Here is a 70624-nt window from a genome sequence, read left to right as displayed (position 1 = left end):
CTCTGACTGCCAAAAGCTGGGACTTAATGACAGGGGATGGCTCACTGGATAATTGCCCTGTTCTATTCATTCCCTCCAGGGCACAGAGCCGTAACTAGGGATTTTTGCGCCCGAGGCAAGGGACAGGGCGGCACGTCCAGCTCTTCGGCGGCAGGTCCCTCTTGGCAGGGCCGGCTTTAGGAAGTGCGGGGCCCGATTCGAACAGTTTCAACGGGGCCCCGACAGGGATGACTAAAAAAAAAACCATGTTAAAAAAAAACAAACACGTGGGGCTTGTACTCACCGGGCCGCGCTCCTAGTCTTTGGCGGCGGGTCCTTCACGCGCTCCGGGTCTTCGGCGGCACTGAAGGACCCGCCGCCAAAGACTCGGAGTGAGTGAAGGACCCGCTGCCAAAGACCTGGAGCGCCGCCGGGTGAGTAAAAATTAAAAAGGTGCCTCTAGCCAGGGAAAGTATTCTCTGCCACTTGCCCCCCACTCTGGGCGACCCTGCCACTGGGCGCGGGGCCCTCTTAAGCACGGGGCCCGATTCGGGGGAATTGGTGGAATTGGCCTAAAGCCGGCCCTGCCTCTCGGAGGGAAGGACCTGCCGCTGAATTGCTGCTGTTCTTCAGCGGCAATTCGGCGGCAGGTTCTTCCCTCTGAGAGGGACTGAGTAACACCACTGCCGAATTGCCGCTGAAGAGCCGGACATGCTGCCCCTCTCCCTTGCCGACGACCAGCGGCAATTTGGCGGTGGGTCCCTCAGTCCCTCTCGGAGTGAAGGACTTGCCGCCAAATTGCCGCAGAAGGAGAGACTTTCTGCGCCCCTCACCTTTCGCGCCTGAGGCAAGTGCCTCCCTCGCCTTGCCCTCATTACGGCACTGCCAGGGCACCTGGCATTGGCCACTGTTGGCAGACAGGATACTGGGCTAGATGAACCATTGGTCTGTTTGGCCATTTTTTTGTAAAATAGTTGTAAGTGATGCCCAAATACAAATCAAAGAATGGTTACAGTTTGATTTTCTGTTTATTTCGGGTGTGGAAATAGAACAAAGGAAGTTTCAAATGAGTGACAGTGAAACAACGGCAAAGTTAGAGCTGGCTAGTCTGGAAAGGGAGGAAGAGGTGTTGAGTAAGCAGCACGAGGACACCAGAATGGGAAGCTGAACAATGAGAGAGCAAATGTGAATACCCAAAATGGGAAGTGGAGCAAAGAGCCAAAGAAGCACATCGGTGGGCCCTGGAACTGGAAGCAGCTGCCAACCAATGAGTGATGGAGCTGAAAGAGCAGGAAAGGCGTGGACAGATTCCCCCTGACCCACAGGTGCTCTCTCTCCCCAAGGTACACCCAGCTGGGATAAGCTGTGTCCTGCATACAGCGGAATAGACCATATTAAGGAATTCCTTACCACTTTCGAAAGGCTCTGTGAGGGCCATAAAGTTCCAGAGCAGAAGAACAACACAATGTTGATTACTAAGCTCTTGGGTAAAGCATTGGATGTATTTAATGAGATGCCAATTGACCAAGCTTTGAAATATGATGAATTTATAAAGGGTGCATTGCAAAGGATGTGAATTACCCCTGAAGCATTTAGATGAAACGCTGAGGCCTCAGAACAAATGACAAGATGAGTTATAGGGAATGTGTGTATAAATAGTGGGATTTGATGAGAAAACAGGCCAAGGAGACAGGGGCAGAGAATTAGAACCAGTTGTTTGATCTCTTTACCAGGAACAGTTCCTGAGCATGTTGTTCTGAAGAGATCAGGCAAGCCATTTGGGAAAAGTCTCTGGATTCTATCCAAAAAGCAGCCGATCTCACTAACGATTATGTGCAAGCTAGAGCATCCGGCGAGTGCAAACTGCAAAGGGAGGGGCTGAAGCCCAGTGTAAAGCAGGGAGCCTGGTTTACCTCTGGGAAAAAGAAGCATGGTTGGGAGCCCAGGCACTCACGTTGGGCACCCTCTCCCCCCATACTGCCCCCCCGTGGGACCTGCCCCAGCACCAGAGAGACCCCCCTCCCCTCACACGACTTCCCTCCATGGGACCTCTCCCCATTGCAGGGGCTGGGCACTGATCTCCGTGTCTCTCCTGCAGTGGTTGGGCGTGTGGACTTTGAGGACTTTGTGGAGATGATGGGGCCGAAGCTGCGTGAGGAGACGGCCCATATGATGGGGGTGTGTGAGCTCAAGATTGCCTTCTGTGAGGTATGGGGGCGTAGGAAGAAGGGGGAACATGGGATCAGGGGGGAGGGGGAGCAGGGCGGGGATGTGGCTGGCACCCATCCAGCCGGGCCATCCCACACTCACCCTGTTCTCTTCTCTCCCCCCGACCCCACCCCGGAGTTGGACAGGAACGGGGACAGGGAGATCAGCAGCACGGAGCTGAAGGACACCCTCTTGGCCCTGCTGGGGGAGCATGTCCCGCTGCCGGAGGTGGAGGAGATCCTGTGCGATGTTGACCTCAATGGAGACATCCATGTGGACTTTGACGGCGAGAGACGCTCTGCAGCCCCCACCCACTGAACCTCTGGGGAACCCATTGACCCCAGGGACTCCTCTCCCCCCACTGACTGCACTGGCCTTTGGGAACCTGCCTCCCACCCACTGGTGCCAGAGATCCCCCACCTACCTCCACACTGAGCCCTGGGGCTATCTCCTCTGCCCCTCCAGCAAGGATTCACCCCTGCAGAGACCTCCCCCTTCTCTCCCTACCAGTGTCTTCCTGTGACACCCCCCTCCCCCAGTCCTGTCTGTGCTCTCCCCCTTGTGTTTAGTTGTGTGCTGGGCCCTTAACCCAGAGCTATAGGGTCTAGGGCCCTGGGCTAAAGAGCCACCCCCCACCCCCTGCAGAACAGGGTGAGGCTCAGCCCCACTTTCTGCAGCCCCAGGGGGGCTGTTTTTTCACAGGGTTGGGGTGGGTGGTGCCTGGGGCAGAGCTGCCTGCTGTGGGATTGGATGGAGCAGGGGAGGGAGCCAGAGCTAGGACTGGGGAGGGGCACATGAAAGGAGGGACAGTGATGGCTGGGGAGTGAAGGGGACAATCTCCCCCCAGCATCCTGCCTCCCGGGGGCATGATTCCTGCCCTTTGGCTGCTCCAAGCCCTTGCCCTGCTCTCCACAGACCCCCTCAGCCCCATGCCCCCTGATGCAGAAGCTCCACTTGACCGGCTTGGGATGGGCTGCAGCCTCCTGAAGCCTGGTAGGGGGAGCCATGGCTAGGGGTACAGTCCAGGGGGTGGAGGAGTGGGCTGCAGTGGGGGGCAGCACAGGACAGTGCAGTCAGGCTGTGTTGTGTCGGATGTGCAGAGGGAGGCGCTGTATTCACTCACTCCAGATCCCACGTTGTGTCTCTGAGTTTGTGATGATGTTGTCCTCCCGCTAACAAGGCCTCGGGGAGGGAGGCCCTCACCCCCCATCGAAGTCGCCGTTCCAGCCTCCAGGGGGACCCAAGCAGCTCCAAGTGGATCCCCGCTTCTTGACAGCTGGTGACCCCCTTTCTTCGCCAGCAGGAAGTTCCTTTGAGACTCCCTTATGGGCCTTTCTAAGAAGACCCCTCCCTCTGGGTCTGCCTGCCCCTCTGCTGGTCCCTCTCCCTTACAGTGCGTTGCCAGGGGGCAGGGCCTGAATGCCCAGTTGGCAACCTCATTGGGGGCTGCTAAGGCTCTGACTAGGCCAGGCCCTGCTCCCCAGCTGGGATCCCAGATAATCTCCCCCTCACTCCCAGTCAGACTGTCCCCCCAGCTCGCCTTTGCTGCTGTCCTAAGCTGGTCTCTGCCTCCAGCCCAGCCCATGAGCTGCCCTAGGTACCCACCTTCCTGCTCCTGCCCCAAGTCAGGGAAATTCCCCCTCCCCACCAGTGGCTAAATTGGAGCAGGGGAGACCACCCAACCCTTCACTACTACAGCTCCACCCCATCCCCTTGTTCACTGAATGGCTCTGCTAAAATGCCCGGTGGTGACAGACCATTAACAGTGGTGCTGTTTCCATTTGCCCTCTGTCACGGATCCACAGAGTGAGCGTTACACCCTGGCTTTTCCACAGTCCCTTGGAGCAGTGTTTCCCAACAGGTGTGCCATGGCACACTACTGTGCCGGCAGGTGGGCTGTGGAATTTTTTGAAAAACTACATGTGAGAACAAAAAACCTTCCCTTGTATTCTAATGAGCGTTGGAGCTGGATGGCAGTCTGTATGTTTGCTCCCGGGATGAGGCCCCTTTCAAATACTATGCACACGTCACATTCCATTCCCCAAAGCGAGGCTAAGGGAGAAAAAGTAAACACAGACGGGCGTGCGCTGATGTGCAATGTGCTGCAATGAACCTTTGATGATGATGCACATAAAAAAAGACATACAATTAAAGCCTAAGTTTTAAATTTACATTTGACTTGGGGTAATAGCTGGAACGAGCCAGACCTGGAACGGCATTATAAGTGTAACCCTTCTGCCCCTCTGAGTTGGCAGCAACTGGGGCCGGGTTCAGTATCTAGGGGTTCCGTTTCAATAACGCAATGCAAAACCGGCTCAAACCCCCACCCAGTGACCTGGGACAATTACATACCACCCCCCGGACGCCTCTAGGAGGCAATACTTCCCCTCTCGCAAGCACGGAGACTGAGGCTACTTCTACACTACGGGGCGGGGGGGGGGGGGGTGTCGATTTAAAATACGCAAATTCAGCTACGTGAATAGCGTAGCTGAACTCGACGTATCGCAGCCGACTTACCCCGCTGTAGGCACGGCGGCAAAATCGACCTCTGTGGCTTCCTGTCGACGGCGCTTACTCCCACCTCCGCTGGTGGAGTAAGAGCGTCGATTTGGGGATCGATTGTCGCGTCCCGTTGGGACGCGATAAATCGATCCCTGAGAGGTCGATTTCTACCCGCCAATTCAGGCGGGTAGTGTAGACCCAGCCTGAGTGTAGCAAAAGCCTTTTAATAAAAGAGGGAAACAATGCGGCATTATGTTGGGGAAACACCACAAACAGGATTCATAACACAAACCATGAGCAAAAGACCCACCTCCAAGTAAGTTTGGCAGTGTCCTTTTCCCCTCACGGTCTTAAGTCCAATCACCCCAAAGTCCAACAACCCAAAAGTCTCTGTCCCTGGTCAGTGCCGCCCCAGAGTTCAAAAGTTTTTCTGCAGAGTTTTACCCCCCCCCAGCCTAGGTGGAAATGGGGGGGGGCACACACAAAGGGTGTTAAGGGGCACCTTACTTGTTCCAAGCTGACTGCCCTGCCTCTCCGTGGAGTTCTGCTGCAGCCTTCACCGCTCTGCTCTGATACGCTTTGCTCGGTGGGCTGCTCCAACCGCCCCACAAACTGCTGAGCTCTGCCAACCGCTCCAGCTGCCCCTGCAAACTGCTCAGCTCCGCTCACTGTTCCATGGGCTGCACCAACCATCCCACAAACTGCTCTACTCTGCCAGCTGTTTAGCAATATATCTTCAGGCTGCCCCACTAGTTAACACAGCACTCAGTGAACTCAGCTCAGCAATTTCAGCTCTTAGTAATGTTAGCTTGTAGTAGGGGAACACCAGTGCTGGTAGACCATTGGCCCAAAGTGAATTCAGATCAGCAATCTCTAGCTAGACTCCCCGTGGAAACAAAATCAGCTCTGCTATTCAACAAGGGAGGGCGGGGGGGAAGAGAGATGGTGTACAGCCCGCTGCGCCCAGACATCGTCGTCACGGACGAGGTTGGAAAAAAGATCATCCTGGTCGACGTAACGATTCCGTTCGAGAACAGGACCCCGGCTTTCCTCGAAGCCCGAGCTCGCAAGCTTGAAAAATACGCCCTCCTGGCTGACACCCTGCGGACTAAGGGCTACGAGGTGCACGTCGACGCTCTGCTCGTTGGGGCCCTGGGTGCCTGGGACCCGTGTAACGAACGCATGCTGAGGACCTGTGGGGTGGGCCGTCATTACGCACGGCTCATGAGACACCTAATGGTCTCGGACACTATCCGTTGGTCCCGGGACATCTACATCGAGCACATCACCGGCCACCGCCAATACCGAGAGTGAGCCGGGGAGACCTCGTGCACCCACACCCCACCCCTGCTGGACTCTATCCCCTGAGCCCTGAACCCACCAAACCTAACTGAATCCCGCCACGTGAGGGTCACCCCATCCTCATTACCCAGCCCGCTTACTTATACCCATGACTGTCTCTACTTCCCGTATGGGTGATAGACCCTCACCGCTTATCGGCTGTTTCCTGATCCCACCCACTGGTTACCCACCCCTCATTGGGGACATTACAGTCTGTATATACTATGTGTGCTGCCCAGCCCCAAAACACCAACATACCCCTATACTCTGTATGTTACCCCCAATGACCAATAACTGACGCTTCAAATTTTCTGTATTGTTTATTTTTTAAATATTCTCTAATAAAATTTAAATTAGTGTTCCAAGGCCCCATACCATCAAATGCATATACCTGTGCCCCAATCTCTCTGAAGTCACTGGGTGTTGGAACCCATGTCTAGCAAGTGCTACTTAGGTGATGGTGAGACCCTCTGTCATAAAACAGTTTCATTGTCCTTGATTCACATAATCAGGGTAACATCACTTTATTCCTACTGCCCCAATAACAGAGAAACAGGGGATCCTACAGCTGCCAAAGTGACCATTTTGGGCTGCCGTGGGCTCATGCTAGGCAGGGTGGGTGTGCCTATGCAAACAAGATCAGCCCCTAAAGTTCTTTTCCACACTTGCCATAATTCACCACCAGATGTCAGGGTAGAGCTCATCCTGACTCTGCTTACATCAGTAGTTATATCGCATTTAAAAACAGCGGAGAAAGTGACACGCACTTGGGAAGACTGTTTTGGGAATGAGCAGAAATGATTAACTATTAATTGCTTGATTTCAGAGTAGCAGCCGTGTTAGTCTGTATCCACAAAAAGAACAGGAGTAATTGTGGCACCTTAGAGACTAACAAATTTATTAGAGCATAAGCTACAGCCCACTTCTTCGGATGCATATAGAGTGGAACATATATTGAGGAGATATATATACACACATACAGAGAGCATGAACAGGTGGGAGTTGTCTTACCAACTCTGAGAGGCCAATTAAGTAAGAGAAAAAAACTTTTGAAGTGATAATCAAGATAGCCCAGTACAGACAGTTTGATAAGTGTGAGAATACTTACAAGGGGAGATGGATTAATTGCTTGTCATCTCAAAACATTATTCTGAAGGGCATGTCTCTGTCTCCACTGAGCATGCTTATGTCCAGAGTTCTTATATTTAGCTTTAATGTTAGTTTCCACTGTCTGAAAATGTTAATTTTGGCACAAACAACAGATCGCGATCTAACGCTAGCTGCCATGTTTATTCTGATTTTAACCCTACTAGCCTCGTTCTGGATTGGTTCCTGAATATTCATGAGTCAAAATTAAGAGTGGCCTATGATAGACGCAACGTTACACCATGGTCATATGAACTTGACGTTACGGGAGTCACATGATGGTATCAAGGTGTGCCATGGCAGAAAAAAACGTTGGGAACCACTGCTTTGGGAGACTCTGCTCAGTGGACCAGGCCCCCAAGGGGGTCCCACTCTTCCTCCAGGGCCGGCCACACAACCTCATTTGCCTCTGGGCTCCAGTCTTCCTGCCTCATGTGGTGAGCTCTGGCCAGCGAGGCCAACTGAGCCAGACGTCCTCTTAGGGATGTGTAACTCTCCAGGGCCTGATGCACCCTAGCCGGAGTTTGCAGTGACACAGGGCAGCTTTTCCAACCAGAGCAGGATTGGTTAGGCCCCTGGCACACGGCTTTCCAAGTCCTGAGGGTAGCCCAGAGAAAGGAAGGTAAAGCACAATCCCTCTGGCCATGCCCAATCAAACCACCTGCCTTGCTGTAGCGGATTCCATCTCAGGCACTGTCTCTCTCTGGCGTCCTTAGTCGGGCCAATTCTTCCAGAAGCCTATTCTTGGTCCTCCACTGGTCACCTCCCAATCCTTTGGCTCCATGCAAGGCCATGCAGAATTCACAGTCCTGCCTGCTGTCCTTAGGGCTTCCCATTGTCCTTCAGGACTCTCTCTTGAGCTGGGTCAGTTTCAACCAGTTCCCTGACGACCCTTTCATTGGGGCCCAGTCAGAAAGGATTCTCACATACACCCATCTCCTGCCACGCACTGCCCCCCAAGAGCAGATTTAACTCTCCACTCCCAAACTGGCTAGCAACGCAGAGTACAGAGGGAAACTGAGGCACACAAGATTCATAAAAATATTACAGAAGATTCCCACTTCGTCACAGCTCTTCTCCCTCGGGTGCCAAACTGAGCAGGGCTGCTTTATCCTCTGACCTGGGAGGTTTGAGTCCACCATGGTTATTCGGAGACACCCTAGCATAGTGCCCATTTCCGTGGTAGCCGTTCTACCTGGCGCTTGTGAGATGCATAAAGCAGTTTCTAACCAAGTGTACAGTTTTCACAGCAAAGGGCAGAGCAGTTTCACCTCCTTCCTTTGGGCTGGTCTGTTTGATGACATGAGCAGGATGCACATGGGAAGCTTTCATGTGGCCCTCAGCCCTTTGGCCACTCCGGAACCGTTGGGTTTGAAACTGGGTCCAGCTGCTACCTCCTCCTTGTCTTCTTCCAGGGAAAAATGAGGGGGAGGGAACCCACATTCCTCCATGGGTCAGCCATCCTAGCTGCAGCCTGGGGTGTCCTGACCCCTAGGTTGGCTAGGAAGTGACCCCATGAGCGTCTGGTGCGGTATAGGTGTACGTTTGGCCCCCTGCAAGGTTGGTCTTAACCCAACCACATCTCTGGGGCGCCAGTATCCCAGGGACACTTAGGTATGGATTCCGGGGGGTGCCCCACACTAGCAGGCCCCCTCTGGAGCTGCGTCTCAAGGCCAGGGCTATGCATATGCCGGGAATGCATTTCCGCTGGTGGGGTCATCCTGTTGCCCTCACCCTCAGGACAGAGTCCTGTTTTAGGGCCCCCCGCCCCGATGGGCTGTGATTCAGGCTGTCTTAGGTGGGAGAATCCATCAGGTCCATGGCCATACCCTGACAAGTTGTGTCCATATCCAGTAGCTGCTGTCCAGCTGCTTTACCCTTCCCTGGGGCTTCTCCCCACTGAACAGGGCAAACGTTGAGGAATACTGCATAATATGTGATTCCTATCCAAGACTGGAAAAAGCCCCTGATATGTGTGCAGTAGACAGGAGGCCGCTGCCTACGATAGAGGCCTCTTTTCAAAGGGTGGCCAGAGATACTGGGGGACAGCTCAATCACAGGGCTCGACAGCAGCTATGGATGAATTAGGCTCAAGCTTGTGAAGACCAGCTCTTTTTCATCGTGGTGAAATATTTGCTGCCAGTTTGCATCCAAACTTCAGCACAATAGAATAAATAGAAACAAACCTGTTTCCCACCAGATTCTCCAGATACTGGGGTGGTGCTAGGATGGAGGTATTCCCACATGCTTGTCGTTTGTCTCTTGCTTCTAGGAAGTAAGGCCAGATTCCTGGGAAGGCCGAGATGGGATTTTTTTCATAGAGGGATGGAATGTTTTTCTGTCTCAATTTGCTATATCCCTGTAACCCCTGCAGTACCCCCTTTTGGCTGGGGGGAGGAGTCCACATGACTTCCCTTCTTTGATGTTTAGGAGAAGGAGACATCTTGTTCCTATGAATAAAGCAGCTAGGAGAGGTGGGAGGGAGAGGTGAATGTGTCTGGAACGAAGAGACAGTGATCATGGCAAGTGCTGTGGCTATTAAACTCATGCATTTGGTGTTAGCCACTGTCCAAGACAGGATACTGGGCTAGCTGCACCGGCTCTGATCCAATCTAGCCGTTCCTGTGTTCTGACCCAGCCCCGGAGGGAAGGGGGCTGGCTGGCTTGCGGGTGGGAGTGGGATTACGGTGTCTTTCTTCTTTTGGGGGTGCTGGATCCAATATGCTCCCAAGGGGTGGAACTGTCTGGCTCAGGGGAGCAGGGAATGGGACCCAGGGCCTTTCTCCTCCAGGTCCCCAGCTCCCGTCCAGCCCCAGGAAGATAAAGCAAGGATGGGGATGAGTTTACCATCCTCCAGGTTACCGCTGTGCTGGTCTCTGTCTCCCTCCAGAGGCTGCTCCGCAATGAAGTTTATGTGTCCAAAAGTGTCTCCAGCAGGGGAGGGGACTTGCTGGAGCTATAGTCCCTACAAAATTTGCATTCCCTCCCCTCCCCGCACACCACCACCATAGCCCCCTGTAGCAGCTGCCGCTCTCTGGCCACCCAGCTCTGAAGGCAGAGCGGAGAGAGCAGTGGCTGCTGGCTGGGCACTCAGCTTCAGCAGCAGCGCAGGAGTAAGCCTGGGCGGGGGAGCCGGCGTGCCTGAGAGCAGCCCCCGTCCCGTCCCTGCCTGCTGGGGTACACTGCCCAGGGCAGGTGGAGAGTCCGGGGCTCCCCACAGCAGCCTGGACTAACCCACTCTGGCTGGGGCTCCTGGGCCACACCCTCCATGGTCACTGCTCCCCGAGGGCTCTGCTGGCCCCAGAGTTGAGTTCCCCTGCCCAAGCAGCTCCTACTGGCTGCGAGTAGCCAGCACCCCAAACTGCCTTGCTCTGGCTTCCAGCCTCTAACCTGGCCAGGGGGTGGGACCTCAGGGGGGTGGGGAGAAGGAGGAGGTGAGACCTTTTGAGAAGTAGCAGGGGGTGGGGCCACAGAGAGGGGCGGGGCCTCATGGTGAGGGGGGCAGCCCCCACTTTTCTGTCTAGCCCACCTCAGCCCCACACCAGGAAGAGGCTGGCGCCACCCCTGGCCTGTGAAGCACTGAGCAAGGGCCATTCGCACCGTGCTCCCCAGAGGAGCCAGCAAGCAGACATGGCAGTCCCAGGCCGGAGCAGTCTGCAGGGTTAATGTTTAACTCTGGCCTTTGGCCAATGCCACCTGCAGCTTCTCTGCCTCCCGCGGGGCTGGTTAAAGCTAAACCCCAGGGCTGGGTGTGGAACAGCTGAGCCCAAAGAGGGGCCCATTCCCTGCTCTTGGCCCCAGCTGCACCTGCTCCTGGCAGGGGGCAAAACCCTGCATCCAAAGGGGAATCCACTGCTCAGGCTCAGGGCTGCGCAGGAAGCCAGGCAGAGTCATGTTGAGCAATCCCCTGTGAAGGCAGGGGCAGCTGCTGGAGCTCGCCCACTGGAGGCAGCAGGGTGCACTCTGGATCAAGGCCATGATTTTTTGGAGGGGGGGGGGTAGGGTGTTAATGATCCTGGTTATTGCCCTGGCCTCACATGAGAAGAAGAAAACAATGGACTGGATCCCCTTGTGTTTGTTTGTGTGTGTGTGTGGGGGGTAAGTCCTCCTGCTTGTGACAGACCCATCGCATGCTACCCTGAGCCTCTTCTGCTTCCCCTCAGCAGGTTGGAACCAGCCTCCATGATTGCCCAGTTCTGAGCCAGGCCACCGCATACCTGATGGGACTCACCACATCTCCCACCCCCACCTTTAGCCCTGTTTCCCCACCCCATCACTTCCCTGCCTCCAGCCCCCATCCCGCTTCATTGGTTCCTGCCCACCTTCCTCCCCCAAGACAGATCCTGCCTCTTCACTCTCCCACCCTGCTCCTGTTCTCACTCCTGCATTGCTCCTGCGACTGCAGTCAACTCAAGTTGCACCTCCCCCACACCACCTGAGGGGGTCACTGAGTACATAGGAGAGACAGGTGCCCCGGTCTGTGTGCCGGTGCCTGGCACCACAGCAGACAGGAGCAACAACAACTGCAGGGAAAATCGGTCTCAGCTCCTGCAGTCCCAGGCTGGAGCATGCTCAGTCACCCGGTAGGGCGGGCCCATGGGCACTCTAATCCATTCTAGGAGCTGGGAGGGGGTGAAGCAGAATCTTCAGGGAATTAAAAAGGCTCTACTGAGCATGTGCAAACTCAGATTCTCTAAAGATTTATAACTTGGCCAAATTTGGGTGGATTTCAATGGGGACAGTAAAAGGCACATCCCTTCTTCCCAGGCCACCCTGCTGCTTGGGGGCGCTAGAGCATTGCAAAGAAACTGTTGTAGAAATTAACCTAGCAAAACAATGCCTTTTGCCCTAGCCTCGTTCTTGGGAAAAGGCTGAATGGCTGAAACATTCCCAAAAAATGTCTGCCTGAGGCAGGCCTGCCTGGAAAGTTGCAGCCTGAATGGTTAAAGTTTTTCAAAGTTATAAGAAAGAAAAAACAAAGAGTCTTGCACTGGGAAGTGTCGGGGAACTTGGATAATAGGTGGTGCTACCAGACGGTGCAGTCAACACCCAGCCCAGCCCCTCCATCACAACACAAGGGTGATGTCCGCCTGGTAACACCCATCCTGTCCCTCATGGCACACACCATCATAGCCATTCAGTCTGTTTATTCCCTGTTAGTCCATGGCCCACCTGACCCCAGGCTCATTCTCTCTGCAGGCCGGGGATGGAGAATATGTGCTTCTCCATCTTGGCAAAGGCCACCTTCTTCTCATAGTAGGCAGCCTCGTTGATGAAGGCTGGGTAGATGGTGGTGTCGCCCTCATATGGGATCTCCTCCCCGCTGAAGGTCTGGAAAATTGGGTCTCCGGGGTTCAAGGGGTGGAAATCCTTATCCTAAGGGTGGAACAGTTGGTGATAGGCTGGGGCTGGAGTAACCAAGAGCTCCTCCCAGAGTAAGTGCTCTTGCCCTGTTCCTTACAGCGCCCCCTGCTGGTTGAGGCCAGGATCCTCACTGTCCTGGAATTACCCTCTGGTAACCAAACATTTTATTAGACATGTGGCAAGACCCCATGCAGGTCACAGTGCCTTGTGAACTAAGCCCACCCCAACTCATCTCCTGGCTGTCCAATGTCACCCAGCCTGGTGCTGCATTCCTATAGTTTACAGCTCCCTTGAGCCCGAGGGCTGCATAACCAAGATCATGGAATCAACTCCAGTCGCCCCGTGTCCCAGAGTAAACCCAGCTTCACCCCGCTGAGCTCGGGGGCTAACTCTGGCACTGCCTTGCCATGGCGGAGCCTTTGTGGTCCAGTTGCGCTAAGGCCCCTTTGTGCTGCTCAGTAGAAGAAACAGGAGCAGAGATGTCCTACCGGCTCTAGAGCTGGTGTAAGAGCCCTGCTCCCAGCCCCCATTAAGACTGCGGGGGTGGGGGGCATTATGCTCTGGCTGGTCTCTGCCCCCCTGGGACCATGGAGAGCAGAGGGTAGCTCACAGCAGCCCTTGGGCTGCTTTAACCCACACCAGTGGCCAGGCGCACAGCTCACAATGCAAGGAGCACAGAGGTGGTTTAAAGCCATCTCCCCCTTGCTCTGCCCTGAGCTCAGAGAAGGGCTGAGGGAGAATCCAGGCCAGTGAGTCAGTCCTTGTTGTTGCCAGGCTGGCTTTGCAGGCATGCTGGAGCTACAGCTGTGATCTCTGCCTCCCAAAGAGAACAACAATGCAGGGGCTGGGACCACCCTATTTCCAGTACACACCCACCTGCAGCTTGGGATGCACCATGGCTGAGATCTCCCCGTCGGGGTAGCGTGGATAGTCCATGCGCCCAGTGATCTTGTACGCTTCGATCTCAAAGGCAGGGAGCACCGTGCCTATGGGGCAAAGGGGGCTCAGAATGGGGGGAGCACTGCATAGGAAGGCTGCCCTGCCCTGCCTTTCCCCCCCATCCCACCCCAGTTAATCACAGGCTCCCACCGCTGTGGCTAGAGAGGAAGGTGACCCCCTCAAAGTACTTATATTGGAGGAGAGCCTCACCTAGGGTGACCAGATGTCCCGATTTTATAGGGACAGTCCCGATATTTGAGGCTTTTTCGTCTATAGAAGCCTATTACCCCTGACCCCCTGTCCTGATTTTTCACACTTGCTGTCTGGTCACCCTAGCCTCACCTATCCCTGGGGCCACTGCAGAGCAATGCATGATGGGATAGCTCAATTCATCTCCAGGGTGATGCCTGATGGGATAGCTCATGCCCCCTCTGGGATAACTCACCATTGTTAAAGAGTTCGATGAATTCCAGTGCGCAAGCCATGAGGTCTCTCATCTGAGTGAGCAGGTCAGCTCTCGCCACCTGCTGGGGCTGTGGCCCCAGCTCCAGCGCTGCAGGGAGACCACAAGGACCCAGTTATGGCTCGGCTACTGCGCCCTCTCCAGCGTTCCTCCTGAGAGGAGCTGCCAGGAGTCCCCCGAACATGCCCCAATGCCTATTGCTAACCCCGGGGCCCTGCCCAGCACCCACCACCTCCCTCAATTACAGCTACGCCCCAGGTGCCTGCTGAAATACCACCCGTGTCCTTTCATCCCACCCACCCCAACCCCTACCTCACACACCTGGCCCTCACTGCTCTCAAGACGCTCCCATGCATGGGACAGTGGAAAAGGCTCTGGACAGGGATGCAGAAGCCATGGGGTCAATCCCTGCCTCTGCCTCCAACCTCAGGCATGATCTCAAACCCGTCCCTCTCTGGAGGCACCTGAACAGGAGAGTGTTAGCCTGGCGCGCTAAGCCTGGCTCAATCCCAGGTTTTGGAAAAACTTTAACCACCTCGGGGGGCAAACACCAGGGAGGGGGAAGAGCTAGAGAATCTAAAGGGGCAGCGTCAGCACAAGAACGAAGGGGGATGACCCAGCCATGAATAAACAGGCTGGAAATGAAAGGTGGATTCTACCCACCAGAGCAACGAGGATCTGGATGAGCCTCCCAGTGGGATGAGGGTCTGTGTAGGGCAATTCCCCGCAATATTCTGGACAAGGTGGGGCTTGGCTGGGAGCAGTAGTGGGACGGGTTGTGTCTCCCAGGAGAAGGAGATGGGGAGCCATGGAAATGAGGGAAAGAGAGGGCACTGGGAATGGGGGGAAGGAAGGCTTGGGGATAAGAGACTAAGGGGCAGGGCTTGAGGGCTAGGGAGAAAAGGACAGGGGTTAGGAGTGGGGGCAGAACTTGGGGGGCAGAACTTGGGAGTAGAGGGATGGACTTGGGGATGGGGAGGTGGGGCTTGAGGGTGCAGTGGGCGCTGGACATGGGGCACAGGGGCAGGGGTGTGAAGCTGCTGGAATGGTGATGGGATGGTGAGGAGGTGACATAACCAAGGATGTGGTGGGGGGCAGCAGTGTTTGGTGCCAGAGGGGCATGGGAGGGTGGGCTCTGGGGGTTAGCCGAGTAATACCATTCCCTGCCCTGGGACAGACTCGCTCACTCCACAGGGCTCTCTCTGCCCCCTGGCAGCACCCGCTCCCTACCTAGCCCGGCTTTGGCCACCGAGTTGATGGAATAAGTCTCCTCGCCCGGCAACTTGTACAGGTAGATTGGACAGGGGCTCCGTGTGTAGTGTGTCTGGGGGAGAGAGAGGAGAGGGATTAGGACAGGGGACCCTGGCCCAATGCAGGGCGAGTGGAGAGATCGGGGACTGGCCCCACCTGGATGTAGTGACACATGTGCATGGGCAGCAGGCTCTCCTCTGAGTCCACGATGAGGCAGGTGCCCATGTTGGCTGTGGTGTTGTGCAGGTCGAACATGAAGTCAAAGGCCTGGGCCGAGCCCTTGGGGCCGTAGGTCTGGTTGATCTCGCGGGCCCGGACCACCTCGTAGGGCTCGTCCTCTGCCTCTGTGGAGCTGGGACAGGGAGAGACAAGTCACATGGAGCCACCAGGGCCCCTGCAGCCAGGGGATGGCTCCAAGTAGGGCTTCCCCTCCCCCTCAGCCACTGGGAGCCTGCTCCCCTTCAGCTCACATTGGCGGCCCCAATCATGGTGTGGGAAAGGTTCCAGGGGGGTCAGTGTAAGGGGTGGAGGATCCCCCTGGGGCAGGATCCTGGGGGGAGTAGTGTGAGGGAAGAGGGGTCCCATGGGGGGTGCAGTGTGAGGGGAAGCCTATCCACTGCTGAGGGGCATGGAATATCCCTGGGCTTCCCACCACCCCTTGGGATAGCAGTGCAGAGTGTTGAATGCTGGGATAACTCATCCCAACCCTGGGATCTGATGCAGAATGATGCATCATGGGTAACCTTACCCATCACTGGAACCTCTCCACAGTGATGCATCATGGGATAAGTTTCCCACCCACTCCCCGAGAACCAGTGCAAAGCAGTGCATCATGCTGGGACAGCTCTCCCCACCACCCCGGGGACCAGTGCAGAACGGTGCATGCCGGGACAGCTCTCCCACCGCACCGGGGATCAGTGCAGAGTGATGCATGCTGGGATAGCTCTCCCCACCATTCCAAGGACCAGTGCAGAGCGCTGCATGCTGGGATAGTTCTCCCCACTGCCCCAGAGACCAATGCAGAGTAGTAAATGCTGGGACGTCTCTCCCTACCGACCCGGGGATCAGTGAAGAGCGGTGCATCCTGGGGCAGCTCACCTGAGGAACTCGGTGGTGAAGGTACGGTTCAGGTCCCGCCCCATGTAACGCACACACTTCTCGATGGCACGTGGATTGCCCAGGAAGGGCGTGACGGCAAAGCTGCCATGCTGCAGCTCCATGGGGTTCCGCAGCCAGTGCTTGGCCAGGTAGATGCCCGACATCTCATTACCGTGGGTGCCCCCACTCACCGCCACACGGCTCAATGGCTTGAGACGACAAGAGGCTGCCATTCCTGCAGCTGCTCTGCTCCTGTTGGAGGGGGAAGAATAGAGAATGCTGCCCAGGTCAGAGCCCACATGGGAACTTCCCCATCCAGTGGCTCGTCTGCTGTTCTGATGTCATCTCCACTGGCCTGGCCTGTGGTGGTGGTGGGGGGGTTGCTGTCCCCCCCACACACACCGCCCGGACAACTGTAGGGGACTGATGCTCAGAAGCCAGCTGGGATGCCCCCTGCTACCGTTACCTTCCAGCTGGAGGCGCTGCTGGTATCTTCTCTGATCAGTATCTACTGGGGCTTCCTCAGCCAGAGGAGTGTGGAACCCACACCTGTCTCCACGCCTCTGGGAATGGCTTCCTTTCAGCAGTGTAGGCGTTACAGGGCTTCCCCTCACTCAGACCATGGATGGTGCCCTGCTCTTCTTGGGAATCTGCTAGGGCAGTGCCTGTGCCAGGCTTCACACTGCATGGCAGAGGCGCTGGAGCAAGCCTCCCTGGCTTTCAGCAGGTGCACTGGCCACAGCAGGCTCTCCAGAGACTGGAAACTATTCACAGGGCGACTGGCCCTTTAAGAGGGAGTGGGGTTTTGGAGCACCTGTGATGGTTTCCCTGCTGCCCAGGGGGATCCCTGCTCCTCTTAAAGGGCCAGTCACCCCGTGATACTCAGGCAGCCGCACTTACCCACAGGCTGGTATGGAAGAGCTTCAGGACGATCCAGATGGGGACAGAATCCTCAGCAGGATGCCAGGGCCAAGGGGTTATAAGAGGAACACAAAAGCCACCGGCAGGAAGCCAAATCTGCCAAGGTCACCAAAAAGAAAAACCCACAAGGATGGGGAGGAGTTTCCAGGCACTGAGGGCAGAGATTGGCTCTCCACCATTCCCTCCTGTGCCTCCTTCTCCTGGGGGCAAAGGGCTGAGGAACCGTCAGACTGGATCCAACCCACGCCTCATCTAGCCCAGCATCCTGATTTGTACAATAGCCAGCCCCAGCTGTTTCACATGCAAGAAATGCTGCAGTTGTGGGATCGCCTGCCCCCCAGAGAAAGGTCACTTTAGCCCCCAGTCATTAGAGGCTGCAGGGTTGTGCCTTGAAACATGAGGGTTTAAAGTCCTTACATAACCCTAGCTTATTCCTTGAACATGTATCCTAAATCTGCATGGTCTTGTTTTCCACCAGAATGACTGCCCCTTTTAGAAATCCTGCTAAGCACCAGCAATACCTTTTGGCAATGAGTTGCGCAGGCTGATTGGGCGTGGGGTACAAAGGCGTTTCCTCTGACCAGGATGGCTCCATTCCACGGTGCGTCCCCTTCTTTTTGCCAGGTGGAGGCGAGGTGACAGTGAGTGAAACAGACTAGAAATGGTGCAGCCAAAGGCATATCCTGGGAATGCTGAACACTCACCTCTCAGGCAGCCGATAAAGGTCCCAGCCCACCTGCTGGCTGGGGGTGTATGTTAAGAAAGACCCCTCAGCTCCAATCCTGTTCACTGCCAGTCAAGGGCCGTCAATATCAATCTCTCCTCGGGGCTCCCAGGTGTGAGAATCTGCTCAAGGTGCAAGCCATGGAGCCCCTCAGTGTTTAATATTTACCTCCCGCTGTTGGGACTTGGATGAATTATACCCCAAGGCTGGCAGTGACCTCTGCACTGAGGTCTCCTTCATGGCCTCCAGCCCGGAGACCTGCTGCACCTCCGCTGCTGTTGGGGGCAGTCCATCCCCAGATCATAGGCATCTCAGGGGCCCAGATGCTGGATGTACAGTCCCCAGGAAATGAAGGTGAACCCCAGGCCTTGGGAAGGGTGGGAGGAACCCTGAGGGGTTTAGGGAGCCCTGACTGGATTCCTCTGGCTCCATATCTAAAGGACAGGGCCCCAGCGGGTGTACATCGGTATCACTCCATTGGAGTCAGTACTCATTTACACCCACTGAGGATCAGGCCCCACATGCTCATCTAAAGCCTGCCCAGATCTCTCAGCCCCGTATTCTCTCCCAGCCTGCCCTGCACAGGGAGATCGGGGTGTGTGTGTGTGTGTGTGTGTGTGTGTGTGTGGGGGGGGGGGGGGGGGGGGGGGGGGGGGGGGGGGGGGGGGGGGGGGGGGAATTATCGGCTGGTGGTGGTGGGAGCTGGTAGAATAGACAGGAAGTCTCTGCAAGCTTGATTTCAGTCCCCTGCTAGCTCAGTTGGTAGAGCATCAGACTTTTAATCTGAGGGTCCAGGGTTCAAGTCCCTGGTCAGCTGATAAACTATTCACAAAGATCTTAGATCTCTCTCTCTGCTGTTCCTGCCCTAGTTCCTCCTGTCCATAGGCCCCCTTGCTGGTCTGCTCTTGTACCTCACTAATCCAGGTGGAGCGCCACACCAGCTCTTCTAATGCAGTTTAAGCCTGACCGGCAGCTGCCCCCCTACAGCTGTGCCAATGTCCCTCAGTCCTAACTCACAGCCCCCCTGCTACTCCAGCCTTGGGCTTCCACTGCCCTGCTGAAGCCCCTCCATCCTGACCCACAGCCTCTCCCCCCTGATTTCTTTCCAAGGTGGGAGTGGCACTAAGCTGGTTTTGAGGGGCGGGGCGTGTTTCCTTCCCGCTCTGGCAGGGACAAGCCAGCTGGGAACTGGGCTGCAGCTGCCCAGAGAAAGCATGACACAGCAGGTCTAAGGGCCCCAAGGCCACCTCCAGCCCTGAAGGCATGGAAGACCTTAGGATTCTATACAGCTATAATGGGGGAGGGAGAACAGGAGAAGGCCAGAGGGAAACTCCACCCAGGAGCTTAATGGGAGCTGGGGGGTGTCTATAGCCAGACCGACTGCTATGGCTTCGGCTCCCCAAGCAAGTACGTGTTGAGGTGCTGGCCTCCGGCCTGCCCCCTGGTGGCCCTGAGGGTGCATTGCCTTCAGCTCCCTCCATTCTACCAATCAGTTACTTACAACAGAGTACCTCAAGCAGAGGGAAGTCTGATGTATTAGCTGTTGGAGTGAGTCTAAACCCCTCTTCCTTAGGGTCCCTATAAGGGCTCAGTTAGGTCACATCTCCCTCTTTCAGGAAGCACAAGCCCTGCCCCCTGGAGCAGGGTTGGTAGAAACCAGGCAGGTTCCTCTAATGGGATAGGATTGGGGTCAAGCCAGGTGCTTGGGGAATCCCTCCCTCTGGGCCCTTTTAACTGCACTCTGGTAGCTTTGCAGGCCCAGGTGCTCCTTACTCAATGAGCTGCGAACCTGCCACCTAGATGGTTAATCACTTCAAGTGGGCTGAGTTGGGCTTGTTCTCGCTAATGAAGCCAGCCTTGGGTAGACTGGGCCCTTTCTCTCCTTAAAGGAACTGCTCCCTTGTACTAAGACCCCAGTGGTGTCCAGCTCTTCTTTGAGCAGCTCCCACACTCTATTCCAGCCCCTGGAGTTGTGTTGTTTATATTCAAGTAATCCACGAGGCTTAACAGTAAGTCATTGCTAGTAACTTAATGCCCATCTGTGTGAGATATGTAGTTAACACATAGACAGGAACACCACAGGAATCCAGGTGAGAAGTCCCTTCTCCCGCTCCCGCCAATGGTGCCCATGCTCCCTGGGAAGATGAGGCACAGTCACCCACTTTGGTGGCTACGCTGTGACTGACTTCCTCCCACACGGGGAGTAAGTTCGCCCAGGCTGCAGTGCCACAAAACAGCCACTATCCTTGGCGCTAAGGTGGCAGAGAGACTTAAAGGGTCAGCTCCTTGGCTGGTGGAAATTGACATTGCTTCATTGACTCCCATGGAGCGACCACTGCTTTACCCCAACTGGAGGTCCGGCCAATTGGCTCCAATGGAGCTATGGCCAATTGCCCCCAGCTAGGGATCTGGCCTTACGGATGGGATAGAGACTGTATTTCTTTCACATGCCTGTAGGGGGCGTCTCTCCACGGCAGGGGTGAGATATTTTGTCCGGGAGGCAGGGGAGCAGGGGGAAGGGGTGGGGCAGTGTGTGGCGGGGTGGGGGCACACTGGTGGGCTGGGTAGCCAGTCAGCGGCTACACAGAATCATAGAATATCAGAGTTGGAAGGGACCTCAGGAGGTCATCTAGTCCAACCCTCTGCTCAAAGCAGGACCAATCTCCAGCTAAATCATCCCAGCCAGGACTTTGTCAAGCTGGGCCTTAAAAACCTCTAAGGATGGAGATTCCGCCACCTCCCTAGGTAACCCATTCCAGTGCTTCACCACCCTCCTAGTGAAAAAGTTTTTCCTAATAGCCAACCTAAACCTCCCCCACTACAACTTGAGACCATTACTCCTTGTTCTGTCATCTGCTACCACTGAGAACAGTCTAGATCCACCCTCTTTGGAATCTCCTTTCAGGTAGTTGAAAGCAGCTATCAAATCCCCCCTCATTCTTCTCTTCTGCAGCCTAAACAATGCCAGTTCCCTCAGCTTCTCCTCATAAGTCATGTGCTCCAGACTCCTAATCATTTTTGTTGCCCTCCGCTGGATTCTTTCCAATTTTTCCACATCCTTCTTGTAGTGTGGGGCCCAAAACTGGACACAGTACTCCAGATGAGGCCTCACCAATGTCGAATAGAGGGGAATGATTACGTCCTTCGATCTGCCGGCAATGCCCCTACAGTCCATGACATCCTCCAGATCATTAATGAAGATATTGAACAAAACCAGCCCCAGGACCGACCCTTGGGGCACTCCGCTTGAAACTGGCTGCCAACTAGACATGGAGCCATTGATCACTACCCGTTGAGCCCGACGATCTAGCCAGCTTTCTATCCACCTTATAGTCCATTCATCCAGCCCATACTTCTTTAATTTGCTGGCAAGAATACTGTGGGAGACAGTATCAAAAGCTTTGCTAAAGTCAAGGAATAACATGTCCACTGCTTTCCCCTCATCCACAGAGCCAGTTATCTCATCATAAAGAGGCTGTCAGTCCCCACGGATCTCCATGCGGCCTCCTCACTGGAGCTTCCCTCACAAAGAAAGCAGGATTGCTGCTGCGCTCGCCCTTTCTGCTAGTCCCTGGGGCTGTGGGGATCATCTGGGCCAGTGAATCAGTGTCACCTTCCCATTCTGGGCTCCTTCACCGTGGCCATTTCTCAGTTTCTGCCATGCACAGCCCCAGAACCAGTCACCTTTCCACCCTGCGCCTCCCGTACCCAGCGCCCTGCACCAAATGTGCTACAGGGAACCTCTTCCATTCTCTTCCTTCTTCCTGGCCCTGTCACCCCAGACCCCATAGCTGCTGAGGGCTACTGCAGGGCCTGCCTTTCCTTGCCACCTTGGCTTTCTCACTCTCATCTCAGGCTCTCTGGCCCCATTTCACTCGTAATGAGAGCTCCCAGGATGCTGAAAAATTGGAGAGGGTGCCAGGAAGAGCCGCAGAAAAGCTTTGAGGGTGGGAGAAAATGCCTGAGAATGAGAGACTGAAAGAGCTCCATGTGTTTAGCTTATGGAGTAGAAGATCAATCAGGATGGGGTCTTGGTGACAACTTATCAGTACATCCCTAGAAGAAAACACCAGCTGCTCTTTGAACAGAGAATAGGCATAACTGGAACCAAAGGCTTGGTGCTGAAGGCAGACACGTTCTGACTAGAAACAAGGCACGACTTTAACAGCGAGGGTGGTTAGCCATCGGAACAGACTGCTAGTGGATTCTCTTTCTCTTGGTGGCTTCAAAACCAGCCTGGAGGCCTTCCCGGAAGATGCTTTAGCCAAATGCAAGAGATGGGACTCAGTGAAGGGATAAATGGGCCACATTCTCTGGCCTGTGCTATGCAGGAGGTCACGGTGGATGGTCTGATGACCCTCAGCTCTCTGGCTCTATAGCAAGCTGCGTGATAGCCCATCTCGTGCTTTGAGCCTATTTTTTAAAGTTGGCAGATTTAGTTTTGTGAAGGCAGCAGTATTCCCCACTTGCACCTTCCCCCCTCCTCTCCCAGTAGTAGAGATTTCTCGGTTCCCCATTTATTGTTGTAGAAGATGGAAGTCAGGAAACTGCAGTGTGGAAGTGAAAGTGCTGAGCTCGGGAGTCAGGCTGATGCCTGCCCGTGCCATGCTCCCCCACCCCCCCAGGGCCTCAGTCCAAGCTGGGAGGAGTCCTTGCTTTGAGTGCGCCCCAGGGCTGTCACTCTCCAGCCACAGACTCAGCTCACACAGCTGTAGGCTGGGGGGATTCAGGAGAGATGACGCAGTGACATACATTCATACCCACCGTGGGGAGCTCTGCACACAATTAACTGGCCCCTGTAGGCCTGTGGCCGCACAACTGTTAATGTATTTATCCCCACCGCACCCTTGGGAGATAAGGCAGTGCCATTATCCCATTGTACAGAGGGGAAACTGAGGCACGAACACACATCACACAGGGAGTTTGTGGCAAAGCGGGGAGTCAAACCAACATCTCCCGAGTCTCAACCTTAACCAGTGGGCTACACCACCTCACCGCTGTGTGAGTGGGAAACACCCATCAAGGCCAGGGTGGGTATCTGAGCACAAGGCCTGCCCGAGGCCAGGATCCCCTCAACATTCCTCAGTTGCCACCTGAGCGGTGGGACCTAGAATTCAGGGCACTCACCCCAAAATCGCTCCTTCACCCAGTCTCCTCTGCCTATGCACCTGATCTGGAGGCAGCATGGTCTAGTGGATGGAGACCTGGGTTCTATTCCTGGCTTGGCTGCTGGGTGACCTGGGTAAGTCATCGCACCACTCTGTGCCTCAGTTTCCACATTGGTAAAAGGGGGCTAATAATACTGCCCTCCTTTGAAAAGCACTTTGAGATCTATGGCAGAGAAGAACTAGGGATGAGTATTATTAGCACAGGAGGCCTCAGGCCTGGCTGCCATGCACCCCATGGGGGCCCACTTAGTCCAGCCTTAGGTGCTCAGTCTTGGCTGGCATGTAAAGGAGAGAGCAGTGCTCTAGCAAGGCCATGAGTTGAGCACTGCTCAGCCTCCTTGCTCATCAGGGGAGCCACTCTGCACTGACATGGGGCTGTCTAGGTGCCTGTATTCCCCTCACCCCGCGGCACATCACAGCCAGGCACTAATCAGAGCAGTCCTACGGCCTGGGTTATCCAGGGGGAGAGGCCAGACATTCCAACGAAGCCTTCCGGCCTTAAAATCTACAAATCAGTCATAGATTTTGTCCTCACAATTGCCCCCCCCCCCCCGAGTGAGGTATGGCAGCATTGTCCCCTTTTCACAGCAGGGGAAACTGAGGCACGGGGCAGCAAAGTGACTTGCCCAACTTCATACAGGAAGGCTGGGTAGAGCGAGGAATGAAACCCCGGTCTCCTGAGTCCCCCACCAGGAGGACCTATCCATTAGCCTTCCTATCAGAATTGGATCCCTGGTCTCCCATGGCGGGACAGCCTGGAAAACACTATAGTGCTAGACTCCTGGATCTCAATCTATTTAGCTGAATAAAGGGAAGGCTAAGGGTGACTTGATCATAATCTGTAAGTACCTACATGGGGAACAAATGTTTAACAATGGGCTCTTCAGTCTAGCAGACAAAGGTCTAACACCACCCAATTGCTGGACGTTGAAGCTAGACAAATCCAGACGGTGTATATTTTTAAGGGTGACAGAAGTTAACCACTGGAATGATTTACCCAGGGGCGTGGTGGATTCTCTGTCACTGGCAATATTTAACTCGGGATGGTATGTTGGACTAACAGCTTTGCTCTAGCAATGATTTGGGAGAAGTTCTATGATCACAATGGTCTCTTCTGGACTGGGACTCTAGGAACCGGTGAAAAACACAGGGTGAGGTCCACAGTACTGTCTCCAGTACACTGCCGATTCTCCAAATAGCAAGGTGGACACAGATTTTATTCAGATAATCGGGAGTTTGGATAATCAAGGGGGCAGGAGCCATTCAGCAGCAGGGTGGCCTCCTCCACCGCTCAGGGCCATGGCCGCCTAGAGGATTCAGGGGGCCTGGGGTCTTCGGTGGCGGGGAGCCCCCCGCCGCCGAATTGCCACAGAAGACCTGGCACTTCGGCGGCGGGTCCCGGGGCGGAAGAATCCCCCGCCGCGGGTCTTCAGGGCACTTTGGCAGCGGATCCCGGAGCGGAAGGACCCCCCACCGCCAAATTGCCGCCGAAGACCCGGAGCAGAAGCAGCTCCGGGGGCCCGGGCCCCGTGAGAGTTTTTCGGGGCTCCCGGAGCAAGTGAAGGACCCCACTCCAGGGGCCCTGAAAAACTCATGGGGGCCCCTGCAGAGCCCGAGGCCTGGGGCAAATTGCCCCACTTGCCCCCTCCCGGGTGGCCCTGCCCAGGGCTCCTCCTCCTTGTAATCCTGGCTGGTCTCTGCTCCATTATCCAAGTCCTCTCCTTGTCCCCCAGCAGGAGCTACATGCAGCAGAGGGAACTATCTCATGACAGGGGGCTAGGAAGGGCTTCAGATAATGCACAGGTTCAGCTAATAGAATTTGGCTCCATGTGAGTATACTGCATCTGCTTCTATGCTCCCACCCCTGTAGTGTGTTTCGCAGGGTCAGCCCTGCAACAGGGACGGGGGCTGTGAGCAGCTACAAATGGAGCTGCCTGGAGGCCAGTGGCTGGTCACTTAGATCACCCAGGACACCAGGTGTGGTTAGAGTAGGAGGAAGCTGGGTGGCTTGATTGGGTGTGGCACGGTAGAAGATCACTTAGAACTGTAGGGAGCCTGATGAGCTAAGGAGGTAATTAGCTCATCAGCTGTAGGACCCAGGGAAGAAAGCCAGCCATATGAAAGGCTGACCTAGGGAACACCCACGTGCATGGCAAATGGGGAAGGAAGGGGAAGGGGGAGGCAGGGGCCAGGCAATGTTAGACAGTTTCTGTCTTGTGCATGGTTTCACTGTTTGCACTTGTTCAAGCACCTTTTCTTTTGGTAAGGTGGTTGTGTTCTTACTGGTGGTTTGGTGTGATAATGGCAGCAGGCCTGCCTGGCAAAGGATTTGTAGACATCTCCAAAGGGATTTCACACTGCCAAAAGCACATTCAACAATCATTCTGCACCAGCTGAGAGTGTAATCTGCCAGGGCCTCTGATATCAGGGTTCATAAGGCAAAACGGGGTACACTGGGTCCCCCAGAATAACTGTGGGGCCAGTAATTCCAGTTATGACAAAGCCCATTGGTGGGAATAGTGTCCCAGCCTGTCTCTGAATATAAATTACCGCTCAGAGAAAAATCCTGGCATCATGAACTTTTCCAGTGCAACCCATGCTGACATTCGTTAATTCCCTCTTTAATCCATGAAGGCCGGCATAGAATCATAGAAGCTTAGGGTTGGAAGAGACCTCACGAGGTCATCTAGTCCAACCCCCTGCTCAAAGCAGGACCAATTCCCAACTAAATCATCCCAGCCAGGGCTTTGTCAAGACAGACCTTAAAAACCTCTAAGGAAGGAGATTCCACCACCTCCCTAGGTAACCCATTCCAGGGCTTCACCATCCTCCTAGTGAAATAGTGTTTCCTAATATCCAACCTAGACCTCCCACACTGCAACTTGAGACCATTGCTCCTTGTTCTGTCTTCTGCCACCACTGAGAACAGCCTAGCCCTTTGAGGCTATCAAATCCCTCCTCACTCTTCACTTCTTCAGACTAAACAAGCCCAGTTCCCTCAGCATCTCCTCGTAAGACATGTGCCCCAGCCCCCTAATCATTTTTGTTGCCTTCCAATTTGTCCACATCCTTTCTGTAGTGGGGGCCCCACAACTGGACGCAATACTCCAGATGTGGCCTCACCAGTGCTGAATAGAGGGGAAAAATCACTTCCCTCGATCTGCTGACAATGCTCCTACTAATGCAGCCCAATATGCTGTTAACCTTCTTGGCAACAAGGGCACACAGTTGACTCATATCCAGCTTCTCGTCCACTATAATCCCCCAGTTCTTTTCTGCAGAACTGCCGCTTAGTCAGTCGGTCCCCAGCCTGTAGCAGTGCATGGGATTCTTCCGTCCTAAGTGCAGGACTCTGCACTTGTCCTTGTTGAACCTCATCAGATTTCTTTTGGTTCAATCCTCCAATTTGTCTAAGTCACTCTGGACCCATCCCTACCCTCCATCGTATCTACCTCTCCCCCCAGCTTAGTGTCATCCACGAACTTGCTGAGGGTGCAATCCATCCCATCATCCAGATCATTAATGAAGATGTTGAACAAAACCAGCCCCAGGACTGACCCTTGGGGCACTTCGCCTGACAACTAGACATCAAGCCATAGATCACTACCCATTGAGTCCAGCGATCTAGCCAGCTTTCTATCCACCTTATAGTCCATTAATCCAATCCATACGTCTTTCACTTGCTGGTAAGAATACAGTGGGAGACCATATCAAAAGCTTTGCTAAAGTCAAGGTATATCATGTCCACCACTTTTCCCATATCCACAGAGTCAGTTATCTTATCATAGAAGGCAATCAGGTTGGTCAGGCATGACTTGCCCTTGGTGAATCCATAACGATGGAGCAGTACCTTTTGCAGTTCATGTGCTCCTTGAGGAGGGCAAGCTATGGGCACATGAGTCCCATCAATGGCCCCGGCATAGTTAGGAAACCCTGTGCTTTCAAAGCCAGCAATTATCTTAGGAATATCTTTTATGCTCGTCACCTTGGGGTAAACCACATGCCTGATAGCCTCAGAGACCTCTGCCACCACTTTACCCACTGTCTACTTTCCAACACCAAACTTGTTGGCAACGAACCTGTAGCAGTCAGGGGTATCCAACTTCCAGACAGTAATAGCAACCCATTCCAGGAACCTGTTCCTCAACCGGCATGGGGAAGTGTCCTTATACTGGAGGGTTGGGGCAAGCTGCTCACAAAGCTCCAGCAAAGTAGCTTTCTTCATGCCAAAGTTCTGGCCCACTGCTGGTCACCCCAGGTCTGCATGATGATGTAATCCCACCAGTTTGGGCTTGTGGCCCTGCTCCAGGTCTACATGGGGGCATCAGCAGCTGTCACAAGCAGCATCAGCCAATTTGAATTTGCCATTTCTGTGTCCTTCTGTTCCATCATAAGCTCTGTCAGGTGCCTTCGGTGGGTCAGAAAAAGCCGCCAAAATGTCCACCAGCATCTCAAGGAAGCTCTGTCCATCTCCTGATAGGAATGACAGCGCAAGAGAAATTCTTCAATAGGTGTCTTCTCCATGTTGCTGGCTTGGGTTGCTGGGACCGCAGAGTCCAAAAGGACAGTTCAGCAGGATGTGTCGGCAGGCAGTTTGAACTTCCTGCAATGCGCAGAGAGGACAGTCAAGTTTTCCCACATTGCACCATAGTCAAAGGGCCAGAGCGGCCACATTTGGGGAAGGTGCTAGTGAAGTCTGGGGTATGGTTGGTTTGACTCAGGTTTGCATGTTGCAGCGTGCACACCAGAGCCCTAGGTGTGAACCAAGGTTAGAAAATCCTTAACTGAATGCTGACAACCAGTGTAGATGCTCAAGGCCTGGGTCCCCAACCCAGGGTCTGTTGACTCAGTCATAGAATATCAGGGTTGGAAGGGACCTCAAGAGGTCATCTAGTCCAACCCCCTGCTCAAAGCAGGACCAATTCCCAACTAAATCATCCCAGCCAGGGCTTTATCAAGCCGGGCCTTAAAAACCTCCAAGGAAGGAGACTCCACCACCTCCCTAGGTAATGCATTCCAGTGCTTCACCACCCTCCTAGTGAAATAGTGTTTCCTAATATCCAACCTGGACCTCCCCCACTGCAACTTGAGACCATTGCTCCTTGTTCTGTCATCTGCCACCACTGAGAACAGCCGAGCTCCATCCTATTTGGAACCACCCTTCAGGTAGTTGAAAGCTGCTATCAAATCCCCCCTCATTCTTCTCTTCTGGAGACTAAACAATCCCAGTTCCCTCAGCCTCTCCTCATAAGTCATGTGCTCCAGACCCCTAATCATTTTTGTTGCCCTCCGTTGGACTCTTTCCAATTTTTCCACATCCTTCTTGTAGCTTTCTATCCCCCTTACAGTCCATTCATCCAGCCCATACTACTTTAACTTGCTGGCAAGAATACCGTGGCAGACCATATCAAAAGCTTCTCTAAAGTCAAGGAATAACACGTCCACTGATTTCCCCTCATCCACAGAGCCAGTTATCTCATCATAGAAGGCAATTAGGTTAGTTAGGCACGACTTCCCCTTTGTGAATCCATGCTGACTGTTCCTGATCACTTTCCTCTCCTCTAAGTGTTTCATAATTGATTCCTTGAGGACCTGCTCCATGATTTTTCCAGGGACTGAGGGGAGGCTGACTGGCCTGTAGTTCCCCGGATCCTCCTCCTTCCCTTTTTTAAAGATGGGCACTACATTAGCCTTTTTCCAGTCATCTGGGACCTCCCCCGATCGCCATGAGTTTTGAAAAATAATGGCTAATGGCTCTGCAATCTCACCCGCCAACTCCTTTAGCACCCTTGGATGCAGCGCATCTGGCCCCATGGATTTGTGCACGTCCAGTTTTTCTAAATAGTCCCGAACCACTTCTTTCTCCCCATATTGTGCTGCCCAGTGCAGCAGTCTGGGAGCTGACCTTGTTCGTGAAGACAGAGGCAAAAAAAAAAAAATCATTGAGTACATTAGCTTTTTCCACATCCTCGGTCACTAGGTTGCCTCCCTCATTCAGTAAGGGGCCCACACTTTCCTTGATTTTCTTCTTGTTGCTAACATACCTGAAGAAACCCTTCTTGTTACTCTTAACATCTCTTGCTAGCTGCAACTCCAAGTGTGATTTGGCCTTCCTGATTTCACTCCTGCATGCCTGAGCAATATTTTTATACTCCTCCCTGGTCACTTGTCCAATCTTCCACTTCTTGTAAGCTTCTTTTTTGCGTTTAAGATCAGCAAGGATTTCACTGTTTAGCCAAGCTGGTCGCCTGCCATATTTACTATTCTTTCTACACATCGGGATGGTTTGTTCCTGCAACCGCAATAAGGATTCTTTAAAATACAACCAGCTCTCCTGGACCCCTTTGCCCTTCATGTTATTCTCCCAGGGGATCCTGCCCATCTGTTCCCTGAGGGAGTCAAAGTCTGCTTTTCTGAAGTCCAGGGTCCGTATTCTGCTGCTCTCCTTTCTTCCTTGAGTCAGGATCCTGAACTCGACCATCTCATGGTCACTGCCTCCCAGGTTCCCATCCACTTTTGCTTCCCCTACTAATTCTTCCTTGTTTGTGAGCAGCAGGTCAAGAAAAGCTCTGCCCCTAGTTGGTTCCTCCAGCACTTGCACCAGGAAATTGTCCCCTACACTTTCCAAAAACTTCCTGGATTGTCTGTGCACCGCTGTATTGCTCTCCCAGCAGATATCAGGGTGATTAAAGTCTCCCATGAGAACCAGGGCCTGCGATCTAGCAACTTCTGCTAGTTGCCAGAAGAAAGCCTCGTCCACCTCATCCCCCTGGTCTGGTGGTCTATAGCAGACTCCAACCACAACATCACCCTTGTTGCTCACACTTCTCAACTTTATCCAGAGACTCTCAGATTTTTCTGCAGTTTCATACCGGAGCTCCGAGCAGTCATACTCCTCTCTTACATACAACACAACTCCCCCACCTTTTCTGCCCTGCCTGTCCTTCCTGAACAGTTTATATCCATCCATGACAGTACTCCAGTCATGTGAGTTATCCCACCAAGTCTCTGTTATTCCAATCGCATCATAGTTCCCTGACTGTGCCAGGACTTCCAGTTCTCCCTGCTTGTTTCCCAGGCTTCTTGCATTTGTGTATAGGCACTTAAGATAACTCATCGATCGTCCCTCTTTCTCAGCATGAGCCAGGAGTCCTCCCCTCTTGCGCTCTCCTGCTTGTGCTTCCTCCCAGGATCCCATTTCCCCACTTACCTCAGGGCTTTGGTCTCCTTCCCCCGGTGAACCTAGTTTAAAGCCCTCCTCACTAGGTTAGCCAGCCTGCTGGCGAAGATGCTCTTCCCTCTCTTCGTTAGGTGGAGCCCGTCTCTGCCTAGCACTCCTCCTTCTTGGAACACCATCCCATGGTCGAAGAATCCAAAGCCTTCTCTCCAACACCACCTGTGTAGCCATTCGTTGACTTCCACGATTCGACGGTCTCTACCCAGGCCTTTTCCTTGCACAGGGAGGATGGACGAGAACACCACTTGCGCCTCAAACTCCTTTATCCTTCTTCCCAGAGCCATGTAGTCTACAGTGATCTGCTCAAGGTCATTCTTGGCAGTATCATAGGTGCCCATGTGGAGAAGCAGGAAGGGGTAGCGATCTGAAGGCTTGATGAGTCTCGGCAGTCTCTCCGTCACATCGTGTATCCTAGCTCCTGGCAAGCAGCAGACCTCTCGGTTTTCCCGGTCGGGGCGGCAGATAGATGACTCAGTCCCCGCTAAGCCTTGGCTTTCACTGCAGTAGAGAGATACTTCTCGCAGTCCTGTTGTGCATTGGACTTCTAGAGCTAGGAGGGATGTGCAAAGGTTTTGGGTTCAAGATGCACTTAGTGCCTGCTCAGAATGGAGGGAGCAGATGTAGCACATGAGCTAAGGGAGTGCTCTCCTTAGGGAAAAAAAGTGGTGTCTACCCATCTGTGAGGGTGCAGGCTGCCCAGTAATTGCTACTAGTTTGATGACCACGAGGGACTAAACTGGCAACTTATAGAATCACAGAATATCAGGGCTGGAAGGGACCTCAGGAGGTTATCTAGTCCAACCCCCTGCTCAAAGCAGGACCAATCCCCAATTAAATCATCCCAGCCAGGGCTTTGTCAAGCCTGACCTTAAAAACCTCTAAGGAAGGAGATTCCCCACCTCCCTAGGCAACCCATTCCACCACCCTCCTAGTGAAAAAGTTTTTTCCTAATAGCCAACCTAAACCTTCCCCACTGCAACTTGAGACCATTACTCCTTGTTCGGTCATCTGCTACCACTGAGAACAGTCTAGATTCATCCTCTTTGGAACCCCCTTTCAGGTAGTTGAAAGCAGCTATCAAATCCCCCCTCATTCTTCTCTTTTGCAGACTAAATAATCCCAGTTCTCTCAGCCTCATGTGCTCCAGCTCCCTAATAATTTTTGTTCCCCTCCACTGAACTCTTTCCAATTTTTCCACATCCTTCTTGTAGTGTGGGGCCCAAAACTGGATACAGTACTCCAGATGAGGCCTCACCAATGTCTAATAGAGGGGAATGATCACATCCCTCAATCTGCTGCTAATGCTCCTATTTATACAGCTCAAAATGTTGTTAGCCTTCTTGGCAACAAGGGCACACTGTTGATTCATATCCAGCTTCTCATCCACTGTAACTCCTAGGTGCTTTTCTGCAGAACTGCTGCCTAGCCACTTGGTCCCTAGTCTGTAGAAGTGCATGGGATTCTTCGGTCCTAAGTGCAGGACTCTGCACTTGTTCTTGTTGAACCTCATCAGATTTATTTTGGCCCAATCCTCTAATTTGTATAGGTCCCACTGTATCCTATCCCTACCATCCAGTGTATCTACCAGTCTTCTCAGTTTAGTGTCATTTGTAAGCTTGCTGAGGGTGCAGTCCACACCATCCTCCAGATCATTAATGAAGATATTGAACAAAACCGGCCCCAGGACCGACCCTTGGGGCACTCCGCTTGAAACCGGCTGCCAACTAGACATGGAGCCATTGATCACTACCCGTTGAGCCCAATGATCTAGCCAGCTTTCTATCCACCTTATAGTCCATTCATCCAGCCCATGCTTCTTTAACTTGCTGGCAAGAATACTGTGGCAGACCATATCAAAATCTTTTCTAAAGCTTTTCTAAAGTCAAGGAATAATACGTCCACTGCTTTCCCCTTATCCACAGAGCCCGTTATCTCATCATAGAAGGCAATTAGGTTAGTCAGGCATGACTTGCCCTTGGTGAATCCATGCTGACTGTTCCTGACAGTCCTGCATCCATGGGTTCCTGATCACTTCTTCCCTTTTTTAAAGATGGGCACTACATTAGCCTTTTTCCAGTCATCCAGGACCTCCCCCAATCATCATGAGTTTTCAAAAATAATGGCCAATGGCTCTGCAATCACATCCGCCAACTCCTTTAGCGCCCTCGGATGCAGCGCATCTGGCCCCATGGACTTGCGCTCGTCCAACTTTTCTAAATAGTCCTGACCACTTCTTTCTACACAGAGGGAACGTCAGCTCCTCCCCATGCTGGGCTGCCCAGTGTAGTTGTCTGGGAGCTGACCTTGTTTGTGAAGACAGAAGCAAAAAAAGCATTGAGTACATTAGTTTTTTCCACATCCTCTGTCACTAGGTTGCCTCCCCCATTCAGTAAGGGGCCCACACTTTCCTTGACCTTCTTTTTGTTGCTAACATACCTGTAGAAACCCTCCTGCATACCTGAGCAATATTTTTATACTCCTCCCTGGTCATTTGTTTCCACTTCTTGTAAGCTTCTTTTTTAGTGTTTAAGATCAGCAAGCTTCCTGCGCTAAAATGATGGGTCCCTACAGCTTGAGCTAAAGAGCTAGCCTGAAGGAGGAAAAGGGGCAGGAATGGCCTGTAGAGTCCTGGCTAGGAGCAATAGACCAATGCACAGAGGACATCAGTTATAGCTTCTGCTAAGCAACAGCAGGTTCCATAGCATAGTGGTTATCACATTTGCTTTATAACCAGGAGAGCCTGGGTTCATGACTCAGTTTTAGTGACACTGTGTAATACCAAGTCCCATTCCAGAGCCTAGCAGCTGCACCACCACAATTGCCTAATCAGAGCCATCCCGCCACTGCTGGGGAAGGTTGCTGTGAACTCTGCCATCCCCAGAATGGACAACCAACTGTGACCGGACCTCGTCATCACCAATGAGGACTGGAAGAAGATCATCATGGTGAATGTCACAGTTCCCTTTGAAAACAGGATCTGCGATGCCTGATCTTGAAAGTTGGAGAAATATGCCTCTCTGGCCGACACCTGGAGAGCTAGGGTCTACGAGGTTCAAACTCACATGCTGATTGTGGGGGCGCATGGGATCCCAGTAACGAGTGAGTATTGTGAGAATGCACAATCAGTCAATCCTATGCTTGGCTGATGCAGCAACTCATGGTGTCGGATGCCATCAGGTGGTCAAGGGACATCTATCTAGAACACATCACTGGACATCGGCAATACCAGGAGAGATGAACTGGAGCCCCCATGAGAAGCAAAGTTGAGAAAGTATTGGACATACCTCCCTGATGGATTGTATTTTCTAAGGGATAGCTGCAGGAATCAATTAATTTAGAACAAGACTTAACTCAAGCCTACAACCTTTGAATTGCTGCGCTGCTCTAGAAGGCCAACATGCTATCCAGTCTGCCGCAGAGCCACCTAGAACATGCTGCTTTCACCCTTCACTTAGGGAAAATACACATACCCAGAAGTTAACTGAGTAATTCCAGGGTGTCTTTGACATCAGAGGGACTTAAGCTGTAGCGTGGCTGTCAGCATGGATAGGAGAGGGAAGATGGGATAGGATGGGTCCCTCACAGAGAGCATGGGAGTCGAGGAGCTGGGCTGTGAATGGGCTACAGGGGTTAGTGGTGTTAAATGTCCATGGTGGGGCAGGTGGAAGGGGCTGACAGGAGACAAGGTGGGATTTGCAGCGACTGGTTTCATCTTTCATCCAAGTTACTCAAATCTCAGCTTTTCCAGCCATCCCCTGGAATTCACTGCCAGGAACTAGTCTGAGGGAAAAGCTAGAGAAAAGCTAAGCCAGACCCAGTGAGTCAATAGGGGCTGAAGTTAATCACTTACCTCTGTGCTGTTCAGATGAAGACTGACAATGAGGCGGATCATTGGCTAATCCATTACATTAAGAACTGGGGAACAGGAAAATGGTTTCAATGACTCATTCCAAAGATTCGCCCAGGGTACTGGCAGGCACAGACAGTCCTGCATCCATGGGTAAATCTACGCTGCAATTAAAAACTCACAGCTGGCCTAAGGGGCTGTTTATTTGCATGTAGCTGTTCTGGCTCAGGCTACAGCCCAAACTCTGGGACCCTACCACCTTGCTGGGTCCTAGATCCTGGTCTCTAGCTCAAGCCTGAAGGGCTATACCTTGCCATTAAACAGCCCTCCCTTAGCCCCTGGTGCAGGACAGCTGTGGGTTTGCAGGGTATGGTCAAATAGAGGTGACACTGGGCTTTGAAAGGGAGAAAAGAACATTACTACCAGAAGTGGGGGTCGAACCCACGTGGACATATGTCTATTGGATCTTAAGTCCAACGCCTTAACCACTCGGCCATTCTGGTGAGTGCACAAGGAAGTCTGCATTGCACCATAGAGATTCTTACTAGAGCCTGACTCCACACCACATTTGAGGCATTGCCACTATCCAGAAGCCCTTGGGGTTAACCGGGTAATTACATGGCTTTTGAAGTACAAGGAACTCAAGCCCTAGCTTGTCTGTCAGCACAAACAGGACATGAAAGGTGTGAGGGGGTGGGTCCCTCACAAAGAGTGTGGGGGCCCAGGAGCTGGTCTAAAAATGGGCTACATTGAAGGTGAGTTGTATTAAAACACTGTGAGGCAGGTGGAGGGAGCTGATTGGTCCAAGCCTATAGGGGGTGTGGCTAATGTGCTATAAAGTAGGCAGCCGGTTTAAAACAAACAAAGGGACGTGCTTCACACAATGCACAGTCAGCCGGAGGAACTCATTGCCAGGGAATGTTGTGATGGCCAAAAGTATAACTGGGTTCAAAAAAGAATTAGATAAGTTCATGGAGTACAGGTCTGTCAATAGCTATTAGCCAGGATGGTCAGGGATGTGACCTCATGCTCTGCATGTCCCTAAGCTTCTGGCTGCCTAATGCTGGGACTGGATGACAGATCGCTTGATTATTTCCCTGTTCTGTTCATTCTCTTTGAAGCACCTGGCATTAGCCACTGTCCAGAAGACAGGCTACTGGGCTAGGCGAACCATTGGTCTGATCTGGTGTAGCCAGTCTGATGTTTTTAAAGTCTGCTCTATGGACCTAGCAGTCATTCCAGTCTGCTAGCTCAGCCTAGCCAATGGTACTTCCAGGCTGAAGTCTGGGTTATGTTCAGGTTTTGTACTGGCATAACTATTTCAATGAAATAATTACACCAGTACAACCCCTAGTCCCTCTAAGCCAGTCTCAATCAGGTGTGAAATTCATAGATTTTAAGACCGGACAGGGCCATTAAATCAACATTACTAGGTTGATATCCACAGGACAGAGAAACTGACTCACTCAGCCCTGTATTGAAGCCAATAACTTGTGTTTGACTAATGCTGATCTTAGAAGGGCATCAAGGTGGGATGGGAAGACATCAAGAGATATAGGAAGTACTGACCTGCAGGTCTCTCAGCTCCTCTCCCAAGGCTCATGCTACTGGCTCTGCCACTCATCATATTTCCCTCTGGGTAGGCCAACCTCTTCTGCAGTGGGGCCTATTCCTGATCCTGAGGGGACAGTGCTTTGCAGATTGTCTCTGCTCTAGTTACAGAGGGTCCCTGGTCAGGATCGGGAGTGGGTGAAAGCAGTACGGGGGGATGAGGAGAGTTCTGTCCTGGACCAATATTCACACCCACTTTTCCTCAGAGGGAGATGAAAGAACCACATGGAAATAGGAATTGCCATAGGTCAGAACAAGCATGGAGATGAGGGGCTGCCCAGCCTGGCCTAGAGCTGGAGGAAACCTAGGAAATAAATCTCACAAAAAGAAAAAAATCCTTGATTAAAAAAAAGAAAGGTATTTTGTTTCACTTAATATTTTTCAGAACATTTTTCATATTTCAACTCAAAATTTCATGTCAGTGGGATCCCCCAGACACTTTTTCTTATTTTTCATTCCCCTCCCTCAAAAAAAAGGGGATGTGGAGAGTTAAACCCTCTCATCCACACCCTCTTTTTCACATTTTTCTGGTGAAAACTTGTTGTTTTTTTAAAAGGGCGAAAGAGGGGAGTTTCCCCTCCATTTCCAAACAAAAAGTGTCCAACATTTTTGTTAAACATTCGCATTTCAAAAGTTCACAGGAAGAGGAAAAATGTTGATGACACAGTGTTGGCAGAAATGGGTTGAGTTGTGTATAATTTGAAAGCCCTTTCTCCCAATGGTACCAAAGATGACAAACCCAGAACAATTATAGAATCATAGAACTGGAAGGGACCTCGAGAGGTCATCTAGTCCAGTCCCCTGCACTCAAGGCAGGACTAAGTATTATCTAGACCAGGGGTGAGCAAACTACAGCCCGTGGGCCAGATCCGGCCCTCAGGGCTTTGGATTGGGCCTGCAGGATCGCCACCCCCATGGTGCCGCAGGCCCCGCACCGCTCCTGGAAGCGGCTGGCACCACGTCCCTGAGGCCTCTGCGCGGCCCTCCCCTGTGAGTTCCACACTCGAAGCTCCCATTGGCCGCGGTTTCCCGTTCCAGGCCAATGGGAGCTGCGGTGACTGGTGCTTGCATGCGAGGGAAGGGGACAGAGCCCTTCTCCCCCCTTTCCCCAGGGTCCACAAGGATGTGGTGCCGGCCACTTCCAGGAGTGGCACGGGGCCAGGGCAGGCAGGCAGGCAAGAGGCACTGGGCTGGAGCCTGCACCCCACACCCCTGCCCTGAGCTCCCAACCCCCTGCCCTGAGCCCCCTGCTGCACTCTGCACCCCTTCTGCACCCCAACCCCCTGTCATGATCCCCTTCATGCACCCCAAGCCCCTGCCCTGAGCCCCTGCCCCACTTTTGCACCCCAACCCCCTGCCCTGATCCCCCTCCTGCACCCCAAACCCCTGCTCTGAGTCCCCAACCCCCAGCCCCCTCCCACAATCCGCACCCCTCCCTGCACCCCAACCCCCTGCCTTGAGCCCCCTCATACACACCACCCCCCTCCCTGCACCCCAACCCCCTGCCCTGAGCCTCCTCCCGCACCCCTCTCTACACCCCTCCCTGCACCCCACCCCCCTGCCCTGAGCCCCCTCGTACACGCTGCACCCCCTTCCACACCCCACAGTCCCTCCTGCACCCCAACCCCCTGCCCCATTCATGGCCCTGCATGCAATTTCCCCACCCAGATGTGGCCCTCAGGACAAAAAGTTTCCCATCCCTGATCTAGGCCATCCCTGACAGGTTTGTCCAACCTGCTATTAAAAATTCCCAATGATGGAGATTCTACAACCTCCCTAGGCAATTTATTCCGGTGCTTAACCACTCTGACAGTTAGGAAGTTTTACCTAAACCGCCCTTGCTGTTTTTTAAGCCCATTGCTTCTTGTCCTATCCTCAGAGGTTAAGAAGAACAATTTTTCTCCCTCCTCCTTGTAACAACCTTTTATGTACTTGAAAACTGTTATCATATCCCTTCTCAGTCTTCTCTTCTCCAGACTAAACAAACCCAGTTTTTTCAATCTTCCCTCACAGATCATGTTTTCTTGACCTTTAATAATTTTTGTTGCTCCTCTCTGGATTTTCTCCAATTTGTCCACATCTTTCCTGAAGTGTGACACCCAGAACTGGACACAATACTCCAGTTGAAGCCTAATCAGCACGGAGTAGAGAGGAGGAATTACTTCTCGGGTCTTGTTTACAATACTCCTGCTAATACATCCCAGAATGATGTTTGCTTTTTTTGCAACAGTGTTACACTGTTGACTCATATTTAGCTTGTGATCCACTATGACCCCACATCCCTTTCCGCAGTACTCCTTCGTTATGTAGATATATATTTGAGAAAATGGTTAAAAATCATTTTTTAAAATTATACGTTAACATGGGCATGTCAACCATGCAGCCCTCACAAAGTTAAAGGACGGCCCTTGACTGACGCTACTGTATTATCAGTTAATGCTGACACCTAATTAATTTTTTTTATGTTACAGATGACTATAAATAGAAGGAAGGCTTCAAGTTGATTGCTGTCATTGGCAAAAAAGAAGTGGTTCAGTGGTATTGATTATCCATTTTGTTTATTATGTCAAAAGGGTTGTGATGTAAGCATCCAGCCAGAAATTACCAGAGTCCATCAGCAAGCAGTATGCACAGAGTTACATAACATAATTAATTACAATCCCAAAGTAATTTATTACATAAATCCTTGATTTTACTGTGGTCTTGATGATTTTTAGGCATCAGTGGGGAGACAAAGAGTATCACCTAGTAGCTGAATCTTTGGGGACTACCACCATGGAGGACCTAGTCAAACACAATGCTTGGTGGCACCTACCATGCTTCAAGAAGTTCACCCATAAACTGAATTTGGCAAGGTTGGAGAGGAAGCATCAAGCATCTAGGGAAAAGTTGAAGATGCTGGGACAAGTGCCAGCTGTGGCCAAGATTCACCTTATAGTAGGTTCCAAGGCAGGCGTTGCAGGAACACCTGCTTCTTTTGTAGCAAGCTGGAAGCCCGAAGGCAACTGTTAAGTACAGTTTCACTAGTGAGCCATGTGAGAAACTGTATGAAGCAACCACTCTTAGGAAATAAAAGGGAGAGATGAGGGAATCCTCAACCTCACAGCTTCCTCCCCCGCCACCCTGGAGCTGTTAAAAATCCATGGAAGCCAGTAGTAGGTAAAGCGATGCTCTGGGGATCAAAGCTCACTATAGCAAACAGCATTCTGGGCCGCTTACCAGAATGGCCGAGTGGTTAAGGCGTTGGACTTAAGATCCAATGGACATGTGTCTGCGTGGGTTCGAGCGCCACTTCTGGTAGAAAAGATTTTTTTGCCTCTCAAGCACCCAATATCTCCACCATTTAACACCATAAATAAAACCATTTTCCTTCCCACAGTTTTTCATTTAGTGGATAAAGATGAATCCTCTTGATTTTCAATCATCAATCAACCAACACAAAAGTAAATTCCCAATTTAGCCCCTTCCTAACTCATTTAGTCTGGCTCAGCTTTTACAGTAGCACTCATTGTAACATATCCTTCTGGCAGATGTTGGCAGCAGGAAAAGGGACGGGCTCAATTTTCTAGGGGTTCCTACCAAAAACTCCAGCAACATTGTCTCTACCTCCCCACCTAGAAATCTGGGAAACTATATATACCACCCTGGGAACACCCAATGGGCAACACTTCACCATGACGTTTGATAGGGCAACAAGCCTTGTGGATAGGGGGAAGTGGTAGACATGGTATATCTTGACTTTAGTAAGGCTTTTAATACTGTCTCGCATGACCTTATCATAAACAAATTAGGGAAATACAACCTAGATGGGGCTACTACAAGGTGGGTGCATAACTGGTTGGAAAATAGTTCCCAGAGAGTAGTTATCAATGGTTCAGAGTCATACTGGAAGGGCATAACGAGGGGGGTCCTGCAGGGATCGGTTCTGGGTCCGGTTCTGTTCAATATCTTCATAAATGATTTAGATAATGTCATAGAGAGTACACTTATAAAGTTTGTGGATGATACCAAGCTGGGAGGGGTTGCAAGTGCTTTGGAGGATAGGATTAAAATTCAAAATGATCCGGACAAACTGAGGAAATGGTCTGAAGTAAACAGGATGAAATTCAATAAGGACAAATGCAAAGTACTCCACTTAGGAGGGAACAATCAGTTGCACACATACAAAATGGGAAATGACTGCCTAGGAAGGAGTACTGCAGAAAGGGATCTGGAGTCTTAGTGGATCACAAGCTAAATATGAGTCAACAGTGTAACGTTGCAAAAAAAGCAAACATTCTGGAATGTATTAGCAGGAGTGTTGAAAGCAAGACACAAGAAGTAATTCTTCCGCTCTACTCCGTGCTGATTAGGCCTCAACTGGAGTATTGTGTCCAGTTCTGGGTGCCACATTTCAGGAAAGATGTGGACAAATTGGAGGAAATCCAGAGAAGAGCAACAGAAATGATTAAAGGTCTAGCTCAAGCCGTAGCTCTGAAGAGTCCAGTGTGGGTTTGCCAAGTGTTTGAAATCAATGAGCATTTTAAAAATGTTGATATTTTTTATTTTTTTGCCTTCTGTTTTCTGATCCTTTTGTGCTCACTTGGGTCACATTTCCAAGCTTTTCTCTGCACCCAGGGGGCTGGCAACTTTCTGCTTCCATATTTTTTTTGTAATTATATAATAATATATAACGATTATAATAATATAATCACAGGACTCCAGGAGCTTGGGCTTTATGAAAACCCCAAAGATCATGAGGCTTGAGAAAACATAGCAAGAGCTGTCAGCAATGACAATGTTTGGTGCCACTGACTGTTTTCTCTTTATTTTTAAAAAGGAAATCAATCCCAGACAGCTACCAAGAGCAGAACTTGAACAAGGGACCTTAAGATCTTCATTCTAACACTTTTCTAACACACCTATTTCAATTAACTGAAAAAAATGCCTCAGAGGTACATCTGACTGCTACCTTTATATTTCTCCTTGATCACTGTCACACCATACTCATCAGCTGCAGATGCTGCCTTGGCAACCCTGCAAGACCAAGACCATATCTACACGATGGACGTTACAGCAGTAGCTCTGCCAATGTAGCATAGACACTTCCTGCATCAACAGAAGGGGCTTTTCCATTGATGTAGGTAACCCACCTCCCTGAGCAGTGGCAGCTAGGTTGCAGGAAGAATTCTTCCATCGACGTGGCTGCATCTACACTAGGGGTTAGTTCGGCTTAACTGTGGCACATAGGAGTGTGAATTTTTCACACCTCTGAACAACGTAGTTAGATGGATCTAAATTTTAAATGTAGACCAGGGCAAAGAAGAAATAAACAGCACAAAATAATCAGAGTGAGATTCATGAGTTTTTCATTTATATCTCGTTGGAATTAAGAGAATTTCAGTCACTCATGTTCCAACAACAGCTTCATGAGAAATGCCCCTTTGCAAAATCCCCCATGAATCGGAGATGAGCTTTGAATTCCAACTCGCATTACAATCTCTCAGCCCTAAAGTCACATTCCTGAGCTAAACTGAAGTTCCTTAAGGGCTTGTCTGGAAAAAAAGGATACCATCCCAGGATAGCTATAGAGGTATGGATGCAATTAGATCAGTATAAAGGTGCCTTGTATGCAGTGTTTAATTTGTAATGCATTGGTGCTGGGGCTCAAGCAGGTTTTTTTTATATTCATAACTGATACAGCAAAGCCCAGAGGTGCCGTGGCTATGAAATGCCAAGACTAGAGTGCCGGGCTCAACCCTGGCACAGATTAAGTGCTGCTTGTACCAGCATAGTTTACTCCCGGCGATTGTATTGGTGTAATTATTTCAGGCAAGAAATCACACACACACACAAACTGAAATAGTCATGTACCCAGACCTCAGCCTGAAAGCACCATTGGCTAGTCTGAACTGTCAGACTGAAATGACTGCTAGGGTCCGTGGAGCAGACTGTACATCACATTAGCCCCGCCCCTAAAAGAGTCTGGCCAATCAGCCACCTTCACCTGCCTTACTATGGAGTTTTAACATAAACTGTTGTTCAAAGGAGGACTGCAATTAATCCATTACTTAGCCATTACCTTAAGAACTGGGGAATAGGAAAATGGTTCTAATCAATCGTTCCAAAGATCTGCCCAGGTGGTTAGTAGGCAGAGAAAGTCCTGAGCAGTGACCTGCCCTCCCTGAAACCTGCATCCTTGTTCTTAAATAGAGGAGATAAAAGAACAGCTGTACTAACAGTGGGACTCAAACACACATGGGGCACACATCCACAGGAGTTTAAGTCCCACACCTTAATGACTCAGCCATTCTAGGTGGTGCAGAAGTGCTCCTTGCTAGTACAGAGACACCTACCAGAGGCTGACTCCACACCACGTCTGGGGCACTGCTATTATCCAGCAGCCCCAGGAATTAACTGCATAATTACCAGGCTTTTGAAGTTTGAGGGACTCAAGCCCCAGCTTGTCTATCAACGCAAACAAAGTATGGAAGGAGTGATGGGTTCCACATCACAGAGCGTGGAGGCAAAAAGAACATAAGAATGGCCATCCTGGGTCAGACCAATGGTCCATCAAGCCCAGTAGCCTGTCTGCTGACAGTGTCCAATGTCAGGTGCCCCAGAGGGAATGAACAGAACAGATAATCATCAAGTGAGCCATCCCCTGTTGCCCATTCCCAGCTTCTGGCAAACAGAGGATTAAGTTACACAGAACAAAGGCTACTTTACTCCAGAACATGCTGTAACCTATCTGCACTGACATCATACCTTTAGCTGGCTCTCCTTAACTTCCCTACCTGTGCTGGCTAGACATGGCATCAGTCAGAAGATTTGAAGGTCCCTGAGTCAAAATGACAAAACGGGGGGAGGGGGGGGGAAAAGAGGGAGAGAAGCAGGGAAAATAATCAGAGAATGATCCAGGATTTTGAAATTAAGACTGGAGCTGGGTGTTTTTTTTTTAAAAAAATTGGTGAATAGTAAATTCACCAAGAAGTACATTGTACGGGTCACTGAAACTACTTGCAAATTTGGGTTTAATTCAGTGAATAGTTTTGGCCCAAAACAAAGGCGGGGGGGGGGGCAATTTTTTAAAGTCAAATGGTTCATTTTGATCATCTCAAAATAAAACCTTACAACTTTTCATTTCAGAAGGGTAGTTTGTTTAAAAATTTAGCTAATTAAAAACACCTCAGAAAGGCATGGAAAAACACCCCAAACCATCCAAAACGAGATGAAAAAAATTCAGTTTCAGTTCATATCAAACCACATTTTTGCTCTTGATTTTTTGGTTTGGACCCTGAACCGAAACATCAATCATTTGCTTGGCTCTAATTAAGACCATTGAGGAAATGAGAGATTATTGAGTGCCTCCAGCTTTAGTTACCTAGTTACCTCCCTGGGCTGCTGGGAAATGATGGTCTTCCTAGAGGAAGGTTAGAGTCTGTAGATGTGTCTCTGTCAATTTTAATGTGGAGGTTTTTTGCTAGATTTTTTTGGGAGACCATTTCTCATGTGTCACTTCTAGTGGGGGAGAGGAACTCCTCTCTTTTTTACCATCGAGCCAGACACTTGTGAGATGCCACAATGTAATGCAGGGGTCGGCAACCTTTCAGAAGTGGTGTGCCGAGTCTTCATTTATTCACTCTGATTTAAGGCTTTGCATGCCAGTAATACATTTTAACGTTTTTAGAAGGTCTCTTTCTATAAGTCTATAATATATAACTAAACTATTGTATGTAAAGTAAATAAGGTTTTTAAAATGTTTAAGAAGCTTCATTTAAAATTAAATTAAAATGCAGAGCCCCCCCAGACCGGTGGTCAGGGCAGTGTGAGTGCCACTGAAAATCAGCTCACGTGCTGCCTTCGGCACACATGCCATAGGTTGCCTACCCCTGATGTAATGTTTATCACAGCTGCTTTACCTGCAGAAGGAACCACCAGACCTTTCTGGCTACATCAACCCTTAAAACACTGCTGCGCTCCAATGCAGACGCTTACTATGGCCACAGGAGCGGTTCTCCTATCGCTGTAGTAAATCCACCTCTGAGAGGCAGTAGCTAGATCAGGACCAGCCTTATGGTAAATGGTGCTCTGGGTGAACTTGTATTTTGGCATCCCTGGCCCTGCTGCCTCCCTGGGCTCCCCATACACACCCTCATTGCCCCTGGCCCCAACTGCCTTCCCTGTTTGTCACTCATCCCCCTGACCCCTGCTGCTATCCCAACCCCCTTCGCCCTCACTGCCTCTCCGGGCTCCTCCCCCCCACCTCTTCATCACTGCTGGTCCCTGCTACCTCCCCCAGCCCCCACAACCATCCCCCATGACTGCCGCTGCTTCTCCATCCATCCCCCCATCCCCCTTGGCCCCCACTGCCTCTCCAGGCTCCCCCCACCTCTGCATCATCTCTGGCCCCCTATGGCTCCCAGGACCCCCCACCCATTTCCCATCACCCCTTGTCCCCTCTGCTTCCCATAGCCACAGACATATACAGATTAGATGATGGTGATGGAATTGCAAAGACTTTAAACAAGAACAATGGATGTTGGCACAAGCCCTTCTACATCAAGTTTAACAGCACCACACATAAAAGGGCTGAGAAACAAACAAACTAACAAAAAAGAACTGAGAAAGCTGTGGGTCACCCTGAAGAACTACAGAGAAAATACACTCGCTGTGAAGCAGCCCCTTTTCACCATAACCAAACAGATACAGTGGATCTGGCCTGCTGGGGATGGAGAGGACAAATTTGTCATTAAGCTGGAACTGGAAATGACAAGTCTAAAGCTCATTAGAAACTGGCAATTGGCTAGAAGATAGCAGAGAGATGGAAGCCAAAGTGGACTCCCCAGGAACAGCTGACTTCTTGAAAGTGTCTCATGTCACACGTACTAGACATGCCCATGAAGTAACTGCCAGCGGTCTGTACACCTTGCTGAAAAATGCATACATGCAGTCTACCCAATGTCTCAAGGAAGATGAGGCACCCATGGGGTACAATAAATGAAGCAAAAACTAGAAAACCCTATGTTCCACTTCTGGCATGCCACACTTCATCGGGAGCTTCTTGTATTGACCTATGTGCTGTTAATCCACCAGGCAAACTTTGCTCCATACATTGAACACCTTGGAAAGCTACCACCCTGGTTCTAGATCACAGTAATTATACTCATTGGGTGCCTGTTCACCTCTGATATATGGTTACCCTTCATACAGTGCACCCAGACACAGCTAGAGCATTCCTAAAGGCGATCTTCACAATTCGCAAGCCACAACATGTTTGCTCTACAATAGCACTCGGCTAAGCTCATGAGCAAAATAATGCCATAATCAAAGGGGATGGTGGAGCTCTTGGTCAACACAAAGTCCAGAGGCCCTTTTGCCTCGATGACAGTGGGCCAAGAGGTGGCCAGGCTGGTAGGAGAATTTGAAGCCTCACTAGAGAGATGAACCAACCAAAAAGGGTCTAACACAAAGCACTGTGAGCAGGCAAAATGTGTTCAGGCTTCTTTGGCACGACATGTCAAGGCTCTTGTTGACATCATAGAAGACAGGGTCATAACTAGAAAGGGGAGGGTAACAACCCTCCTATATACAATAGTATAAAATCCCTCCTGGCCAGAGGCACCAAAACCCTTTTGTAAAGGGTTAAGAAGTTCAGGTAACCTGGCTGACACCCGACCCAAAGGACCAATAAGGGGACAAGATACTTTCAAATCTTGGGGTGGGGGTGGAGGGGTGGGAGAAGGCTTTTGTTTGTGTGCTCTTTGTTTTTGGGGGTGTTCGCTCTTAGGACTAAGAGGGACCGGACATCAATCCATGTTCTCCAAAACTTTCTGCACAAGTCTCTCATATTTCAAACTAGTAAGTGACAGCCAGGTAAGGCGTATTAGTTTTATCTTTGTTTTCTCAACTTGTAAATGTTCCTTTTGCTAGAGAGTTTACCTCTGTTTGCTGTAACTTTGAACCTAAGGCCAGAGGGGTTTCCTCTGGGCTCTTTGAATCTGATTACCCTGTAAAGTTATTTTCCATCCTGATTTTACAGAGATAATTTTTACTTTTTCTTTTAATAAAATTCTTTTAAGAACCTAATTGATTTTTCATTGTTTTAAGATCCAAGGGTTTGGATCTGTGTTCACCAGGACTAATTGGTGAGGGGATATTCTCAAGCCTACCCAGGATAGAGTGACCAGACGTCCCGATTTTATCGGGACCGTCCCGATATTTCCTTGTTTGTCCCGCGTCCCGACCGACATGCGGTCGGGACAACCGGACAAACAAGGAAATGCCCCGGAGCCTAGAGCCCGGAAGTGCTCGCACCCCCCCCCGCCCCGACTCTGCCCCCTCCTCCCCCGATTGGCTCCCTCCCCGAATCCCCGCCTCTTCCCCGAATCCCCGCCTCTTCCCCGGGCTCACCATTCCCCCTCCCTCCGCAAGCGCTGGAGGGAGGCCCGGGAGACTCAGGGGAAGCGTGGGGCCGGGGTGAGTAAGAGTCCGGCCTGGTCCCTTGCAGGCAGGACGCAGTCGGGCAGTAGGGAGAGGAGGGGGGCGGCCCGCGGGGCCAGGCGGCGGCTGTTCTCCCCCCCTGGCAGCGGGACTCGGGAGCAGCCGCTGCTGCAGCTCCCACTGCCGCGGGGGAGGAAGCGGCCATGGCGCTCCGCGGCTGCAGCGCCTCCGAACCCCCCGAGCCGGGGCCTGCTGCGGGGACCCAGCAGCGCGCACGCTGGGCCCAGCCCCTGGCCGGTCGCGTCTGGGCTGCTGCCCAGTTGGTGAAATCCCGCGACGGCCCCGGGGCGGAGGCATCGGCAGCCCAGCCCCGTTCGTTCCCCTGCGGGACGGGGGGGCTGGGGCCTGCTGCCCCCACTCCGGGGCCGCCGCGGGATAGCACCAGCTGGGCAGCAGCCCAGACGCGACTGGCCAGGGGCTGGACCCAGCGTACGCGCTGCTGGGTCCCCGCAGCAGGCCCCAGCTCGGGAGGTTCGGGTGCGCCAGAGCTGCAGCCGCGGAGCGCCATGGCCGCTTCCTCCCCCGCGGCAGTGGGAGCTGCAGCAGCGGCTGCTCCCGAGTCCCGCTGCCCGGGGGGACAACAACAGCCGCCACCTGGCCCCGCGAGCCGCCCCCCTCCTCTCCCAACCACCCAACTGAGTCCTGCCTGCAAGGGACCAGGCCGGACTCTCACTACCCCGGCCCCGCGCTTCCCCTGAGTCTCCCGGGCCTCCCTCCAGCGCTTGCGGAGGAAGGTTTTTTTTTTTTTTTGGCCACGCCCCCCGCCACGCCCCCCCCACGTCACACCCCCCCCCGCGTCCCGATATTTGTCTTTGGTGATCTGGTCACCCTAACCCAGGAAAAGGGGTATAGGGACTTGGGAGATATTTGGGGAAAGGCAGAGTTCCAAGTGGCTTTCCACAAATATTTGGTTAAAGCGCTTGGTGGTGGCAGTGTATTTTTAACCTAAGCTCGTAAAAATAAGCTTAGGGGGTCTTTCATGCAGGTCCCCACATCTGTACCCTAAAGTTCAGAGTGAGGAGGGAACCTTGACACAGGGGCAACCCCTTCTCAGGAGACAGGGGCGGCTCTATGTTTTTTGCCACCCCAAGCATGACAGGCAGGCGGCTTTTGGCGGCATGCCTGTGGGAGGTCTGTTGGTCATGCGGATTCGGTGGTATGCCTGCGGTAGGTCTGCCGGTGCCTCGTCATCGGCGTCCTTGCTGCCGAAGCCACGGGACCAGCGAATGCCGCCGAATCCCGCTTGCCTGCTGCCCTCACAGCGACCGGCAGGCCACCCCCCACAGCTTGCCACTCCAGGTATGCACTTCCTGCCCTGGTGCCTGGAGCCGCCCGTCAGGAGAGAGTGTAGACTTAGCTAAACTGGACACCAAAAACATTGCCAATCCTTCTGTGATTGCCTCTGTTAGGGAGGCTGAGAAGATTGGGCAGCAGCAGCACGCCACATTTGTAACAGACAAACCAAGACAAAACCAAGCCATTAATGGAGCCCACCAAGTGAAACAAACTCCTTGTTCCACAGACCTCCTGCAAGGGAGATCTCCAAGACCCAGTTACAGCTCTCCTCCTTGAAAAATGGCAGGGAATGCGATGTTTCAATACACTGAGGCCTGTGAACAACTTTCTTGTTTTTTAATTCAATCTTTTTGAGACTCAGCAACATCTTTTATGGCTAGATCAATCTGAAATATCATTCTTAGCAAACAGAAATGTAACTTTCTGGTCATGGACGGAAACTTTTCAACTGATTGTGTTATTTTTCTATAGCATTAACTTTTTAGTGAATACTCCCTAGTGGCATGCTACCGAGCCTGTTAATTCTTAATATATTTGTATGATCTCAAGCCAGGGGTAGTCAATTACTTTTTGTCAAGGTCCAAATGTCTTGTTCAATGTATAGTCAAGGTCCAGACTCCAGACAAAATAATAATAACAATGATAATAATAATAAGTAAATAAAAAGATTTGGGATCTGTTTAAAAGCATCTGGAGGTCTAGATTTGGCCTGCGATCCACCTATTGACTACCCTGTCTCAAGCCATGATAACTCATTGCTTTAGTTTTTAGGACACCTAAGACAATTGGAATATAAATATACAAAAATGAAAACCCACTGGGTGGTTTAATACCATAAACAATCAGTATCAGAAAAAACATCAGTAGAAAAAATGCATCTTAGAATTTCATATGGCTGTCAAAGCCAACATGGCATGAGCTGGTGATGCCCTCATATCTGAGAATCTTGATTAGGTCATGCCCTAAGACTCTGGCAAGTTTCATGCTTTTATCATAAAACCCAAAATTCTTTCACAAATCTCATCAGATCCCAGTAGCACCACGGGAAACACTGACCTGCCGGAAATGTTGGATTCCTCCATCTCTGGACAACAAACTGCAACAGAGAGAGCTGGGAAGGGAAGCCACTCACATCTGCCAGAGGAGGACTGAGATGTGGACGAGTAAGACACCAAAGGGGTGGGGTGGAAGCCTTATCTAGTAGGTTTTGGTAATTAATTGCTTGCTTTCCCAAGTTTATTCTAGTTTCCCTGCTTCTCCTCCCCCAACCCCCATTAACGTTCTCTTTTAATTCCCCTGGACTGAGTGCTTGTGAGCTGGGATCTGGGAGGGCTGCCCCTCTGAGGGTGTCTCTGCCTTCTCTCCTGCCCTGCCCCCCATGTGGAGCCAAGATCTTGGGGCCCTATTACTCTGAAGGGGTCTGAGCCCCTTCTCCCTAGCCCCCCATGCAAGCCAGCAGCTGAGGAAGCCCTCCCCTCTTGGGGGGAGAGCTGAGTACAGGCATGCTAGGAGCATGCACCAAGTGCACAGTGCTGAGACTTGGGTGAGGAGATGAGAATGGGCAGGCTTGGTGCCTAGCACAGGCTCCCAAACACTGACCGGGGGGAGCACGGGGGGCTGAGAACACCCACTGAGATGACTGGAGCTATTGTCTCAGGGTGTATCATCTCCATAGGCGCGGTCCTTCAGCAGATGCCAGCACACTGAGATCAATGGGCCCCCTCACATCTTTTAGGAGCTGTCTATATTGCAGATGGATGTGCAGGGACCCTTTCCTCTCTCCTTCCTAAAACAACTCCTTTCAGCATTACCCTCAGCTGCGGATTTGGGGACAGCAAAGCAACTGATGATGATTTATTTCATGCAATATTACAGTGGAGCGCTAGTCTGCTATGAGAACAGGAGTACTTGTGGCACCTTAGAGACTAACAAATTTATTAGAGCATAAGCTTTCGTGGACTACAGCCCACTTCTTCGGATGCATATAGAGTGGAATAAATATTGAGGAGATATATATACACACATACAGAGAGCATAAACAGGTGGGAGTTGTCTTACCAACTCTGAGAGGCCAATTAAGTAAGAGAAAAAAAACTTTTGAAGTGATAGTCAAGATAGTCCAGTACAGACAGTTTGATAAGAAGTGTGAGAATACTTACTAGGGGAGATAGATTCAATGTTTGTAATGGCTCAGCCATTCCCAGTCCTTATTCAATCCTGAGTTGATTGTGTCTATTTTGCATATCAATTCCAGCTCAGCAGTCTCTCGTTGGAGTCTGTTTTTGAAGTCCACCTGTTTATGCTCTCTGTATGTGTGTATATATATCTCCTCAATATTTATTCCACTCTATATGCATCCGAAGAAGTGGGCTGTAGTCCACGAAAGCTTATGCTCTAATAAATTTGTTAGTCTCTAAGGTGCCACAAGTACTCCTGTTCTTTTTGCGGATACAGACTAACACGGCTGCTACTCTGAAACCTGTCAGTCTGCTATGGTTAAGATTGGGAAGTTTTTCCTGTTTAACAGATGATTCTTCTAAGTGCTCGAAAATCCCCGTACTTACATGGGTTGTCTTGAAATTTGCTGTGCCTCATAGGGGTGTGGAGTAGGTTCAGTGATCTAAATTTGGGGTAATTTGAGTACGGGGTTCCTGAGATACAACTCCCTACCCCCCCTGAAAAACATAAAAATAGCAATTCTTAAAGTTCACAGATTCTAGCAACTTTGGTGTTTGAAACCCACCCAAGGCAGAAATCTGAGAATGGACTGTAAACATTTGGTTAAAATCTGTTTCTGTCAAGGTTTTTTTTTATTATTATTTTGGAGAAATGTAATCCGAGGAAAGGAAATGATTCAGAAGGCACTCAAGCTGTTTTTGAAAAGAAAATAAATTACACATGTGCATGCTTGCTGGGAAGGGAGGGGTGATTAGGGGTGGCAGAGGAGGCTGGAATAGGGGTGAGGGGTTTGGGTCTGAAGTGAGGGATGGGGGATTATGGGGAGATAAATAGGAATGGGTGGTAGGGGAGGGAAAAGGAGTTTGGGGGGCTCAGGTACAGGGGGAAAGTGGGAACTGGGGGGAGTGAGAGTAGAAGACAGGAGTGATTGGACAATATGAGGGGTGACACAGGGTGGGGGTAGAAGAAGGGGGGGGCTATCAGCCCTCTATTTCTTCCCTCTATGTATTTGCTAGGTTCTGGGCAGCAGATTAAATTTATGACTCCTTGTTCTACCTTCAGTGGACATGGAGAACAATTGACACCATTCTCTTTAGAACAGCCCTCAATGTATTTCAAGATTTATTAGTATCCCCTTCAGTCTTCTTTTCTTATGACTAAACATGCCCATTTTTTGTATCCTTTCCTCTAGGTCAGGTTTTCTAATCCTTTTTCATTTTTGTTGCTCTCCTCTGGGTTCTCTTCAATTTGTCCACATCCTTCCTAAAGCCTGGCCCCAAAATTGGACACAATACTCCAGTTGAGATCTCAACAGTACCAAGTGGGACAATTACCTCCCATTCCTTATGTACAACACGCCTGTTAATACATCCCAGAATGATATTAGCCTTTTTTGCAACTGCATCACATTGTTAGCTCACTTTCAATCCACTATAACCCCCAGGTCCTTTTCAGCAGCACTACCACCTAGTCAGTTATTCCTCATTTTGTAGTAGTGCATTTGATTTTTCCTTTTAAGTGCAGTACTTTACACCAGGGCTGGATTAAGGCAGGGGCTGTAGGGGCTGCAGCCCAGGGCCCCAGCTCAAGGGGGGCCCTGCAAAAATAAATCACAGGCAGTGATCTCCAATTCCGGGCTGCTAAAAGTCCCGTGGTGCAGTGAGATGCTCAGGCAGGCTGCCTGCATTCTGTGCCCCACGCTGCTCCCGGAAGTGGCCAGCTGCTATCACGTCTCTGCGGCTCCTGTCGGGGGTGGGGAGAGGGTGCACTGCCTCCGCCCCCAGCACTGTCTCCACAGCTCCCATTGGCCAGGAACCAAGGGAGCCTCCTCCTGCACCAAACTCCCTCCCAGGAAAAAGGCTTGTATACAGGGGCCCCACAAAATCTAATAGCCTAGAGCAGTGGTTCCCAAATTTTAACAACCTGTGGACCCCTGTCACTAAAATGTCAAGTCTTGTGAACCCCCTCCTAAAAATGAATATTTCCAGGGATTTTCAACTTTACCAGAGTATAAATTATAAAAGAAGTGATCTTGGAAATATAAAATTTGTTTTTATGACATGCTTATTACACACTATTTATTATTAATTATTATTTATCATTACAGTATTCTTATTACATTATGAAAACGGCAACACTCTTCCAAGATCTCACTTTCGTAGCTTGTATCACTTTGAATAAGCCTGTTATAAGACAAGGCTCCTATGTTTCATCAAGGAGTAGCAGATGTGAAACAAGCATAAAGGTATTTAAGAAGCCAACTTAAAAAGTTCCTCCTACACAAGCATTCAGGTCTTGAGCAGTCCAGGCAAACAACGCACGTTACAACAAAGCTTAAACTCGTTCTTCATAATAATTTTAAAAACAACACTAGCTGCCTATTTAATTTTAGAAACAGCAAAAAATATTTACCTCCCTTTCCATTTCTTATAAGGAGTCTTGAAGTTTAAATCTCTTCAGTGTGATAGATATGCTTGCTTTGATCTGCTTACCTCTTGGAAGTCCAGGGACTCCGGGCTGCTGGCCCCATGGTGCCTGGGGTCCCTAGGGACAGCTCTGTCCGCCATTAGGGAATTTTTTCCCAAGAACCCCCTGTAACATTTCGCGAACCCCCAGGGGTTCATGAACCCCAGTTTGGGAACCACTGGCCTAGAACCCACAGGAGAGTTAACCCGGCCCTGCTTTACACTTGTCTTTACTGAATTTCATCTTGCTAATTTGAGACCAATTCTCCAATTTGTCAAGGTCATTTTGAATTCTAAACCTGTTCTCCAATGTGCTTCTAACCCTGCCCACCTTGGTATCTTTTGCAAATTTTACAAGCATACCCTCCACTCAGTTACCCAAGTCGTTAATGAAAATATTGACTAGTATTGGACCCAGGACATTAGATATGGGACCCCCACTATGTCTTCCCAATCTGACAGCGAACCATTGATAACTAGTCTTTGAGTACCAGTCAACGAGTTGTGCACCCACTTTTCAGCAATTTTGTCTAGACCACATTTCCCTATTTTGCGTATGAGAATATTGTGCAAGACTGTGTTGAAAACCTTACTAAAAACAAGATCTATCACATCTATAGCTCACCCCTATCCACTAGGCCAGTAATCCCATCAAAGAAGAAAATTAGGTTGGTTTGGCATGATTTGTTCTTGACAAATCCATGTTGCCTATTCCTTATGACCCTACTATCCTCCAAGTGCTGAAAATTGATTGTTCCAGTATCTTTCCAGGCACTGAAGTTAGGCTGATTGGTCTGTAATTCCCTGGGTCCTTTTTGTTCCTCTTTTTAAATATAGGTATTATGTTTGCCCTTCTCCAGTCCTCTGGGAACTCCCCCATGCTCCATGAGTTCTTGAAGATAATTGCTAACAGTTGCTTCAGCTAGTTCCTTAAGTACCCTAGGATGAATTTAATTAGCTCCTTCTGTCTGAATAAATCTAACTTATCTAAATATCCTTTAACCTGTTCTTTCCCTATACTGGCTTGTGTTTCTTCCCCCTTGTCATTAATGTTAATTATGTTAAGTATCTGGTCACCATTAACCATTTTAGTGAAGACCAAAGCAAAATATCTCAGCCTTCCTCTGTTTTTAGCTCTCCTTTATCTTTCTCTTGCTCCTAATATATTAAATAAAAACTCATCCTACTGCCTTTTATGTCCCTTGCTAGGGATAACTCATTTTGTGCTTTAACCTTTCTGATTTTATCCCTATGTGCTTGTGCTATTCTTTTGTACTCAGACCCCCTTTGTCTCCTGCCCCTCCCCCCCCAATGTGAGCCAGGATTGGAGGGGGCAGGATGAATGTAATACACATTTAAACACCTGAAAACCAGGAAATGATTAGTTAAAGTGCACCTCACCTCTCTGTGGGGTGGGTGGGCTGGTTTAGAGCAGGGGTAGACTGGGAGGGCCTAGAGCATGGCTGGGAAAGGCTGGCTGAAGTAGGGATGGGAGACCCAGCTGGGGGTGGGTAGTGGGGGTGAGGGGCCAAGATCAGAGTGCAGCCCGGGCTATGTAATCTGAGGTAGTGTGTGGCCAAACTGCTGCTTGTGTATGCACCAGCATAGTGCAGCAAGAAGCAATTTCTCTCTAATGGCTTCTAATGCCTTAATGGTATGGAAAGGGGGGGGAGAGCTGGAAATCTTGGGGTGTGTGTTGGGACACATTGTGGGGAATGATGGTGAGGGGTGTGGAGAAGGAGAGAGACACCCCGGTTTTCTCATATGTGCTTCAAGTTACTATAACATGTAATAGAACTGTCAAGATTTTGGGACATAGACAATGCCTGAGATTGTTCTCACAGGCCCTCTCAGCAGCTACACATTGCAAACATTTCAAAGCATGACCATTAGCACCATTCCACTATAGCAAAATGTACAGGAGCGGGAAGGAGCACTGAGGCACCACATAGCAACTGTGGGGCCTAGTGGAGAGTCTGTCGGACTGGGAGTAATCCTGACTTTGCCACTGCCCTACTTAGTGCCCTTATCTAAGTCACTTCGCCTTTCTGGGCCTCAGTTTCCCATCTGTATAAAGGGAATGACATGAAGTTCTTTGAGATCTATTAGTGAAAAGTACTTTACCAGAGCTAAGTCTTTTTGTTGTTATTACCTAGTCAAAGCAGCATATCAACTGCAAACCCAGGTAAGAACCACAACCACCTAAATTACCATTAATTCCTACACCAAACATTTCTCTTCCTGTTAAAAGAACTAGGAAATTCACTGACAAAAAAAATTTGTTAATGCTGAGTAAAGGTTGCCCAGAGGTATCTTGTGCCCTAGAAGAATATTGAGTCCCACAAAACTCAAACTTCTGAAAACCAGGAAACAGAGTGTTAAGGTATTTCAAACTCCAACTTTGACAACCCAGAAAATTCAGAGGTCAGGTACACATCAAAGCAACTTGAACTCTGCCCTCTCTGAGTAATGACCTAATATGCCTAGAACACCAGTTCTTGCACTCTGCCTTGCAGATAGTGCACATCACTTAGGGAATGGGGCACATGACAATTGTAGGACAGAGTCTAAGGCCTTCTCTTTGCTAGGACAGACCTTGTGTTTAGGTGAGCTGTACTGCACAGGAGCTACCCTCACTTGTTCCATGCTCAAACACTGAGCCTGCTTCTGGGGGACAACCCAATGTTTGTTACATTTTAAAACCTCTTCACATCCTTTTACAATCCCCCTCATCCCTACTCACAGGTTTCCATCTAACACTATACTCTGACTCACCCATCTTTAAAAACAAGACTGTTCTCACCTCTCATCTCATTGTTGACAACCCCCATGGCAAGAAGACCCCTGTGCCCCACAACCTACACAACTCAGCACTGAAGTGACGCATGTTGGATCCCTAAAGGTGCCCATGCGTCTCTTAGCTTTGGTCACACACATGGGGTAGATGTGGCTCAGATCCAGATAACTTCATCCCACAATCATATCTCCGGGCCCTTTCTAATCAGCATGCAGTGCAGAGTCTGGGGCAGCTGTTGTTGTCTCTGAATCAGCCAATGAATTCCTCTTAGGTGAGGGGCTTACTTGATGCCTGCTAAGTTAGCTGCGCCCTGACCTGACTGGAGCCCGGTTGGATTGACTGTGTGGGCAGGGGTGCTGTGCGGGTATTTGAAAATCCCAGCTGGTAGCCAGAACCTTAGCTGTCATCCCCCAGCCCCCTGCTATTCTGCCCCTTTCTGTGGACACACCCAGAACTCAGGTTCCATTGTCCAGATGAGAAAAACCTTTCTGAAAATGCTGCAAGCCCTCAAAAGAATGACAAACCCATTTGGTCTGATCCTTCTGGAACTTGTGTGTGGCTCCCATTCGGGGCAAGAGACCAGGAGCAGCCACAGCTGTAGGAGAGGGACTGTGAACATGGTGTTTATTCATGTTGTCCCACCCAGCCCTGGGAAAGTTCCCCCGGCTGGACATTCACCACGCTGCTGGGTTTGGGTCCCACCACACTGGACTGTTGAGATCTCAAGCCTCCCTTGGTCTGAATAGGCTGCAACGCTTGTCCCTCCCCTTGGTCTTTCTGACACATTTCTGGGCTCAGCCTGTCTGTCTATTAACCCTTCACAGAAATGAGACCCCCACAGGCCAGCTGCCCCAGGACCAGGCTGACCCCCAGCCTGCCTAGTAGATTAGAGAGTGCAGTATATGGGTTTGGTTTGATTGATTGATCGATGAGACATCAAATAGGCAAGCTCAACTGGTTTAATAAAAGATTAGACATCTAGAAATAATCAGCACAAACAGAAAGGCAATCGCTTACCAATCAGGTGCCCACCAGCTCACCCTTGCTTGAGTTGGTTTGCAATCTCTAGGTCTTTATAGACCCCTTGTTTAGCTCATTCAACACTTTGTGCTTAGCTGCATACCATCCAATCATTATCAAATATCGTGTTCCATCAGGCCTATACTTCCATCATAACAACTTTAACTTACTTAACAATAAACATTTGCATGACTTTAAACAAATCTGTAACCCATCATTTCATTTTGTCCTTTGCGGTTTGGAACATTTAATACATTGTCCAATCTTACGTTAACGTCATATTGCGGTCATGCACCTGCAAGGTGAATAGTGTTCCGCTTAACCATTTCCATCCTATATGCCCTGGCTTGTGGTTTCGATTATAACTTCATAACTTGTTATTCACATAGCATAGCCAATCAAAGCACAGAAACAACCTTAAGCAGCTGTAAAAATAGGTTATGCATGCTTTTAAACATATTTCCACTCTACAAGGAGTTTAACTTCTGTCCACTAGTAAGTGTAAATTCTCTCTTGTAGCATTACTTTTTGCAAAGCTTCATGGGACTTCAGCCAATATACTGATAGTCCCTTAGCATAACTAGGAAGAATGCTTAGAGCCTATGTGCTAACATTATCTTTTCTCAGACCTCCAACCTTATGAGCACTCTGGTGTTACAGTTCACCTCTTCAGGGACAAGTGATAGTGGAAGAAGAAAACAGACATGAGTTTTGCAAAGGATTCCCAAAACCAATCACTCCTTACTTTACCTAGCACAAGAAATATACAGATTTAGACAAAACAACAACACACCTATGCGCATTTCCTTGTGTGTCCCTCTGGTGAAATCCAAACCGGTGATTTGCTAGGCCTCTCCAATTCTTTGACTCTGGGAGCCAGCCTTACCCTGCTCTGCTGTGAGAACCCCCACTCCTGGGCTGTTCACACACAGCCTCCAGCATGTAAATTGCTCCTTGGATTGTGCAAGCGAATGACACTAGCCAATATCTCCGGTCTCAGACACAACCCTAGGAACCTCCGTCTTGCAGTGTCCAGTTACGCCCGCTGGATGCTGCAAGATTATATGAGTTCATCAATTTAGCAAAGAAATTGATACATACCAGGCTTTTTATCCAAAGGGGAGTCTCTGACATGCTTCAAACCAAACACACTGCTTCAGGTACATTTGTTAACTAGATAGATTTTAAGTGATTATAAATCAAAACACAACAAGTCGGATTTGGCCAAATGAAATAAAAGCAAAACACATTCTAAGCTGATCTTAACACTTTCAATGTCCTTACAAACTTAGGTGCTTCTCACCACATGCTGGCTGGTTGCCCTTCAGTCAGGCTCTCCCCTTTGATCAGCGCTTCAGTTGCTTGGTGGTGGTGGTGGTGGTGTCTGTAGATGTAGGTGGAAGAGAGAGAGCGAGCATGGCAAATGTCTCTCCCGTTTATCATGTCCTTTCTTCCCTCTTGGCTTTGCTCCCCTCCCCCTTCAGAGTCAGGTGAGCATTACCTCATTGCAGTCCCAAACTGACCAAAGGAAGGAGGGTGACTCACTTGAGAGTCCAACAGATCCTTTTGTTGCTGCCTAGGCCAGCGTCCTTTGTTCCTGTGAGGCTGGACTGGGTTTGTCCCGTACATGCCCTGATGAGGTGTGAACTGTCTCTCTGTTCTTGGAGAGTTTTTGCCTTGGCTTGCTTTAAGCCATAAGGATACATTTTCAGCCTCATAACTATATACATGAAATTATAACCTATAATCGTACTGTAACAATTACTATAACATCACTATAACAACCATGCTCAGTGCATCATGAGCCTTCCAAAGACACCCAACACAACAAACTTTGCATTGGATACCACACAATCATTTTATAAAGATGAACATGGGGGTGTAGGGCATTCCCCTGAGATACAGGGCATCACACCTTGCCACTTGGGTTTATGCTTTGGGCTCCATTCAGAGTCCTCTGGGGTGTCCCGGGTCACCCTTGTGTAAATGGCATCTCCAAATCAGGAAGTCTCTCTTTCTCCTCTGCAATCAGTTCCTTCCACTCTCTCTTCTCCACCCACCCAAAAGGGCCAGTGAGAAACCCTCTCTTTTATAACCTTCTGACCCCTTTGTCAGGTGACCCCCGATCAGCCTCATAAGGTGATCAAAGTCCCTCACGGGGAGATCTGTTGGCTAATTACCTCCCACTGTGGAGTTTAGAATTGAAAAATGGTGTGCCCCGGGCTGCAACCATCTCTGTGTCCAAGCATTCTGTGTTTGAATGGACAATCATCAAAATTAAACAACCTTTCATTAGTAACCCTGGGCCACCAGCCCTTGGAATTTTAGTCCAAGATGGAGAAGACAACAGGGAGGCAAAGACCAGCTTTACAGCCAAAATAGAGTTCATAGCTTGATAAACAGACATACAGAAAGTTCATCACCACACACAGAATTCATAAGTTGTAAACTGATTCCCTAAATAGTCACACAGAGTAACAACATGATGAATACAGATGAAAAAGGATTAGACAGACTCACACCAGGCACTTACCAAAGTGATTTGGGGGCACAGGTGCCAGGCATTATTAGTAGATGAATTTTAATTTATTAATTACTTTCTAGTAATTTTGGATTGTTTCCACCGGCGTGGAGGTGAAAGGTTCAAATATCAGCTGGGATTAGCGAGTGGCCAGAGCTGTATGGAATGATCAACAGCATTCCATGGGAGTGTCTCTGCACAGGGGATCTGGCTGAGGAATGAGTTACACAGGGATATTCCTGCATCACTGTTGTTTTGTTATTTCCGCCACCACCATTTCTCCTGACCAATGCATTTTACTCAGCGTATTTACAGGGACAATCACGAAGCTGCTAGGAGTCTCTGACAATAGTTCGTTGCAGAAGAGACAACATCCATCAGGTGACACCAGGAGAAATTTGCCACCAAAACTGAAATTGCTTGTCAGGGACATTTCTATGTAAGCAGAGTCAGAATGAGCCCTCCCCTGACATCTGGTGGTGAGCTGTGGAAAAGGACTTCAGGGGCCGATCTCGTTTGCATGGGCTCACCCACCCTGCTTAGCATGATGGGACTGCTTGCCCAAATGGTCACGTTGGCTGCTGTGGGATTTCCAGTCTCGTTGTTATTGGGGCAGGAGTAATGAAGTGTTGTTTTCCTGATTAGGTGAATCAAAGACAGTAGAACTGTACTTGGCATTTTATGACTGAGGGACTTGCCTTCAACTAAGTAGCACTTGCTAGGCAAGGGACATGGGTTCCAAAGCCTGGTGAATTGATGGGGGAGGAGGATAAAAGATATTAATACTGGGGTGTCTTGCTACTGGGTAATAGAGCTAATTTTGATCCTGTTAGGAGTCTTGTTATATACTGCAAAGCTGAAATCACTGATACCTAGGTTTAAGTGTTAGGCCTACTTTGGGCTAGTAGTTCTGAGTACATCTGCACTGAGGCTCACCTGCTGAGAGCTGTGTTAAGAGGCAGAGGCCTGAAGACATATTGGTGAGTGGCTAGCCAAACAGCTGGTGGAGAGGTGTAGCTGGTGGTGAAGACTACAGTCCCTCACCAGGTGATCTATTGCTAGTGACCTCCCCACAGAAGTCACACTTGAATCATGGGTGTGCCTTGGGCAGCAACCATCTCCATGCCGAAGGGGATTCCATTTGAATGGACGACCATCAAAATTAGACAACCTCAGGTAGCATCCCAGGGCCACCAACCCTTAGAATTTAGTCCAAGATGGAGGTAAAGAGGCAGCAGGAAGGCAATAAAACAGGTGTACAATCAAAATGATGTTTGCAGCCGGATACCGATACATGCAGAGAGGTCATCTCACAACAAATTCATAACCTGGAAATCGATTCCCCAGATTGTCACACATTCCCCAAATCGTCAAAGCCGGGGTGAATACCGAGGAAGACGAGTTAGAGAGGAATACCCGGCAGTTAGCCAGGTCATTTTGGATCACATGTGCCTGGCAATATTAGTAGAGGAGTTTGAATTTGATTAGTCGATAGTTAGTTTGTCTTATTTGCATTGGAATAAAGGTAAATGATTCAAATATCAACTGGGATCAGCGGGAGTCCAGAGCTGCATGGAATGATCCCCTACCTTCCATGGGAGTGTCTCTGCGCAGGGAACTGGCTGGGGAATGAGTTACACAGGAATAGTCCTACATTGGTGCTACTATTATTTACGCCCCCCCCCCAACTCCCGCCCACCACCACCATTTCTCCAGGCCATTGAATTTTCACGCAGCATATTTACAGGGAAAGTGGGGAGGGCGTGAGGTGTCCACGACACTAATTCTTTACAGAAGAGACAATAACATTCACCAGGTGACACTACGGGAAACTTGCCACCAAAACTGAAATTACGTGTCAGAGGCATTTTTAGAACAAAGCAAATCAGACCATAATGGACCTGCTCCTGATCCCATTTAAGTCAACAGGATTTTCCAAACTGATTCCACTGGGAGCAGGTTGGGGCCCATGTGACCCATTGTTGTTCTTTACAACTGCACATAACCCTGGGGATCCACTCTAGGGAAGGACTCTGCTCTGGGTGGGGAAGAATTAGCCAGTGACCTACCAGGTCCTTTCCCATTCTAAGTTCTTTGATTCTGGGATCTAGGGAATCTCCATCCTAAGAACAGGGTCTCCCAGGCTGGGTGCTGTAGGGATTTAAGTGACCGTCTCCATTGGCTCTGCACTGGTGGTCTTTCCATCTTCTCTGGAATCTGTCTTCTCTTCAAAAACCATCTGGAGAGCGACCTTGATGGAGCCACAGAATCGCCGCTTCCCATAGCTCCCGACTAGAAAGTAAATAAATGGGTTGATGCTGCTGCTTGCAGAGGCCAGCATGTGAAATATCTCACTGGAATCGAATATGTTATGATAAAAGAGGAAGATCTGGACACTCTGAGGGACAGTGAAGAGGAGGAAGAAGAGGATGGTGAGCAGGATAACAGCATAGAGCTTTCCTGGCTGACGTCGCTGTGAGCTATGTTGAACCTTGATGAACAGGGTCAGACTGGACAGAACCATGATGGGAGTGAATATCAGGACATTCAGAAAACACATGGGTAGGAAGGATATGACACAGTGTTCACCTGAAAGAACAATACAAAAAACACCCACTGGACAGGAGAACAGCATGGAGAGAGCCCAGAGCAGGGTGCAGACAATGGCAGACAAGTGTTTTGGCCGGCGGCATCGGTGCCAGATCGGGTAGAGGACAGAGAGACACCTCTCAGTGCTGATGGCCGTCAGGAGGTACAGGCTGGTGCTGTACATCAACAGAGCAGGCATGTTAAATAGCAAGAATACGTAAATAAAAACATCATTCACACAAAATGGATATTCCACCACACAAACTATGAGATAAGCAGTCGAGCAGAGCAGGAAGAAAGTGTCGGAGACGGCCAGGTTGAGGATGTAGACGGTGAAGGGGTTCCTCTTAATGTGGAAGCCGAGGAACCAGAGCACGATCCCGTTCCCCACCAGCCCGAACAGGCAGATGAGCAAAGCGATGCCATCAATGGCTCCTGGTGGTGCATCAAACAGTAGGCATCCAGTCTTATTATATTCCACTTCATAATCTAGGTAAAACAATGTTGGGGGAAGAGACACTGTGCTCAGCTCGGCCATCATGAAACCTCTGCTGCAGGATGTCGGTCTCTCCCCCTCTTTCACACACACCTGTTAGCAGAGAGTAGACAGAGGGGGATCAGTGACTTGGACATCCCCAGCGCTGTGTTTCACTGATTGATCCAGTCCCTCCCCAGCCCCCTGTCCAGGTAGAGCCAGATCCCATTGAGTGGGAGTGAGAAATATCTGGAGAGATAATGGCCATGGGGGATGCTAGGGACAGAGAGAGACCTGGAGAAAGGCTGATCGGTGGGGAGCATCCTGAACTGACAGCAAGTGACAGAGACAGAATTAAACACAGGGGCTGAGCTGGACAGACAGACAAGGACAGAGAAACAGAAATTGGACAGGATGTTGCCCATGTAGGGACAAGGAACAGCACTGGGGATGGGGTAGGGCCAGGGGAAGTGGATAATGGGAGAGAGAAAGAGAACAAACATGTCTAATTAATGGTGGCAAAGAGCTTTGAATCCATCCAGCAGTTCCTTACCTTCTTTCCTCCCTGGGGCCTGAACTGAGTGTTTACAGGAGCCGGGCTGGGCCGGATCTACTTCAGAATCTGAGTGTCTTACAGTCACTAACTGCAATTCTTGGATCTTCTTGGGAAAGTTTTTCCAAGTAATAATCTGTTATCCAGACATGGAGAATGTCTCTGCCAGTCCCTGTGACACCCAGCACCTCCCAAGTGTAGGCAGAGAAATGTCTTGCCCACCCTGCGTGGTGGGACACAGAGATCACAGCGTCAGGAGGTCTCGTGAGCACTGGGTGGTTTGATAACATCAGGTAGCGACAGGGCTCAGCACATTGCTCCTGCTTTCCTCAACGTAAAGGAAATGACTTGCCCAAGATTAAATTGCATGATGTTAGATGTTGTAGAAAGCTGCATTTATGGTGAAGAGAAATATGGGATTGGGGAACAGTCAAAAATTTCCAATCTATATTCTTTGTTGTTGAGAAATTAGGTTTTTGTATCAATCAATATTTTTGCAATAAATGTCCAAATTCCTTGCATTTTTTATTGTTTGTTGGAGAACTAAACATCACAGGTGGAAATATTTTAAGCATAAACAACAATATTTTTATCCTCTGTGGTGCCTCATGGGAGCTGTAGTTTGTGTTACCTCATGCTTCCATTCTCTATGGGCCAGGCTATCCTGCTGAACTAAATCTCCCACTATGTACTGCGTCCATGTGACTACTGTAATGAACTGCCTCCTCTCACCAAAAGGGAAGACTGTGGTGCATCATGGGAGATGTAGTCCAACCTGGGAGCCCAGTCTATAGAGGAAAATGGGAATTAGTGGCACTTGAACTATATCTCCGAAGAGCAACGATGGTGACATTTCAGAATTGAAATATTTTGGTTTTTAATTTTTCATTCAAAACTTGAATCTTTGAATGGAAAAATGTATTTAGAAACAATTTTTTATTTGTCCAAATCATCCAGGGGGAAAAAAATCTTTCTTCTTTAACAGCTCTACTGTGGGATTCTATTGTATTATCTCAGAATTGATTCCGATGAGAGACCCAGTAACAACAAATGACCTTTACAGCAACTTGGCGGAAGATCTGAACAAACTGCATGAGGACTGGACAAGAACTGTGAGTCTGGACACAGATAGAGCACCCTCAGTGATGGACAAGAAAGCTGGAGTTGTGAGAAAATTGAAGGCCAAATTGCAAATCAACCATAAGCAACAGTTTTTCACTGTATTTCACATCAAGAAGCTCTCTGTAGTAAAATGCTGAAATTAAATCATGTGATGGATGTGATTGTTAGAACTGAACATTTTATTTGAGTTTCAGGTCTTAGCCACCAGCTTTTGGAAGAACGGGACATTCATCATGGACTGCTGTATCACACTGAAGTCATTGGCTAAGCCAGTACGCTGGGTTGAAGTAATTTTTTGAATTGCATGGTGAGATCCAATTTTTTCATGGATCGGGAAGTGAAAGGTGTCACTGAATTCGAGGACAATGAACGGCTTCAAGACATTGTTTTCATGGTGGATATTACACAGCATCTCAACTCACTCAACACAAGAATGCAGGGGTGCAACCAAGTAAGGACAGAATTCTACACTACCATTCACGCTTTTGAAATTAAGCTTCAGCAGCATAATGTGGGACATTTTTTCCTGCCTTGAAATCGCTACCTGACACTGTTGGGACTCAATGTGATGAGGCCACAGAAAGGTAGATGGGCAAAATTGCTGAACTGAGACAAGAATGATTCTCTGATTCAGGAACCATGATTTATTACATTTTCCACCAGGGTTTGCTTCACAGGGTCTTCGAATGTGGTATTCTTTTAGCAGCAGCTAAATGTTGCTGACAAATCAAGTACATGGTCTTTCAAAGAATCATAGAATATCAGGGTTGGATGGGACCTCAGGAGGTCATCTAGTCCATCCCCCTGCTCAAAGCAGGACCAGTCCCCAACTAAATCATCCCAGCCTGACCTTACCACCTCCCTAGGTAACCCATTCTTCACCATCCTCCTAGTGAAAAAGTTTTTCCTAATATCCAACCTAAACCTCCACCACTGCAACTTGAAACCATTACTGCTTGTTCTGCCATGTGCTACCAATGAGAACAGCCTAGATCCATCCTCTTTGGAACCCCCTTTCAGGTAGTTGAAAGCAGCTATCAAATCCCCCCTTATTCTTCTCTTCTGCAGACTAAATAATCTCAGTTCCCTCAGTCCACATTTCCATTCATGCCCACAAAGAAATACAATTTTTCTTGAAATGCACAACACTCTTGATCTACCTTTCTCATAGACTCATAGACTCATAGACTTTAAGGTCAGAAGGGACCATTATGATCATCTGGTCTGACCCCCTGCATGCTGCAGGCCACAAAACCGTCCCTACCCTTCCCTTGACTCTGCTGATGAAGTCCCCAAATCCTGTGTTTTAGTGACTTCAAATGGCAGAGAACCCTCCTGCTAGCGATCCCTGCCCCATGCTGCGGAGGAAGGCGAAAAACCTCCAGGGCCTCAGCCAATCTACCCTGGAGGAAAATTCCTTCCCGACCCCAAATATGGCGATCAGCAAGACCCCGAGCATGTAGGCAAGAGTCACCAGCCTGACCCTTGTAAGCCATTATACTATTTACCTTCCATTACTCTGTATTCCTCAGCTAATATGTTTTACCATTAGACCATTCCCTCCATAAACTTATCTAACTTAATCTTAAAACCAGACAGGTCCCTCGCCCCCACCGTTTCCCTCGGAAGGCCATTCCAATATTTCACCCCTCTGACAGTCAGAAACCTTCGTCTAATTTCAAGCCTAAACTTCCCCACGGCCAGTTTATATCCATTCGTTCTCGTGTCCACATTAGTACTAAGCTGGAATAATTCCTCTCCCTCCCTTGTATTTATCCCTCTGATATATTTAAAGAGAGCAATCATATCCCCCCTCAGCCTTCGTTTTGTCAGACTAAACAACCCGAGCTCCTCTAGTCTCTTTTCATACGACAGGTTTTCCAGTCCTCTGATCATTCTAGTGGCCCTTCTCTGCACCCGTTCCAATTTGAGTTCATCTTTTTTAAACATGGGAGACCAGAACTGCACACAGTACTCCAAATGAGGTCTCACCAGCGCCTTATACAACGGAAGCAGCACCTCCTTATCCCTACTAGATATCCCTCGCCTAATGCATCCCAAGACCGCATTGGCTTTTTTCACCGCCACGTCACATTGTCGACTCATAGTCATCCTCCGGTCTACAAGAACCCCTAGGTCCTTCTCCTCTTCCGTTACTTCTAACCAATGCGTCCCCAGCTTGTAGCTAAAATTCTTGTTAGTCATCCCTAAATGCATCACCTTACACTTTTCACTATTAAATTTCATCCTATTTCTGATACTCCAATTCTTAAGCTCATTCAAGTCTCCCTGCAGAATATCCCTATCCTCCTCCGAATTGGCAACGCCTCCCACCTTCGTATCATCCGCAAACTTTATCAGTCCACTCCTGCAATCGGCTCCGAGGTCAGTTATAAATAGATTAAATAAAATGGGTCCCAAAACTGAACCTTGAGGAACTCCACTGGTAACCTCCCTCCAACCTGACAGTTCACCCTTCAATACGACCCGCTGCATTCTCCCCATTAACCAATTCCTTATCCACCTCTGGATTTTCATATCGATCCCCATCTTTTCCAGTTTAACCAATAATTCCTTATGGGGTACAGTATCAAATGCTTTACTGAAATCCAGGTATATTAGGTCCACCGCATTTCCCTTATCTAGTAAGTCTGTTACTTTCTCAAAGAAGGAGATCAGATTTGTCTGGCACGATCTGCCCTTCGTAAAACCATGTTGTAATTTATCACCCTTGCCCTTAACCTCAAGGTCCTCAACTACTTTCTCTTTCAGAATTTTCTCCAGCACCTTGCATACTACAGATGTTAAGCTAACAGGCCTGTAGTTACCCGGATCACTTTTTTTCCCTTTCTTGAAAATAGGAACCACATTAGCTATTCTCCAGTCTAACGGAACCACCCCCGAGTTTACAGATTCATTAAATATTATCGCTAATGGGCCTGCTATTTCCCGTGCCAATTCCTTCAATATTCTCGGATGAAGATCGTCCGGTCCTCCCGACTTAGCCCCATTAAGGCATTCTAGTTTTGTTTCTACCACGGATACGGTAATCCCCCATTCTGTATGCCCCTCTGTCACGGTGCTAGTATCACTAATCCCTTCATTGGCCTCATTAAACACCGATGCAAAATATTCGTTGAGATATTGCGCCATGCCTACATTATCTTTAATCTCCTCTCCGGCTATAGTCTTCAGCGGTCCCACTTCTTCTTTCTTTGCTTTCTTCCTATTTATATGGCTGTAAAACCTCTTACTACTGCTTTTAATTCCCCTCACTAGGTCCAACTCTACATGGCTTTTGGCCTTTCTCACTCTATCTCTACATTCTCTAACTTCACTAAAGTAAGTTTCCTTACTGATCCCTCCCCTCTTCCACTCTTTGTACGCTTTCTGTTTTTTCCTAATTGCCCCTTTAAGACGGTCGCTCATCCAGCTCGGTCTAAATCTCTTGCTTAGTAATCTTTTTCCCTTTTTTGGGATACAGGCCTGTGACAGCTCATGCATCTTTAACTTAAAGTAATCCCAGGCTTTATCTGCCTTAAAATTCATTAATATGTTTGCCCAATCCACTTCCCTTACCAGTCCCCTTAATTTGTTAAAATTGGCCTTTTTAAAATTATAAACCCTAGTCTTTGATTTAATTTTGTTACTCCTTCCATTTAGTTTAAACCGGATTAGCTCATGATCACTGGAGCCCAAGTTGTCCCCTACTACCACTTCCTCAACGAGGTCCTCACTACTCACCAAAATCAAATCTAAAATGGCCTCCCCCCTCGTCGGTTCAGTTACCACTTGATGAAGGAATTGATCAGCAAGCACATCTAGGAACATCTGAGCCCTATTATTGCTACTAGCGTTTGTTTCCCAATCTATATCCGGGAAGTTAAAGTCCCCCATAATTACACAGTTTCTATTAGTATTTACTTCCCTAAACACATTAAATAGTTCTTTATCCATATCCTGGGTCGATCCTGGCGGTCTATAGCACACCCCAAGCACTATCCCTGGGGAGGCTCTAGTAGTCCTTTTACCCAGTGTGAATATTGCCCAGACGGATTCTGTGTTATCTATTCCATCAACTATTATTTCTTTACAGCTTATCTCACTATTGACATACAATGCCACCCCGCCACCTTTACCTTTGTTCCGGTCTTTCCTAAACAGCGCATACCCCTCCATACCTGTATTCCAGTCGTGACTGCCGTTCCACCACGTTTCAGTTATTCCTACGATATCTGGTTGCAATTCTCGGACCAAGAGCTCCAATTCCTCCATTTTATTACCTAGGCTTCTCGCATTGGTGTATAAGCACCCTAATGTATCCTGTGTAGCCTGTCTCCCTTTAGTAACACTATATGTTACAGGCCTCTTTGTGTCCTTCCCCCCTCTCCTTCTTATGTCCAATCTCATCTCCCTGGCTATTTCTCCTCTTATCTCACTCACCTTTTCAATGTTGGAATCTGGCATGGAGATTAACTGTACATCTCCCAACCGTCTCCCCAAACTGCCTAGTTTAAAGCTCTTTTGATAAGATGAGCCAGCCTCCCTCCCAGAAGTCTATTTCCTTCCCTACTCAGGTGAAGCCCATCCCGCGAGAACAGCTGTCTGTCCCCGAAGGCCTCCCAGTGGCCATACATCCCAAAGCCCTCCTTATAGCACCACTCCCTTAGCCAACTATTTATTCTCTTCTTGGCTAAACAAAGAAATGATGAACGGTAAAGGTAGATCTTTTCTTTTTATTTAAAAAGTGTAAACCGGTAGTGTGCCGGTTTACCATTGGCAAGAGCCATCCACCCTTTGACTTATCTGAAGCTTTCTTTTCTTTGATTTGCCACTTGGGGTATCTAGTCTCCAGCCAGCAGGTAACACTCTTCAGTGCCATTTCTGGACACATACCAGCTTCCACTAGACTTATGACTCTTCAGCATGACCAACTGGTTCTACACCCATTTGTGAGGTTTTGCTGGATTGTTGCACAGCAGTCCTGGTTGATCTTAAAGTACAAATTAATGCTACTCACTAGGATTTGAACCCACCCTCAGGTAGACATGAGGGTCCAACGACAAGTTGACCACCATCATACTCATAAGAAATGTATGGCATGTCTACATGGCCCTGGAGTTTGGACTACAGCAGTGATTTGTGTTGCACCCTAACTCCCCCGGACTACATCAATGCACACTAGCAGGACATACACGGTGGTATTAGAGCTCAACCCACTGGTGCACTCTACAAATAACACCCCCATATCATGGAGTGCAGGGTCATGTAGACAAACATGACAATTCACAGGGAGTCTGTAAGCTGGATGAAACAGTTCCATGGTGGAGGGGGGGAAAGGAGGGGGAGGTTCTGTCCTGCGGGCTGTATATTTGGCACCCCGATCTAGAGGCTGAACTGTAAGACGAGTCTGCAAACCTCAGTTCACTAAAAGAAGGACGTTTGTGTGGGATCGAAGTGTGCATTTAGGAAAAAACCCTGAGTCTGGAATCTCCTTCTTGTCCTTGGTGTGTGACTGTTTTCTAGGCCAGCATTCACTGGTCTACACAATATGTACCGTGAAATCTGAATGAGAAGACATTGACTTTTTGGGCGGGGTTGCGGGGGGGGAAAGCCATTAATTTCCTAGAAACACCGCAGTTTCAGCCTCAAAAAAAAAGGGCAGAGGAGAACCGCCTGTCTTACACACACTTTCCCCACTATTTAACTTCAGAGGTCGGTGTGATGGAACTAAAGGTTCCAGCTGTGCTGATGACCAATGTAGGAGTCTGTATGATGCCACGTGATTGAAACATCACAAAAATACGTTAATTGGAAAAATGAGAGGAAAATAGAGTAATTATGAAGGTGGTAAGTTCTATGCTAGTTAACATAGCTGCATTACAGCCTCAATACATTAGGAACCTTGGTAAGTGTATGCTTATGATAAGTGAAGCTTTCCGTAACATCTGTCCCAGGAAGCCTAATCTTGGGCAAGCCATTTCCTTTATGTTTAGAAGCTCAGAAGCAATGTGCAGAGCCCTGTTACTGCCTGATGTTATCAACCACCCAATGATCATGAGACCTCCGTCCTAATGCTGTGAACTGTGTGTCCTGCTCTCCTCAGCAGGAGAAAGACATTTCTCTGCAAGACCTGGCAGCGACTGAGTGTTGGATGCTGCACAGGCACTGGCAGGGAAATGGTCAGAAAACTTTCCCAGAAAGATCCCACAGGAGTTAGTGATCGAGGGACACTAAAGATTCTAAAGAGGATCTAAAGATTTTAAAGATTCTAAAGACCACTTTCCGTCTACCAATATCTACTGTTGCCAAAGTCCTTGGACTTATCCCACCTCTCATAGAAACACAGGGCTGGAAGAGACCTGGAGAAGTCATCAAGTCCAGCCCCCTGTACTGAGGCAGGACCAAGTAAATCTAGACCATCCCTGACAGATGTTTGCATCCCATGAGAAAGAAGTGGCTGCACCGCTGCCCTTAAGGGTACATTCCCCAGCAACCTTAATTCGTGAGTCTACATAGATAGACAGGTGCTGATCCTTGTAACTTACACTTCCAGTTCATTCTCTCCCTGATTTTTTGGTTGTACCAAGCAGCAGCCCAGAAAGCAGCTATTTTGGGTGTTATCATGAGCCACGTGGGAGCACATGATCCAAATGATAAATGAGGCTGTTTGTAAAAAGCTTTTAAGGAATGTCCTTGTTGTGTTTTATGCTGGCAGGCCCTGTGGTCTGAAGTCAACGAGCAGAAGGTGGCGACGGAGGAGCTGTCTGCTGGTCTCTGCTGACAATGAAGGGAGCTGACTGGGTGATCCAGCACCTCATTTGCATGTCAGTTGTGGATAGTTTGGGGACATTGGGGTGTAATCTGGCTCTGTTTTGTATTGGGAGCCAATATTTTAGAGTTTACCTTATCAAGAACCACCTGGGCATGACCTGAACAGTGCCTAGGTTCAGGGTGACCCTAATGGAGACTGAAGTTTGCTGAGGTTGGGTAAGAAACCTAGGAAAAACACAAACCCAGTGATGAGAGTAATTTTGTGTGCTTGGCTAGTTGTTGTGAACATCTGTCTGTGGGGTAGGTAGTGTGGTGGGGTTTTTAGGCTATGGATTCTCTTGTATCTAAAAGGGTCAAGGTGAGGACCACAGGGACCTTTTATGGACAGAGCTGGGGGCAAGTGATAGACAGAGTCCAGCAGCAGTTCTGGTTACCTGGTCAGTAGTGACCAGAGAAAAGTGATAGTTGAGCTCTCATGCAGGACAGCAGCAGACTGGGAGCAGTTGTATGGACTATGGTAGGGCAGAGGAGTTTATGGTAGCCATCTATGCCA

The 70624-nt window shown here is 49.8% G+C and overlaps 3 protein-coding genes and 2 non-coding genes across 5 annotated transcripts; 2 read left to right on the top strand and 3 right to left on the bottom strand.

The window, feature by feature from the left end:
- Positions 1-690: 690 nt before the first annotated feature.
- LOC117876560 (calcium-binding protein 4-like) lies at positions 691-3363 on the top strand. Its single transcript, XM_034768818.1, has 4 exons — positions 691-733; positions 2078-2187; positions 2326-2471; positions 3333-3363. Exons 1-4 carry the CDS (start codon positions 691-693, stop codon positions 3361-3363), a joined length of 330 nt encoding a protein of 109 aa, XP_034624709.1.
- Positions 3364-11524: 8161 nt separating this feature from the next.
- ACY3 (aminoacylase 3) lies at positions 11525-17305 on the bottom strand. Its single transcript, XM_034768925.1, has 7 exons — positions 17192-17305; positions 16292-16543; positions 15350-15545; positions 15173-15266; positions 13925-14032; positions 13417-13526; positions 11525-12552 (listed from the first exon to the last, which is right to left on the bottom strand). The coding sequence occupies exons 2-7, from the start codon at positions 16522-16524 to the stop codon at positions 12361-12363; spliced, it is 933 nt and encodes a 310-aa protein (XP_034624816.1). The 5' UTR covers positions 16525-16543; positions 17192-17305; the 3' UTR covers positions 11525-12360.
- A 17303-nt stretch (positions 17306-34608) lies between these two features.
- On the bottom strand, positions 34609-34691 carry TRNAL-UAA. The gene has a single exon. It is a non-coding gene; the product is annotated as a tRNA-Leu (tRNA).
- A 4325-nt stretch (positions 34692-39016) lies between these two features.
- TRNAL-UAA lies at positions 39017-39099 on the top strand. The gene has a single exon. It is a non-coding gene; the product is annotated as a tRNA-Leu (tRNA).
- Positions 39100-57801: 18702 nt separating this feature from the next.
- LOC117876016 (mas-related G-protein coupled receptor member H-like) lies at positions 57802-61725 on the bottom strand. The gene has a single exon (XM_034767707.1). The coding sequence runs from the start codon at positions 61686-61688 to the stop codon at positions 60720-60722; it is 969 nt and encodes a 322-aa protein (XP_034623598.1). The 5' UTR covers positions 61689-61725; the 3' UTR covers positions 57802-60719.
- Between the last annotated feature and the right edge of the window lie 8899 nt (positions 61726-70624).

Source organism: Trachemys scripta, chromosome 4 (genome assembly GCF_013100865.1).
Source record: "Trachemys scripta elegans isolate TJP31775 chromosome 4, CAS_Tse_1.0, whole genome shotgun sequence".
Classification (NCBI taxonomy): domain Eukaryota; kingdom Metazoa; phylum Chordata; order Testudines; family Emydidae; genus Trachemys; species Trachemys scripta.
Note: the sequence above shows the minus strand (reverse complement) of the source record. Positions and strands in the feature narration are given on the sequence as shown.

Coding starts and splice junctions, on each gene's coding strand:
- LOC117876560 (XM_034768818.1), top strand. CDS start 691: ATGCTGCCCCTCTCCCTTGCCGACGACCAGCGGCAATTTGGCG. Junction 734..2,077: donor CGACCAGCGGCAATTTGGCG/GTGGGTCCCTCA, acceptor TCTCTCCTGCAG/TGGTTGGGCGTGTGGACTTT. Junction 2,472..3,332: donor GACATCCATGTGGACTTTGA/CGGCGAGAGACG, acceptor ACGTTGTGTCTC/TGAGTTTGTGATGATGTTGT.
- ACY3 (XM_034768925.1), bottom strand. CDS start 16,524: ATGGCAGCCTCTTGTCGTCTCAAGCCATTGAGCCGTGTGGCGGTGAGT. Junction 15,546..16,291: donor TTCACCACCGAGTTCCTCAG/GTGAGCTGCCCC, acceptor TCCCTGTCCCAG/CTCCACAGAGGCAGAGGACG. Junction 13,527..13,924: donor CATCGAACTCTTTAACAATG/GTGAGTTATCCC, acceptor TTTGCCCCATAG/GCACGGTGCTCCCTGCCTTT.
- LOC117876016 (XM_034767707.1), bottom strand. CDS start 61,688: ATGATGGCCGAGCTGAGCACAGTGTCTCTTCCCCCAACATTGTTTTAC.